This window comes from Polypterus senegalus, chromosome 2, assembly GCF_016835505.1.
Source record: "Polypterus senegalus isolate Bchr_013 chromosome 2, ASM1683550v1, whole genome shotgun sequence".
Classification (NCBI taxonomy): Eukaryota; Metazoa; Chordata; class Cladistia; order Polypteriformes; family Polypteridae; genus Polypterus; species Polypterus senegalus.
The window spans coordinates 176,018,409-176,090,497 of NC_053155.1; positions in this window are offsets into that span (position 1 = coordinate 176,018,409).

The window sequence follows — 72,089 nt, forward strand, 5'->3', positions numbered from 1 at the left end:
GGATTTGACGCCTGTGCTCAGACATAGTCCATATGAAGAAAAGACACCCTATCACAGTTAGAAGCCCAGTTTGTCAAATGACCTAAATAAGTCCTTGATTGGCTGAAATGATTGCTTTACTGTGTTTGTATCCAAGGTACACAAGGACGACCTATCAGGACAGATAGATAGATATATAGATTGCACAATCAACTTAAACGATTTAGCTATTTCTCTGAATGAATACATACCAATAAATTGTCGATGTTGTCAGATCTGTCTCTAGGCCTAAAGTTGACAATATGCCAATGAGAATTAAAACAGAAGGCCAGCTTTTGTACAAAACAGTATGTTACTAGAAGCATTTAAGTATCTAAAATTAGTTTAGATACTGGAGCCTATTTTGTTTCTTGAACAGTTACATTTTTTTCATTGTTATGAATGAAATCTGCCTTTTTAAAAATATTTTCATGAATCTGCTTTTTATGTTTTCATTACTAATGAATAGAACGTCACGTTTTGACAATATTGAGGGACTCAGTCACTGCATCACAGACTATATTAATTATTGTGTCGACACAGTGGTACCCACCAAGACAGTGCAAAGCGCTGGATTACTAAGGAGCTAAAAGGTCCCCTGAATGTGAAAAAGAGAACAATCAATCTGGTAACACAGAGGCTCTGAAGGATGTACAACATGTGCTAAGGAATAAGCCGAGTGAAGGCTTACAAAGCTGAACTTGAAAACAAACTCACTCACAGTGCCCTGAAGAATGTCTGGAATGGACAGGAAATACAGGTTATTGCTTGACTCAATAAATTAAGGTGCTTGAAGAGGATGTGGACAAAGCTAACACCCTGAACCGATTTTTAATAGATTTTCTTACTGCCACCATCTTCCAATGACCACACCATCCCAACTACATCAACAATTCCTCCTACGTCACCTGGAATGGAAAGTGACAAGTCCATCTCTGACTATTAGTCAAACCTGCCCATAACTGAAGACCAAGTAAGGAGACCACTGAGGAAGCTACACACAGGAAAAGCTGCAGGACCAGATGGAGTCAGTCCTCAATTTTTTTATGCCAGTGCTGACCAACTTTGTTGTGTCGTCTGTCACCTGTTCAGTCTCTAAAGATTCAGAAAGTGCCACTGCTGTGGAAAACATCCTGCATTGTTCCTGTTTCAAAGAAGGCAGTCACCTCTTCACCTCATGGCGTCCTATCAGTCGCACTTACATCTTGCATCATGAAGACCCTTGAGAGACTAGATTATATGAGTCATCTTGTAGTAGAACACCTGGACCTACTGCAGTTTGTCTATCAGACAAAGATTGAAGTGGAAGATACAATTATCTATCCGCTCCACAAAGTTTATTGTCACCTGAATAAAGTTGGCAGCACTGTGAGGATTATGTTTATTGATTTTTTCAGTGCCTTCAATATCATCTAACCATCCCTGTTAAAGGTTAAACTCATAGATATGCAGATGGATGAGCCTATGGTGTCCTGGATGATGAACTATCTGTCAGGCATACAGCAGTTTGTGAGACTCAAGGGTTGTGTTTCTGATATGGATGTGAGCAACAGTTCTGTCTCTTTTTCTCTTCAATCTGTACACCGACTAGATAGATACTGTGATATTTGTCTGGAGACAACCAGTCGGAGACCACATCTTTATAAAAACACACGTTTATTTCTCCACAAATAAACACAGGTTTCAGTCCAGAAAACACACAAAGCACTTAGCAATAATCCCCCACAATGAACATCTCTCTCTCTCTCTCTGTCCTTGGCTGCCTCTATTCTCCTCCTGGGAGCTTCGTCCTACTCCCACTCCTGACTCTGGCTCTCGGACTGTAAGGAGGCGGCGCCTTTTATTCCTGCCCAGATGTGTTCCAGGTGGCTGATGACGCACTTCAAGGCAGCACTTCCCGGTGTGGCGGAAGTGCTGCCCTTTGCACTGGAAGCACTCCGGGCGTCCCTGGCAGGTTCATCCGCCATCTTGCCTGGTGTGGCGGAAGTGACAAGTCTCCAGGTCCTATGAGGCAGGAGGCGCCCCCTGGCAGTGGCCATGAGTCCAAACAGGCCAGAACCCTTTTTCTCCTTTCCCATGGTCCTCTCCTAGTCCAGGGCGGTTGCTCTCTCGTGACTCGAAGGCTATTATTGTCCTTTTCCAGTCCCTCCAGGCATCCTGGCCAGGTAATGACCCCGGCAATCTGCCACAATAGATGGACTGATAGATAGATAGATAGATAGATAGATAGATAGATAGATAGATAGATAGATAGATAGATAGATAGATAGATAGATAGATAGATTATTAATCCCAGGGGAAAATTCAATTACTATAAATATATCAACAGGTCATATCACTTGTGGAAATTCTCTGATGATTCTGCACTTATGGGTTGTATTGATAAAGGGAATGAAACAGAATATAGGGGTCAGATGGAGAACATTGCTTTTTGTTCAAACAGAATTGTCTGCATCTTAGCATCAGCAAAACCAAGGAACTGGATATTGATTTTAGCTGCAACAAAGAGCCTCTATGTCCGGTCACTTTTCAAGGGTGGATGAAGAGGTGGTCCACTCCTTCAAACACTTGGGAGTCACCAATAATGACCAGTTGGGCTGGTCTCATAACACAGAGGAACTATATAAGAAAGAAAGGCCAGAGCAGGCTCTTCTTCCTTAGGAGAGTGCATTCTTTTAATGTGGGAAGCAACATCCTTCACATCTTCCACAACTCTGTGATGGTCAATGTGCACATCTTCTCACTGACACACACTCATACTTTCAGTGAACAAATCATTCAGCAGAAGTGTGTCAAGAAATGCTACTGGGGCTCCTTTATACCAAAAGCAATACACCAGCATAATGCCTCACAGTGACTGTGATAACCAAGTTAGAAATCTTCTTTCTTTTTCAATTTTCTCACCCCTTAGTATTTCTGGTGTGTATTGAGACTATAGTGTGTATGTGTTGTGAGGGATGGCCAGCAGCTCAACCCAGCCGGGATGCCCAAAGGAGGGAAAGATGGGGGATGCAGATATTTTGGGACACTGCCTCTCCCAAAACAATAAATGGCAGCTCCCCTGGAGTGTAGCAGTGTCTCAGATTCCCACAGGACATCCTGGGAGTTGGAGTTCGGCTTCTCAGCCCTGTTGGGTGCCGAGGGTGCCGCCAGGGGGAGCTGTCAGAGGACCTGGGGACTCATCCTTTCCTTATAGCCTTGATGTACAAGATAGTCACAAGGACTGGAGCCCTGAAGTAATTCTGGGCTGAAGAATAGCCAATTCTTCATTTGACCTGGAAGTGCTAGCCAGTCACGTGGTCGGAAGGACAGAAACACGTCCGGGTGAAGGACTTTATAAGGGACTGCTGAAGAGCCAGCAAGTGAGCCAGAGTCGGGAGGTGTAGGACAGAGCTTGCTGGAATGTGTGGAGGAGAGAATTATTATTATTATTATTATTATTGAGAATATTATGTTAATTTAATTGCCTGTTTATTGTGGCTGGGGTGCTTTGGAGGCTTTTTTTGTTCAACTAGAAACATTAAAATACTTCTTAGTGCTTTTAAGGGGCAACAGCGACCCCTGACCCCTTCTCTTCTCTTCAGTTCTGGTGACTCCTGAATAGTATATCTAAGGTTTTTGAGCAAATAATTAAATAAAAATACATGTAACATCACCCCCAAATTTGAAATACAGAATACAAGATGTAATATCTGTTATCCATAATACAAGACACAAAGTAGTTTAGAATATTAAACCCCTTAATTATGTTTTAATAAAATTTAATATATGCACTGGAATAAGCTTATATTCTAATGATATTCATACACAGGAATGAAGCAAGTGCCCACTCAGAGAACTGCATTGCTTTCAAAGAACATTAATCTATCTGAAATCTACAGTACTGAAACATCCTCAAAACTTTGCCATTCACAAATATGTATTATTTTTTCAGATCATAACAAATAAAGCCTATAAACAACATAGGTTATTTGGATTAAACTCACTTTTGCAAACCCCTAGATCAAACTGTTCTCATCTCTTTTCAGAAGGCATTGCCTCACTTATCAGATTCTCTCAAAACATTAGCCTGGAAGCAGATACAGTATACACCAAATCAGAAAGTTAATAGAATGCCAAAATAAAAGAACAGAGAAAGAATTAATGATCCACTATTGAGAAAATCTGCAAACCTGAGGCTGCCATAATAGACCCTCGCTTGCTGCAACATAATAATGGAAAAATGTAGAGGTGGATGGTTCAATTAAAAAACTTTTATGAAACTATTTTTTATACTAAACACTGAACAAGGGTCAAATTATAATATTGTGCTTTATTTGAATGTCATTGATGCATGTTTGTATTATTATTTGTCATTTTTTACATAAATATTTTACATTGCTTTGGCTGTCTCGTAATTAGAAACAACTACTAAACAACAACATATTACTATTTTTCATTAAATGAGTTATTATTTAAAAAGTGTGTTTTTATTGTTTGCTTATTATTAATGTGTTTTCACATTTGTTCTTCAAAAGGTTAATAAGAACCAAAAAATAATAGTGATAGCCATTATACACTAATGTGCATTATTTAGTAGATATGTACATTTGCAGGAACCTGCCCAATATGTTTCAATGAAAACACTGCTTCCATTAACATTTATTCATTCATTCATTCACCCCTTTCTTAACCCCACTTATGACTGTCATGGGCTTCAATGAACATTCATTCATTCATTCATTCATTAATCCCTTTTTTGACCCCACTTATGAATGTCATGGGCTTCCACCAACATCAGACATAAGGCAGTCCCCAGGCATGGACAGACAGCCAGTTCACCGTATGCCACACAAATGCACGCCCTCATTCATTTGTTGAGGGTCTGGTGCTGAATCACTGGCGAGGCTAATGATGAGAATGAAATGACACAAAGTTAACCAATCCATGTCACTGAAGCTCTTACAAAATGTGCTACAGCAATTCTCCATCTTTCTCTCGAAGTCATGGAGATGTCTTCTTCAAACTATGACTAATTATGCCCAGAACTGCAGTATATCACCCTAAGCATGATTTTCAGTATAAGTTGAGGTCCTTTCCTTTTTTTTTTTTAAAGTGCTTCCTTTATTCAAATACCTGTTGTCACGCATGTGCATCAGTGGATCACTCTCAGGGCTCATCTGAGGTATGTACTACCACCCCAGGTCAAGAGAGAGCACTGGCGCTAACTATGTCCTCTTCTGTTCCTTCCACAGCACTGAAAAGTCACCCAGTGAGAGCATTTGATTCTCTACCTTCCGGTCCCCCACCTATAAATCCTGAGGCCACCAGAAAGAGGGGTCACTCTGTGAATTGAGCAAAACCTGGTGGTTGACATATGTATTATAAAGCCTAACGACTCTTTTGTTTGATTTTTGGAATGTTGTATTGTATTTCATTTTATGCCCAGAGCGCCTACTTTTGTTTCATTGGGATGACCAGGTTGGCGTCCCAACATTTCTCTGTGGAACTTCCTGTTCTTCTTTCACCCACACTGTATTAAAAAAAACACATTGGTCCAAATATTTGAGGGACATAATAACTAATTGTACTCAAGAATGAGTAAGTATGTATTAAAATTATTTGGTAAGCATGGAGTAAACAACACTGATTCTGGCAAGTCAACTAAATTCTTCAATTTTAAAATGACATCTTATGCTTACATTTTCAAGATAATTATTTTATTATTTCATACGTTGGAGGATATTAAGTACATTCTCAAACTCCTCAATCCAATTCAGGGATACGGGGGGCCAGATCCAATGTTAGCAGCACAGAGTTCAAGGAAAGAAACAACCTTGCACAAGGAGAAAATCCACTGCAAGGTAGAACCATGCACACTGCAGCCCACTAAGAGTCACTGATTACCCTAACATGCATAAAGACACAAGGAGAACATGCTGACACCATATAACTGGTGTGGGATTAAAACCCATGATGCTGGACCTATGAAGTAGATATGTTGCACCTCCCTGGGCCATTCTTTTTAACATATGTTGTAAGTGTATAATTTATCGTAACACTAAGAAAATGATACATTTGAAATTTTTATAATTTCAATCGAAATATGCCTATTCATCAACACATAATCCATCCATCCATTATCAGCCCACTATATCCTAACTACAGGGTCACAGGGGTCTGCTGGAGCCAATCCCAGGGCTCTAGGCAGGAAACAAACCCCAGGCAGGGTGCCAGCCCACTGCAGGGCAAACACACACCAAGCACCCACTAGGGACAATTTAGAATCGCCAATGCACCTAACCTGCATGTCTTTGGACTGTGGGAGGAAACCAGAGCACCCAGAGGAAAGCCACACAGACACAGGGAGAACATGCAAACTCCACACAGGGTGGACCCAGGTCTCCTAAATGTGAGGCAGCAGCACTACCCACTGCGCCACCATACCACTTCAACACATAATCAAAACTGCTTAATTGAGTTTGAGTTGTATTAGGCACAAGAGAGAACTGAACTGTCACCACTTGGCACATTTATACATACCTGCACTGAGCCACCCAGGTCTTTTTCAAATCCTGGCTCATCAAATAACCTAATAAGAATGTATTTAGGAGTAAAACTGGCATGCCCATAGAAATAATGCACAAAAACAGATTGTGCAGACCCAACACAAGACCTTAGTTGGGCCTGGTTCTGTACCAAGGACTCAGTAGCTGTTAGCATTGGTAACCACTGTGCCACTTAGCTCAAATCTGATTTATTCAATAAAGATCTAATCGTTCAGTTTCCAGTTGCGTTGTCAAATTTACTACGGTGGTACCGTAACATGCCAGAGATCACATGTTGTAATCTAGTACTGCTGATTCAGTCATTTTACTAATAAAAAAAAACATAAACCCATTCTATTGTTATTATGTGGTGCTGTGCCAGACATTTTCAGTTTTTGATTTATCAGGTTAGCTATTGTGGTACATAAAAGTCAGAGATTGCCTTTAAATGTGTTTTTGAGTAGTAGACAGACTGGGCCATTTCTCGGCTAATGGAATGGTAGTACAAGCTATAGGAATATTTCAGTACAGTAAAGATTTTAATAAATTAAGTGTATCACTTAAAAATGTTTGATTGGAGAAAGGTTTAAAACCTTGTTTGTACCTTTCAGAAAAAGGCTCATACAGGGTTGACACAGATTAAAAAGGGAAAACAAACATCACCCTGAGCTGGAAAAACACTGTAACAGAGAAATTCCCAACTGCCATAACAAATGTTTTGCTATTATTGCTATTTTGACAATGGCATTGCTCATTCAATATAAATTCCACCTCAAGATAAGTTATGATATTTTCAGTTCAGTTCAGTTTTGAGGTGGCTAGGAAGGAAAAATAAGAGGATTATGCACATCCGCCAAGAATGTGATAGTCATGATGTTGTGCTCTGATTCAATTCTGTCCTAGCAGACTGTCAATTAGGCAAGTCTGACACTTTTTGGAGTGTTGTAGAAGCCCTAAAAAGACATGCTTAGTGATAACCAGAATAAACAGAAACAAGTATAATGTATTTTTATTGAAATTTTACTTTTCATTGTAAAACATTATTTTTTAAATAAAAGAATCTACTTTTGGGAGGCACAGGGGCACAATACATAGTATTTTTGCCTCCCATTTTCTACTTTTAAATCCTGGCTTGATTGTTGGCTTTGTTGGGTTTTAATTTCTACTGTCACCCCTACATGCCAGAGAATCGCCTTCTAGGCTTACTGAAGATATGCAGTACCACTCCAGAATGAGAGGGGTGCTTGTTGGATAACATAATGATTGCAATAATAATTGGTGCGGAGACTTTATTTTCCAAGACAAGTGAGAAACTGTGTACTTCGAGGATAGAACATTTGGCGACGAGAATGGCTGAGCTTTTGCTGCCACCACCTGCTTTCTTACATTTTGCCTGGTGATCCTTCTGTGCCCTGGACTCACTGTTTTGAGTCTTTTAAAACTTATCTGATCACACTTTCTTAGACTCTGTACCTGACACATGCAAGCACACCATCTTGCTCCACTGTCTGGGCACAGAAGGGCAGCGTTTTTCACACATTGGGTTCAACTGACTTATGCAACGTGGCAGTTGTGGCTCTCAGGAAGCACTTTTCTGGAACGCAGAGCATTCTTTTACGGTGGTGTCACTTTTGTCAGTGCAGTCAGCTTACGAGTGAGTCAATCCGACAATATACAGCTGTGCTACGGGAATTAGCAGGACACTTCCATTTTGGTCTGCTTCAGAATGAGATGATAAGAGATCAGCTGATAGAGAAAATGCATAGTGCACCTGTTAGGCAGAGACTGTTAATGGAATCTGATGAACTCACACTAGAGAAAGTGCCAGTGATTCCATGCCAGGTTGAATCAGCAGTGCAGAGTGTGGCGCAGCAAACAGCAGCTCCTGCTTTATCAGCGTATGATGTTACAGCCCGCTTTCACTAATAATGATGCTGAGACAGCTGCCCTAGTCCTGCAAGCACAGACAAACCTCACTATTCCAGGGAATTGTGAATCTAACTTTAACCAGCACAGGGACCAAAGTTGTCCAGAAAGAGGGCAGAGATGTAGAAAATGCAACAAATGAAACTATTTTGCAAGATGCTGTCATTCATCCCTGTTGTCTGCATCTGGGAAGCCCTCAAATTCACATTCAGCACCAGCATCCATCCATGCAGTGAAGTCTTATTCTCCTAACTTGAAGACTTGTGCAGTATATATATAGGATGTGTACATTCCTTAGCTTTTAGATATGGGCACTAAAGTGTCTCTTCTTAATTATGCTACATTCAAGCAATTTTATTTTCACTTACCTTTGCAGAGGCCATCTATAGCTCTGGCCGGTTATGGACACACTAAGAATGATGTTCTGAGAACTTTGTTGTTACATGTTCGGTATGGAACAAGATCTCTTTCTGAATTTTGCTTTCATGTTGCAAAGCAAGGAGCTTTGGGTATTCTGGGTATTGACGTTTTCATCAGACTTGGATTTACTGTTCTTGATTACAATGGTGTTGAAATCCTTCAGGTCACTTCTCTGTGGGTGCAGAAATGGCCTGCTCTGCTTAGCGGCTCTACCTCCTGTCATTCAGCCACTGCACCAAACCCCACTAGCACTGAGAGAAGATGTGATCACACAGTTGAAAACAGCTTCTGGATGAAGAGGTTATAGAACCAGTTAATGCATCACCCTGGATAGCCAATCTGGTAATTGCACATAAAAAGTCAGGCGGGTTGATACGCACTATCAACAGCTGGGGAGATTAAATCTCAATTTCATGGTTCCACAGTTTTCACTAAACTGGAATTTAGACACGGCTACCTGCAGATACCATTACATATAAATAGTAGGGATCTCACTCGTCACACACTTTGGGGTGTTCCGTTATACGGGTATGCCATTTGGGTTTTGCTCAGCACCCAGCTGTTTTCAAAAAATAATGTCATCACTCTTGGCTGACATGCCAGGAGTATGTGTGTATCTCGATTACATTGTAATGCATGGGCCAACACTCACTGTACATAATGAATGGCTGCAGCATGTATTAGATCAGCTCACAAAGCACAACCTCACCGTAAATGGGTAGAGATGTGCATCTTTGCAGCATTCGAAATTGATTTGGTTGGGTTCCATTTATCAATGGAAGGTATTAAACTCTTGCAGCCCAATATGGATGTTGTTTGCAGTCTTCCTGAACCTACTTCACATGCACAAGTTGCTTCATTTTTAGGCATGACATCCTATTACTTACACTTCCTGACACAATATTCATCTATCACGACTACGCAAGCTCCTAAAAAAGGATGTAGCCTGGGCTTGGACCTCTGCATGTGCTGAAGCATTCCATCTTTTGAAGAAACAACTCATGACAGCACCAGTTTTCTCTCATTTTAACCCACAGGGCACTGCCATTGTTATTTGCAATGCCCCTGTCTTGGCCTTGGGAGCTGTTCTGTCACAGACAGAAGAAGCGGTGGAAAAGCCAGTTGCATTTGCCATCAGAGCACTGAGCCTGACTGAACAAAAATACTCTACAGGGGAAAATTAAGCGTTGGCATGCATCTGGGTTTGTGAGCAATGTCATATTTATTTGTATGGCAGACCATTAACACTGAGAACAGACCATCAGGCTCTCAGTTCTTTGCTGTTAACATCTGGAACACCACACAAACCCCACCGGTTGCATAGGTGGTCCTGTAATTTACAATAATGTAATTTTCTGCTAGAGCTTAATCCAAGATGGGAAAATGTAGTGGCTGACCTACTGTCACACTTTACAACAATACTGGGGCCACTTCACAACCAAGCTGCTGACACCGAAAATTACCTTATCAGTTGCTGCATGGGCTTTTCCAGGATATCGTATCACTTACAGAGCTCCAAAGAGCTTCAGAAGAGAATACTGTTTTCGAATTATTACGCACTTATAATAGAGAGGGCTGGCCCAAACGTGTATCTGTTGAGCTGATAACATTTGCACGTGTAAAAGAGGAGCTGTCACATTGGAATAACACCTGCATTGCTCAGGGTTTTTCTTCTGTGGTGCCACAAAGTTTGCAGTCTCATATTTTGGCACAGGCTCATGATATTTACCTAGATGAAAAGAAAAAGATGAAAGATGTAGATGAAAAGAGAGGTGCTGATGGTGCAGGTATGGTGGCAACAATATAGAAGTCCTTGTTAAGGATCGACCTGCTTATCTGGTTAGTGGAAAGACAGTGTTACCTACTCTTCTACCACTTCAACCCTTTAGTGGCCAGCACACCCATGGGAGCACCTGCAGCTGAACATTTGTGGTGAACTTCACAGTGCTCCTCACCATCATCGTTTTCTTGTGGTCATATATGATCTGCAATCTAAGTGGCCTGAAGTTGTTCTGGTGAGCACAGTCACTTCAAAACCTGTAATCAATATACTGGAGGCTATGATAGCCCATTTCTGACTTGTAATCACAACTGACAATGGGTCTCAATTCATCTCATCTCTCATCATTCCTAAAGAATCATGGTGTTTTGTCTTGGTATAGTAATATATTACTCTACTTTCCCCTTTTGTATTATTAATATGTAGCCTTTGTCAGAATGCCTCAAATCTCACAGACTTACCACTGTTTATAAGGTATTGTACCATATAACTTCTCCCCACCTTCCCTTCTACATTTATAACCTCAGGTAATTAGGTGTAGTAAAAGACAAGCAGGAATTAAGTTACAATTTAAATAATGTATTATTGATAATATTCATAAATCATAACAATATGCAAAGTTCAAGTGAATACTGGCAACCATACAACCTGATAAATGGTGATGTGTAGTTTCAGGCAGCACACAGACTTATAGTTACTTTAAATATCTCTAGTTAAGGCATCATTTTTGGTCAGCTTTCTTCAGAACAGGCCACATGCCTGTCTCAATATGGCTGTTGAATTGTGCTCCTCATGGCAATGGTGTGACAGAGAGATGCTTCTTCATTGTGATGTTAGTAAGAGAGAGAGGGAGGGGTAAAGCAAGCCAATTTATAGATTCTCCACCCAAACCCTACTGCCAATAGGGCATCATGGTACTTCAAGGCTTCTCATACAAGCCTATTCCAAACAGTCATACTTCAGATCAATGGGGCACAGAATACCTTCACACCTGCCCCCAAAACCATTTGTTGAGCTGATATTTGCCAGCTATGTACTTTGGATTTCCTGTGGGGGTTGATTGAGAGAGTTCAGCAGAGAATCACTTGCCAAACTGATTTCAGGCACTTCCATCAAACCTGTCATAAAATTACAAAGTGACTCAGTCCTAAAAGTGGAGGAATGGCTTCTTAACCATACAAATAAAGACAAACAAAATATTTACCAATTTACATGCAAAATGTCATGCCACAATACTTGGTATTGAACACTGCAAGACAACTTATTATAACCTACAAGCAAATGGAGGGCGAGAGAGATTTAACCAGTCACTTAAAAATGGTATCTGGCCACATCTTGCTCAAGGTTGCAATTCTTATACTGCCCTCAACCAAACCCTACTTCACTACAGGACAACTGAACAGTCAACCTCTGGTAAATCACCAGCTAAGTTAATGATTGGTTGGGAACTCCCACTTCCTCTGGATCATCTTTGCCAAATGGCTTTAAGCCATTATGCACCCTCAGCAATTGTCAGACAAGGAGAAAAGAAAATCAAACAGCAATTTGATCATCTCTACAGAGTGAGGTTGTCTAATATCAGTGCTATTGACTATGTGAGAGTATGGAAGGTACATTATGATAATTAGCTGCACTCTTTTCTTTCTTCACCTCTTCAAATTACCAGGCAAATGAGCTCAGTCACATTTGGCATGCTTGTTGTCTGCATAAAGTATCAGCATCTGACCTTATAAAGCCAGGGTTTCAGTTTCATAGTACCCATTTTAGGTCAGTACCTCTACCAGATGATAGATTTAGCAATGCATCTGAAGTTGCATGACAGATCTCTCATCCATCAGTTGCTCAGCAGTAAAGACCCCAGCGGGTCCATACAGAATTTTGTCACACCATTTAATACTTGAGTTTTGGGAAGGGGCAAAATGTTAGATAACATAATGTTTGCAGTAAAAATTGCATGAACGCAAGGTAAGTGAGAGCATATGAGTTTGTGCATGTGTGAGAATTGTGCACACTTTTGGTTGTTGTAATTTCGAGACTGAAAAATAAAGAACATTCTAGCAAGTGAGAAACTGTGTACATAGTAGATACAACAGTGATGTCAGGAATGGTCTTGTCTCCTTTTTCCACACACAGAATTGTGGCAACTATGCCAGAGAACTTCTCGTTCAGACGGTATAAGAACAGATATCCCCAGAAGGTGGCATCACGAGTTTCAATATGTGGGTTTATGTTTGCATTCACCAGTAATGAGGGCATTCTTAAATTTGATTTTGATGCATTCTGTTGAAAAAGAATGGACAGACCCAAGCACTGCATTAAAGCTATACTTTCTGGAGGTTTTCCTTTTGCCCTTTATTTAATGACTGATGATGTTGCCAGTGAAGAAGAACTGTGGTGCAGTGGTTAGCATTGCTGTCTTACAGCTCCAGGGTCCAGAGTTTAAATTTTCACTTTGGCTCTACTAGTGTAGAGTGTGCCTTTTTTCTTTTCATTTGCAAGACTTTATATCTCATTTAGCATCCACCAGTTTCCCTTCCATTGGTTTTATATTGATTTTGCCATTAATCTTTAGGATGTTAATGTGCCACCCCTAGCCAAACTGTAGTCCTAACAACAATTTTCTTGGGGGACCCCTACCTTGCCCCTCCCTTAATTTACTATATTAGTATTTCTTATTATTTGATCAATAAATATATAAATAAATAATAAATAAAGAAGCACACATCACAAACCTAACTATAACTTTTACCATCAAATAAAAATACTTTCTTAAAAATTAAACCTGAAATAAAATGTTTAGGCGTTCCTTCAGTCTTTTTGTTGCATATCACAAAAGCACACGTCTACATTTTCTGAAGTCATCTATGAGGTCATCACATGACAGCTTCTGTGTGAGGTCTGAGTTGATGCTGATGATAGCCAAGTTGCTCATACATTGTTATGCCATGGATGACCTCAAATATGCTGTGATGAGCTCAAGTTTTGAAAAACTTGTAACAGGAAGGGTTGCTGCGATCCAGAGGGCAACCTATGGATTTGGACGTTTAATGGTATTTAATGGCAATGATTTACCAATTGATTTGGTCCCTTTATAAATGAAGGCCTGATTAGTAATAATAATAATAATGATCCAGTGTATCAATGTGCTGTTACTCTTTGTTACTTGATAGAACCAGCAGCATCAATTGTGATATGTGATACAACAATAAAAATTTTTTTAATGCTACCACTACTACTGCTAATAATAATAATAATATACAGTAGATAATAATATAAATACAATAACTGCTACTACTATTTAATGGCAATGATTTACAAATTGATTTAGAACCTGTATAAATAAAGGCATAATTAGTTATAATAATAATAATAATAATAATAATAATAATAATAATAGCCCAGGGTATAATAATAATAAAAATAATAACTTATTATTATTATTATTATTATAGTCTAGGGTATCAATGTGCTGTTACTCTTTGTTACTCGATATAGTCAACAGTATCACTTGTGACGTGCAATACAACAAAAACAATTTTAATACTTCTACTACCTCTACCTACCAATAATACTACTAGTATGCATGTGCTTAATAAATGTAATTAGTGCAGTAAATACATAATGAAAATTAAGCTGAAAATTTAGATATTTAAAAAATTAACAAGTGAATGTATTTCCTACACTTATGAGTTTATTTAAACTTCATTTTGCCCTTTCAATGACAGCAGATAACAATAAGGCACTAACTAAATCAGTAATAAAAATCTAACAGAAAAGAAAATTAGCAAACAGTTGAAATTCATCTGGGTTAATTGCTTTTTTGTATGCCGAGGGTGCTTGTGTGGTGCTTTACCACAATTCAGCCAATTAATAACTTGTTGATAACTTGTGTTGGTGAAATTTATGAACATGTCTCCAATTCAACAAAACTCAGGCCACTTCATATGCTGACTAACGTCAGTAGCCTTTTCCAACAAGTAAAGGTTCTGAGGTCTATATGGCTGAAATAAATAACTGTCAACCATGTGTTACTGTAGGTAATGTCACGTCATGTTCTACTCCATTAGTCCAATAAACAACTAGATTTTGTGTAGTAGAAATTGATGTAACGATAGCTAACTTTCTGGAAGTTGGGCAAATTTAAATTACTAAAGACAACTGCAAGTGCAGTACAAGCTGTTTCTTCTTGCTTTCATGCTTCCATTAGGTCAGATTATCTCAAAACACAAGGTGAGCTACCAAAGCTGAGCAGATGACACACAGCTTTATTTATCGATAGCACCAGATGACCCTAACGCTCTTGGCTCTCTGATCCAATGTCTTAGCAGTATTTTCAATTGGAAGAATAGTAACTTTCTCAAACTTAATAAGCAAAAAACAGAAATCTTAGTGATTGACAAACATGGAAATAGTGAGGGTATTAAAAATAAACTTGATTCCTTATGTGTAAAAGTCAAGATAGATAGATAGATACTTTATTAATCCCAAGGGGAAATTCACATAATCCATCAGCAGTATACTGATACAAAAAAACAATATTAAATTGAAGAGTAATAAAAAATGCATGTAAAAACAGACAATAACTTTGAGTAATGTTAGCGTTTAACTCCCCGGGTGGAATTGAAGAGTCTCATAGTGTGGGGGAGGAACGATCTCTTCAGTCTGTCAGTGAAGCAAGACAGTGACAAAAGTCTGTCACTGAAGCTACTCCTCTGCCTGGAGATGACACTGTTCAGTGGATGCAGTGGATTCTCTATGATTGACAGGAGCCTGCTTAGCCAACCTTAGCCAAGTCAAGGTGGATATAATGAATTTATTGGTACCTATTCATTCTGATTTTAAATTGCATTTTAACCAGGTTAATAGGACTGCATTTTTACTTAAGGAGGATAGCAAAAGTTAGACTTGGCAAGATGCTGAAAAATTAGTTTACACTTTTGTTTTTAGTCAACTGTAATGCACTCCTAATAGGGCTACTTAGGAAAGATATAAATTGGTTCCAATTATGCAAAATGCAGCAGCCAGAATCTTAACCTAGGAAAAGAAAATTTAAGTACATCTCACCAGTTTTAGCGTTGTTACATTGGTTACCCGTGTTGTTCAGAACTGACTTTTAAATACTTCTAATAGTTTATAAACTTTAAATAATCTTGCTTCATCCTATATTTTGGAATGCCTGTCCCCCTTCACTCCAAGTCATAGCATTAAATTTTCAAATGGAAGTCTGCTTATAGTTCTGCGAGCCAAGCTTAAAAGAAGTGGCATGGTGGCCTTTTGCTGTTATGCACCTAATATCTGGAATACTTTACCAGTAGAAATTCGCCAAGTTAATACTGTGGAAAATTAAAAAAAAAAATGCTTAAAACCCATTATTTTAATTTGGCTTTTTCATAGCTACATTTTCGTTGTATTCCTAATAAACTGTATGGGCATAGAATGACCATATTATTCAGGGAGCTGCAATCTTTACTAATCTCTATTATTCTCTGCTGTCTTTTCTGCTTCTTCTGTGGTGGCGATCTGCATCACTACCACCACTTGATCAACGCTCCATGCAGCCGCAAAGGACTGAAGGCAGTCCTTTGATCTACTTTGTCTGTATGAAAATGTGCTATATAGACAAATGTATGTTGTTGTTTTTGTTTTCTTTTCTGTGCTCCTGACTGTTGTTGACTTAAAGCCATTGCTCTACTTATTAAAGGAAAGTTATCACAAATGACAGGCAACAGTTAACAACTGTCAACAATGATTAATGATTTAAGAAACAGCAGTAACCCAAATAGGATTGAGGATCTCCTACACTCTGCTCAGAACCCCTTATCAAGCGGGGTCATTTTTGCTAAATCGCTTGTAATTCGACCTCTCCAAATTAGAATCATTGCTGTTATTGAACTATCTGGAGTATAAACACATGTTTGGTCTCTTTGTAAAGGTAACATTCTCTAGTTTCACCCTTAGTAGTGTGGAAGACTGCGGCTTCGAGGCCGGTCCGCACCCCCAGGCCGACAGGAGGAGCTCTCCCGACAGCGGGATCATGCCCCGAGGTCCAGCAGGGCCTTATGGACTCTGTGGTGTTTATACACAGCCCTGCTGGATACCTTGGGCGCCACCAGGAGTCGCTGTGGGGGGACTTATGGGCTCTGTTGTGCCTTATGACCCGGGAGTACGTCACGGTCACGTGACAGGAAGGTATGGCGTGCTCCGGGTTGAAGTAATGGACTGATTGCCCTGACCCGGAAGGAATAAGGAACTGTGGACTGCTGGGACAGGAACACCTCCGGTCAGGGGCTATAAAAGGACGCTGCCTCAGTCCAGACACTGAGCTGTGCTGGGTGGGAGAGGAGCAAAGTGTCTGGGCGAGGAGGAGAGGTCATTGTGTTTATTATTAGTGTGATAAAGAGATTTGTGAAGAGTGTGGAAGGTGCTTGGTGCACTGTGGAAAAGAATAAAAAGATTCTTGGACTATTACCTGGTCTCCGGAGTGTGCCTGAGGGTTCGAGGGTGCACTACTGCCCCCTACTGCCACAGTAGTCAGAATCACTGTAGGTGTGACTGATCAAAAGTTATGCACATTAGAACTCACAAAAAAAACAAGCTTTTTTGTGAAAATAAAGGAAAATAAAGCTGCAGTAGGTAGGTGGGGACAGAAACACACTATGTACCAACAGAATAACTTGTTAACTACTCACATTTCAAATTTGAAAAGAATACCTGTAAAAATGACATTTTTTACACCAGTTTTTATGTGGGCATGTCCAGGTGCTTTTTAGAGGGACCATTATCCACATTTACGAACATATGGAAAAAGTGTAATAACTTTTGAATGCTTCAACCCACATATATCAATGAGGGCTCTACTGAAAGCTTACACCTAAAGGAATCTATATCTACACACAGTGTCACTCTATTAGTTATAAAAATAATAAAAACAATAAAAAATACACATTTATATGTAAAAATAGTCAATACAAGTCTTATGGGCCAAAAATATATATATTTTTTTTATTTTTTACTTTTTTTTTTATAAAATGCACACAAACTATATACATTTCTTTTACAAACTGTTACAACACAGCTCAGCGTTTTTCCATGTGCCACATGATGGCAGCAATCACTAGCAAGCAGAAAGCACAAGGGCGTGGAACATGTCGCTCTCTGCCATTAGACGTCTCCTAGGCCGATTGATTACTTTCACGCCGCGTACATGCATCTATTATTTAATCGAGTGTATTTACGTTTATCGGTACGTTTATTCATATTTAAAATGCGAAAAAACTTGGCGAAATCACAATAAACAACCACGTACCAAGTCTGCAGACTGGCACAAATGCCACCTTCGCGCAGCTCCGATCGTTTTGTTTACAAGCTAGTATGGCAAGTTACATATCAAAATGCTCATTGGCTGTAAGTTTTGAGTGTCACTCACAGTGTCCAATCAAACTGGTAGATTCTACCAGGGTTTGGAGTTGTACGTCATCGTTCAGCTGTCTGTGACACTCGTTGGCTATACGAGGTGCCAGTCAACCCCAGACCCGTCGTAATTGGCCAACTTAGGTGTCAATCAGAAGCTAACACTTCCGTGTTACATGCTATAGCATGGTTATCGTCGACAGAAACAAATTACGTCTGATATGATCAATATAAATGAAAAAAAATTACGTAGGTGGTCTCAAGTTATGAAACGTTTTCTGGAGTTTTTGTCCCTTTGAGGATATATTGTGTGTTTTGGACCTAATCGTTTTACTGTTTAATATTATCTGGAGCCTTACGGACAGAATGGGATCAATACTGCTCGGAAATATTGATGTTTGACTTGCAGGGGGTCTTCAAAGGTAGGGAAAGTCAACTCTTAAAAGTATGTACTTCTCTGTAAAAAAGGCTTTAGTGTCAGTGCTGTGGTTGTTGTGTGTCAAAATGGTTTATATCATCGGTAAGACGAGACTTTGAAGTTTCATTTGATGGGTAGTATGTCGAGATGCAGGGCAGATGGGCATGCACACATTACTGTAACGGCGTCAAAACGCTGTTATGTCCCGGGACTGGCACGTGTGCGCGTTAAGGGTTAAGGAAGTTGTCACTTTACATTATACTTCAGTGATGCTATGCAATACACCTGATTACACTAAGGTTAAAATTAAGACTGTAGGAGGGGCCATCTGACTCAAGTCAATTAAGTCAGCAGGCGAAAACACGCAGCCCTATTTGCTATCCAGGGGAGCTCCTGAATCGTGGAGGTCTGCAAATCCCCAAGGCACTATCAATGGTCATCTGATCACGGGCCCCACACATAGTGTATGATCTTTGTATAGGAAGGGTCGGAAGCTCTGCGTTTAACAAACACCATGAACAGTCCCTGTTTGTTTAAAATGCTATATTTATATCAAAATAATTTGATATTGAAAAAAACATACAGTGTTGTGGTGTGAAATTTTGCATATATATGTTGATAAATATTTTGTATGTCTTTATTTGTGAGTCAGACAAAACACATGTAATATTGGTGTTTTATTTCATTGATATCCTTTCATGTCTAAACCAAGAGTCTTTAGGACTGAGTCAGAAGTGAATTTTATGACAGGGTTTGGGGAAATGCCTAAAACCAGTTTGGCAAGTGATTCTTTGAAGGACTCTTTCAATCAACCCCCACAGGAAAGTCAAACTACCTAGCTGTCAAGCTTCACTCAAACAATAGTTTTTAGGGGCAGGTGTGAACATAAGCCAGTAACTACGGGGTGTATTGCACCAGAATTCTATTGGTCTAAAGTTGGCTGTTTGGGCTTGAATCAGAAGCCATTCTGTACCACGACACCCTATTGGCTATAGAATTTGAACAGAGAATGTGTAAATTTGGTTGCTTCACCCCTTACAATACTTTGTCAATCCCCATTCAGAAAAACTTTTCAAAATATCAGTGAGCTGAGCTAAAATGACCACCAGTAATGCTATCTATTATATTTCTTATGGTATGATGCACTGCCAGACCTTGGATCTGGTGAGGAAGAAAGCAGGGCCAAGAAATGAAAAAGAAAATCAGTGGTAACAAATGAGCAGTGATCAAAAATACTGAAAATCCAAGCCCAAAAATCATACTAATATTGTGATTTGCCTGTTTATTTTTTTTTTCTTTGGGGTTTTCACCTACTTAAAGCTATACTGAGGAATTTTAAGACCAGGATTTTGATTTTTACTTCGCCATTTTGATTGATTGTTTTATTTTAGTTATAGTTATAGTTTAGTTAGTTTGAAACATCTTTGATGCCATTTTCTTATAACATATGTTGCCGTTTTTGTCCACTTATTTCTAGGCTTTGTTGGCTGTTGGGAGTGGAGTCACAGAGGTCATGACCCTGATCTTAATCATGCAATGGGTTAAGGGGTCAGCTAGCAGAGCACTTCTCATCTGATTTTGCGGCTAGTACACTACTCTTTGCTAACTTTTGTCAAAGAAGGTTACAAAATGACATTGTTAGAATAACAATATAAATAAGACAAATAGCATAAAACCTAAATGTACAAAATATATACAAAATGCAGTCGGCACCTTCCAAAACCTTATAATCATAACATTTAGTACCTTATTCAACATATCAATGTTTTTTTTTTTTGTGCAAAATACACTTTCTAACATTACTGTGAAATTTAATGTTAACCGTTTTCCCTTTGTATTCTATTTGAAGAACTCACATTAAAATAATAGCTAGTATTCACTCTAGATGAATATACTCTATATGACAGTATCAATGCACACATCCTAGATCTTTTTGATTAAACAATATAAAGAAACATAGAATAACAGTAACAGGTATACAGTAATGTTTCTGTTTAAATTGAGAGTTGCTAACTGTTCACATATACAGTATTTGGGGCAATAATTAAGTGTTGTCCAGATAAAATATACAGCATTTGTTACCTTTTGAGAAAATTTTTCAGTCATCAATCTAAAGGTTGATAATTTAAAAGTGTTTGTTATGAATATTCTGATAACCATTACTTTTAAAAAGCTGACATATTACTGTTTAACTTCCTGATGACTGACTTCATATGTTGAAGCAGAATTGAGAAAAGGTGAAATTGCTGACTTCATAGCATTTTACGCATTCTGGTAACAGTTTACCCATCAAGCGCTTTGTCATTTACTGATGTCATTGAAGCTAAATAAGAGCAAGGCTTTTGGCAATACATATATACAGTATGGCGGCTGTGAAACAATTAAGGGAAAAGCAGACACGATTCCCTGCAAAAGTGGTGACTTAATTAGCCAGATCTTTGGGAGTCAACCACATTTAATTACAGATACTTTTTTTGTATATGCCAAACCACTCTGTTATCCTATTTAAATAATTTACACGTGAGTCATAGCAAATCACGTCAACATTATATATTGCAATTTAGAAAACCTTGTTCATGCTTTTATTTTATCTCACCTATACTGTACTCACCTATCACATATACTGTGCTCAAGTGGTAGAAGGAGATGTAGACAAAGCTAACACCCTGAACTAAATTATTATTAGCTTTTTCCAATGACCAGTCTCCCCACACCATCCCTATTACATCAACAACTCCTAACACATCAAACAGAATGTACAGTGACTAGTCCACCTCTGACCATCAGTGTGGGCTGCTCTTAATAGAAGACCAAGTAAGGAGACAACTAACGAAACTACACACAGGAAAAGCTGCAGTACCAGATGGAGTCAGTCCTCGAGTTCTTAAGGTCTTTGCTGAACAACTTTCTGGTCTCCTCTGTCACTTGTTCAGTCTATCCCTAAGGCTCCAGAAAGTGCCACTGCTGTAGAAAACATCCTGCATTGTACCTGTTCCAAAGAAGGCAGGCATCTTTTCACCTAATGACTAAAGACCAGTGCCACATCTTACTTCATGAAGACCTTTGAGAAACTGGTCGTGGACTTTATGAGTCCTCTTGTGCTACACCACCTGGACTCATTACAGTTTGCTTATATCTATCCGGTCCTAAACGCATATTTTCACCTGGCTAGCAGCACTATGAGGATTATGTCTTTTGATTTCTCCAGTACCTTCACTACCATCCAGCCTTTCCTGCTAAGGGGTAAACTCAGAGATATGCAGGTGGATGAGCCTATGCTACCCTAGATATTTGACTATCTTAGTTGGACTGATCACAGTTTGTGACAATGAAGGACTGTATTTCTGATTTGGTGTGAACACCATAAGGTACAGTCCTCTCTCTTTTTCTCTTGACATTGTGCATTTCTGACTATAAATACAACACTGGTTTATGTCATTTGAAGAAATTCTCAGATGATTCTGCATGTAAGGGGGTGTGTTGATAAGTTTCCTCTGTGCTTGTGCTTGCAATTGATACAAAATACTACTGACAGAGTTTTATTTTTTACTTATTTTATTTATTTTCTGCTGCACTTATTCAATTACAGTATCTGAGGGTGGCATGTCGACGTACCAGTTGTACTGCTACCTCACAGTAAAGAGACCAGGGTTCGTGTTCTGGGTCCTCACTGTGTAGAGTTTGCTTGTTATTTCCGTACTTGTGTGGGTTTCCTCCCACAGTTCAAAGACATGTAGGTTAGGTGGATTGGCGATGCTAAATTGGCCTTAGTGTGTGAGTTTGTGTTTGTCCTGTGATTGACTAGTAGCCTGTCCAGGGTTTGATTCTGCCTTGCATCCTGTGCTAGCTGGAATAGGTTCCGGCACACTCTGCTACCATAGTCTGGTCTAAGCAGGTTAGAAAGTGATATGGAATGACTAAGGTCTGTGTGTATGCTTAGTTACTTAAGAAACATAATCTCGACCCCTCGGCTCTTGAAAATTTTAGACCCATTTCTAACCTACCTTTCTTAAGTAAAATTCTGGAGAAGGCAGTCATTATGCAGTTAAATGACCACCTCAATAAACATGCTATTCTTGATAAATTTCAGTCGGGTTTTAGAACAAATCACAGCACAGAAACTGCACTCGTTAAAGTAGTAAATGATTTATGGATAAATGCAGACAGAGGCCATTTATCTGTTCTCATCCTCTTAGATCTGAGTGCCACATTTGTCACCATTGATCATAATATTCTTAGAAATCGCCTTAGTCAATGGGTGGGCCTCTCTGGCAGTGTCTTAAATTGGTTTGAATCCTACCTGGCAGGGAGAAAATTCTCTGTCTGGAGTTTTTCTTTTTGTTTTTTCAGTCCACCCTGGCCATCGAATCTTACTCCTTTTGTATGTTAACTAATGTTGTCTTATTTTAATTTCTTATTTTGTCTTTTATTTTTCTTTTCTTCATTATGTAAAGCACTTTGAGCTACTTTTTGTATGAAAATGTGCTATATAAATAAATATTGTTGTTATTGTTGTAGTTCCTCAGAGAAATCTGATTGGTCAGTTTCATTTTGGTTACCTGATTGAAAGAGGAAGTGTGAACTTCAGAGACACAAGGATGAGAAGTATAAAACAAGATACAAGGTGAGAAAGCCACCTCAAAAATAATGACACTATCTGAGGAGTAGGCATTACAGGAACACGTTCAAGAGAGGGAACATCGGTCAAGAGGAAATGAGGCTGGCTGCAGATACATGTAGATACCAAGGAAAGGCAATGAAAATACACGTAGGGCAAGAGATAGCAAATATTTTTACATTATTTTATTACTTATTGTCTTTGACAGTTAATATTGCTAGTGTGACAATACACATATGCAGTCTAATCTCTAATCTGAAATCACTCTTATTTTCTTTGTCACAATCATTTACTGGCAGGTCTTTAGACTACTCCTTAAATAATAGATAGATAGATAGATAGATAGATAGATAGATAGATAGATAGATAGATAGATATGAACTCTAAATTCAATAAACAAAACAAAGGTGCTACTAATGGGCGGCACCGTGGCACAGTGGTAGCGCTGCTGCCTCGCAGTTAGGGGGCCCGGGTTCGCTTCCCGGGTCCTCCCTGCGTGGAGCTTGCATGTTCTCCCCGTGTCTGCGTGGGTTTCCTCCGGGTGCTCTGGTTTCCTCCCACAATCCTAGGACATGCAAGTTAGGTGGATTGGAGATTCTAAATTGGCCCTAGTTTGTGTGTATTCTGCGGTGGGTTGGCACCCTGCCCAGGATTGGTTCCTGCTTGTGCCCTGCGTTGGCTGGGTTGGCTCCAGCAGACCCCCGTGACCCTGTATTTGGATTCAGCGGGTTAGAAAATGGATGGATGGAAGGTGCTACTAAACCTACAGTTACTAGTTAATCCCTAATGGACTGCAGTGCTAAGCTACTTTGTAGGCTTTTTTGAAGACCACAAACAGACTAAATTCATTCCCTTGATCCCATGTAGTGAGACAGCAGATGTAAAAAATAGGTCCTAATTAATGCAAAATTACACATTGATAATGAAATAACTAAAACACACATGAATGTCATACAGACATGCAAAAAGAACTAGTGCTTAAAAAATGCACAACATGAACAAACAAGAAAAGAAAAATGCCAATACAAGTAGGAAAACATTCTTAAAAATAATATCTAGGTCTGTGTTTCTGAGTTCGTCTACAGGAAAAAGTGGCCACTGCATCATTAGATGTAAAAACAAATGCAATCACAATCCCATTAAGTGCATACATATATGTGGTATGAAACAAACACAAGTATGATGAATGTCAAAGTGCAACTAATGTGGGACTTTAGAAGATGGGAGACTGGAACAACAATAGGAATAATAAAAATAAAACAGAAGATAAATCTGAAATGCAGAAAGAGAAGGTCTACAGGACGGTAGTGAGACCAGCTATGTTATATGGGTTGGAGACGGTGGCACTGACCAGAAAGCAGGAGACAGAACTGGAGGTGACAGAGTTAAAGATGCTAAGGTTTGCACTGGGTGTGACGAGGATGGTTAGGATTACAAATGAGTACATTAGAACGTCAGCTCAAGTTGGATGGTTGTGAGACAAAGTACGAGAGGCGAGATTGCGTTGGTTTGGACATGTGCAGAGGAGAGATGCTGAGTATATTGGGAGAAGGATGTTGAAGATAGAGCTGCCAGGTTAGAGGAAAAGAGGAAGGCCTAAGAGAATGTTTATGGATGTGGTGAGAGAGGACATGCAGGTGCTGGGTGTCATAGAACAAGATACAGAGGACAGAAAGATAGGGAACAAGAATGATCCACTGTGGCAACCCCTAACAGGAACAGCCGAAAGAAGAAGAAGAAGTAGAAGATAAAACTGAAACGCAACATGGAACAGACCAGTGAACCTAAAACAAATATTGTTCAATAGATAATGTATGATTTCTCATCTTTTAGCCAATAATATAAGTAAACTTTTAGCTTGAATTTATTAAGTTTTCAGCAACTGGAGTGTATTACAGTTAGACCCAGGCCCTATCTACAATACATGTTAGTCTGTGGAGTTAAGCTTGCACTGTCACAAAATTGTTTAGAAAGAGAAGGGATCTGATTTATTTTCCCATTACGGGTATGAAATTCCCTGCACATGTGAATAGAATGCTGTTTTTGACAAATCACTTTGGGAAGGTCAATTGGCAATGAAGTGTTTCTATTGAAAAAGTAAAGCTTTTGGTAGCTTGACAAAAGTACTGAGAGTCTACAAAGTGGTGAGCAACTAATCCTACTGATGTCCATCCATCCATCCTCTTCAGCTTATCCGGGGTCGGATCGCGGGGGCAGCAGCTTAAGCAGAGAGGCCCAGACTTCCCTCTCCCCGGCCACTTCTTCCAACCCTTCCGGGAGAATCCCAAGGCGTTCCCAGGCAAGCCAGGTGACATAGTCCCTCCAGCGTGTCCTGGGTCTTCCCCGGGGCCTCCTCCCGGTTGGACGTGCCCGGAACACCAAACCAGGGAGGCATACAGGAGGCATCCTGATCAGATGCCCAAGCCACCTCATCTGACTCCTCTCAATGCGGAGGAGTAGCGGCTCTACTCTGAGCCCCTCCTTGAACCGTCACCTTATCGTGGTGGAGGGGTTTGCGTGTCCTAATGATCCTAGGAGCTATGTTGTTCGGGGCTTTATGCCTCTGGTAAGGTCACCCAAGGCAAACTGGTCCTAGGTGAGGGATGAGACAAAGAGCGGTTCAACAAACCTCCAATGAAGAGCAAAAACATTGGACAACATTTTCCCTTGCCCGGCTAGAGCCAGGCCTGGAGGTGGGGCTCGATGGTGAGCACCTGGTGACTGGGCCTGCACCCATGGGGCTCGGCCGGGCACAGCCCGAAGAGGTAACGTGGGTCCTCCTTCCCATGGGCTCACCACCTATGGGAGGGGCCAAGGACGTTGGGTGCAGTGTGAGTTGGGTGGTGGCTGAAGGACCTTGGCGCTCTGATCCTCGGCTACAGAAACTGGCTCTTGGGACGTGGAAATCCTGCTGATGTGTTTTATTTTATTCTAAATATTATCTGTATTTTATTTTCATTTTTGCTTTAGGTTTAACCTTCACAGCTGAAAATTCCTGACATTGTAAAAAATGGTGTCAGAATAATTATTTAAAATATTTCCCCCTTCATTGTTTCTCATATTCTTTTTGTTTTTTACATTTGAGTGATCCCATCTCATCTGAGAGATCATTTGTTCTTGTGTTTTGCTCTGATGGCTACCAAGTATAATTTAAAACACTGGCACTGCATACTGTGCCTCTCTCTCTACTGTTCATAATCACAGATGTTGTATCTGCGGACTTTGTGTCTATCCAGACTCCTATTGCGTAATCTCACTTGTTCTTTTGTAGTGGCTGTTCAAAGCTAGGTGACTCCTGAGCCCTAACATTACATACCAATTTTTATGTTATTCCCTTAGTACAGCTAGATGGAGCCAAAACAAGGATTCAAGCCCAGGACTTTCCCTCCTTTTCCCCACCTCTGGTATATTATTTCTTCAAAACCAAAATTGTTTTAAGCAATTTTTTATTTCTTTTCACAATTGCTTTACTCCTGTTGTCACTTCCTATTCCAACTGCCCCTTTAACTCTAATGAATAGATTTTTCTCTACCTTCCTCTTCCACCCACGGACCCTCTGGAAGTGACTGGTTCTTTCCAACAATTCTGACTTTTGTCTTTGTTTTTGCTTGCCATCATTTAATGAAACTTTCAACATGAAATATAAACTTGTATAGATTTCATTTCTGATTCTGCTACTTCATTTTGCACGTCACTGTGTACTACTGATTTTAGTTTTCTTTTAAAACCAAAAAAAAATGTATGCTGCTGATTTCAGAGTGTTCCTTGTTTTGTATCGCAGATATTTGTTTTACCACTGGCTCTATTATGCTGCTGCCTGGCATTTTTACAATCTGACATACAATAGTTATTTCTGATATTGGAAAGATAAAATTGTAAAAAGAAAAAACATTCAAATAAAGGGATTACCCAGCATAGCTTAATTATTCAATTTTTCTGACATGAAACATTAAATCAAAATTCATTCACATTGTTCTGTAACTGTATCCTATATGAAATATGAAAAAAAAAAAAATAAATAACAGCAACAACAAATAACAAAATACAATAAAATAAAGAATAATGTATTTAAATAATCTGGATTAAGTAATTAAAATTTTAGTAAGGATTTTACAAAAAGTATATGGGTTCAGTTTTTCAAGGCATCCACGGTAAAGAGTTACAGTAAATAAGTAGCAAAGAGAAAACTACTGGCTTCAACTTAAGGTCAGAATACAGACACTGACTACTTAACATTAGATATAAAAACGAACAAATCATTATGACCCATAAAAGTCAATAGAAAAATTCTGAATTTAATTTTTTACAAGCAGTAATAAAGATTTCAACCAAGTTGCAGTACCTGCAGAATTTACTAGGAAGTATCACAATTCTGCTGTCTTTGTGGGAATTTCCTTAGATCTGTATTGCAATAGTCATACCTACTGGTGTCAAAAATAGTAGATTGTGAGCAGTGTCTTAACTACAAATGATATACTGTACATTAACACACACCCACAACCAACATGTAATTAGTGACTTCTTATTACATATATACAGGTAAAATTATATTACAACGAACTTCCAGGAACCTAAAAAATATTTCGTTGTAACAAAAATTTTGTTGTAATGAGATTCTGTATTTGTTAGTATAGTGCTTTCATTAACTTGTATCAAGACATTTGCAATCATTTCAATAGCTTCTTTCGCATTAATTTTAATCTCCTCCTGCCTACAAGTTTTCTCTCAGCATTTCCTTCTGATAATACACTTTCAGGGTGCCAATGATGCCCAAATCCAATGGCTGAAATGCTGCCGTGCAATTCAGTGGGAGGAATTCAATGCGATAATTATCTAAATGTGGAAGCATGTTGTGGGCAGCACAGTTATCTATTAGGAGTGGAATCATTATTTTTTCTTCATATTATGAGGTTTCTGAACTCTTTTGAGACCCCCCACTCCCCACCCAACGGGAACAACACACTAAAGTGCATCCTGAAGCGCGATTTCAGCGTCCTTTGAAGATTGTTTGTCCATTTCTGGGGCAGGGAAATAGGAGGCTCACAACGCTGCAGTGAAGTGCAATAGAAGCAAATCATAAAAGATTGGGGTTGCACTATAAGTCCCTGTCTCGCACCCAAAAACAAGAGGCTTAATCTCAGTACTTTAGCAAAACCAGCTTTATTCAGCTTGAAACAGGAACGGCACAGTTATTTATTGTAGCGTGATCTGCCACTCTGCTATGCACAGACACAGCAGTAAGGCAGGGTCATGCAGGTCAGTGATCAAGTAATCCTGTTATATCTGCATTTTTACAATTTACGTGCTCCTAACCTTGCATTACCCATCGAGATCTTTTCTGTTTTCTTTGGCGGAGAGACGCAGTATAGCTCTGAGCCTGCTTTTGCCCCGTACAGACGTGGAGATCGCACTTCGGGATTCTCTTCAGCTTGCTGTCTAGTTGGCGGAGGTCCCAAGAGAGTTTACAAACCTCACATTTTCTTGAATGAGTGCCACATTAATAGGAATTTTTCTTGAACAAGCATTACTGAACCACATAAAAATGGCTTTTTTTACGTCTTCAAATGCAGCAGTTCACATACGTTTGCAACCCGAGATTTTTCTTAATTTTTTGCTTTGTCTTTCAAAAAAGTTGGCAGTGTCGATGGCGAAATTCCGAATTTACCTGGAAACGCCTTTTTTCTTTTTGCTGCAATTGAGAGCTGCAAAAATTAGGTTTTTTCTAATATGAACTGTTATCGTTTTTTCGTGTCTGCCATTTTTATAGGAGGGTGACAATGAGTTAAATTCCAATGGATGTTTTTCAAATGTTGACGAGCAGTAAGCAAAAGGTATCACTGAAAACCGCAGGAAATAAAAAAGGCAAAAAAAAACACTACGAGGAAAGTTTGAAGAAAAAAAAATGACAGTGTTTCTGTTTGGGGATTGTTGTGGACAACTGAGTTGCAGCCACAGAACTAACTGCTCTGTGGATGATTCATTCAGGCATTTCAAGGTCTTTTGTGCACTTCGTTGTAATGAAAGTATCTGCTGAATGTACTTCATAGTAACAAGATTTCTATAGACTCGTGTCATATGGGGAAGCTGTTGGGACCATAAAAATACTTCATTGTAATGAAAATTTCGTTGTAAAGATATTCATTGTAATGGAATTTTACCTGTAATAAGGTGTTGGTGTACCTTTTGAAACAGAGGACGGGATCTGTGGTTCTGGAATTGGTTGCTTCTGAGGCTGGAAGGGCATTGATGAAAGGTAAGAGTACCAGTAGAACCAGTGCCTTCTTGTGGTTAAAGCAATTGGGAAATCAAAAGACCTGAGCCTAGAAGTTAGGAAGACAATTGTGCATCTTCACAAGTCAGGTTACTCCAATAAGTGTAAGGTTCCATGAGGAACTGTACAATCAAGTCAATGAAAATATGAAAAATTTGAGGCCATACGCACTTTATGTCGTTCAGGAAGGTGACGAAAATAGAGTTTCATGGTGAAAAAAACTTTGTTTTGAAAGGTTCAATAGAACCCCAATGTAACATCTAAGGAACTGGCGAAGGAGTTGGAGGTATCAGGAACAAAACTGTCATCATCCATCATTAAAAAAGCACTTCATCATCATGGGCTCAAGTTGTTAACAATAGAAGAAACCATTACTCCGTAATCAACATAAAAAATCTAGAGTGTAGTTTGCAATTGCTCACCAGGACACGTACATGGGCTTTTGGAGGAGTGTTCTCTGGTCATACGAAAGAAATTTTGAACTGTTTGACTATAATGATTAGTGATATGTATGGAGACTGAAGGGTGAGGCTCTTAATCTAAAGAACACCATCCTAAATGTGAAATATGGGGAGGCAGCATTATGTTGTGGGATGTTTAGTTAGGAAAGGGACAGATGCACTTTATAAAAATCAATAGGGTCATGAAGAAAGAGACATTAGCCAGAAAACTACAGCTTGGTTACAAATGGGTCTTCCAATAAAACAATGATCCTAACAATATTTCCAAAGTGGTAATGAAATGTGCAGACTGAGTGAGGAGAACCATGAACTTGATTCAATTATACCAGTTATGTGAGGAGGAATTGACCAAAATATGGGCAAAATGTTGTGAGAAACTTGTGGAAGGCTATCTTTATTTTTCTTGAGATTTTATTAATTTTATTGCAATCCCCCACCCCTGAGAGAGAGAGAGAGAGAGAGAGAGAGAAAGGGCAACAGAGTAAACGTAAGGCTTGTAAACATACCTAAATTGAAAGTTTGATAAGCCAATATATATATGAATGGAGAAGAAAAAGAAATACAGAAATAATTGCTTCCTCTGTGCTTTAAGAGCTTATTTTAAAATATTACTGATTAGATCCTGCCATGTTTTGAAAAAATTCTGTACAGATCCTCTAACTGAGTATTTGATTTTTTCCAATTTCAAATAGTATAAAAAATCGGTTTCCCACTGACTTAATAATAAAACTGAGTTAGGTAGAGCCATGCCACCTTCTGCCTTTTGTCTTTTTAGGATCACTCTTTGGATATGTGGGTGTTTTGAGTTCCAAATAAATGAAGTTATTGTTGAATTTAATTGCTTAAAAAATGATTTATTGATGTATATTGGGATGTTTTGAAATAAAAAAGGAGCTTAGGAAGAATATTCATCTTAACAGTGTTAATTCTTCCAGCTAAAATGAGATGAAGGGTCGACCATCTATGCAAGTCTTGTTTAATTTTTTCCATGCAGACGGCGTAATCTTGTTGATAAACAGCTTTATGTTTACTTGTGATGTTTACCCCTAGGTATGTAAACTGTTCTGCAATGATAAAAGGTAGGGCATCTAATCTAATATTATATGCTTGAGAATTCACTGGAAAGAGTACACTTTTATTCAGATTAATTCTGAGACCAGAGATCTTTTGAAATTCTGTGTGTGCTGTTAGGACTGCAGGCACAGAATTTTGTGGGTCCAATATATACAGTACCGTATCATCCGCATATAGAGAAATTTTCTGTTCCAGTCCTTCTCTGATAATCCCCTTTATCTGATCAGCATTTCGACAGTGTATTGCCAGTGGTTCAATGGCGATTGCAAACAGTAGCGGTGACAAGGGGCATCCTTGTCTGGTACCACGTTCTAGTTTAAAGTAGTCTGAACAAATGTTGTTGATACAAACTGCAGCTTCTGGATTGGTATACAGTAATTTGATCCATGCACAAATCTTCGGGCCAAACCCAAATTTCTCCAATGTAGTAAAAAGGTATTTCCATTGTGACAGATAGGGGGCGCTATCGCTCCCTTGAACCCCTGTTCACGACTCCAGACACCAGGTAAAAGTCCAAACTTTGACTTTATTAAATCGCCACAGTGCACAAAGCACCCTCTCCTCCACTATACTCATACAATTATAATAATCAAACACAATAAACCAATCCTCTGACTCCCAGACGCGTTGCCACCCTTCCACCCAGCTCAGCTAGCCGTCTGGGAGCTCTCACAGTCCTTTTATATATCCTGACCCGGAAGTGTTCCAATCCCCAGTCCATGTGACCCTCAATCACTTCCGGTCAAGTCAAGTCCTTTTCTTCTCACCCCGGAAGCACGTCGCTCTTCCTTTGATGCACTTCCGGGTTAAAGGGCACAAAGGAATCTTTGGTCCTCCCTGCAGCCCCCTCTTGCTGTCCCTGTGGTATCCAGCAGGGCTGAGGATAAAAACTACACAGTTCATGACTCCCTGCTGGTCTTTGGGGCACCTCCATACTGCAGGGAGGGCTCCATCTGGCAGCCTGGGGGTATTTGCCGGGATGACAAGCCGGCCAAAGATCACAGTACTCCTCCCCCAGCAGAAAACCAGGGTTTTTCGCATTTTGTCCCCCGAGGGACATCTCCCCCCAAGATGATCCAAAGACAGGGTCCCGGCGATACAGTCGACACTCCCGTGCAAACCTAGGAGGAACAGTATAAGAATAAATATTTCAGCTCCCTGCCCTCCTAGGACAACCTCTCCACTCGTGGCCCGGTCTGCGGCATTCATAACACAGCCGTGGTCCCCTTGGTAGTCTCTCTCGGCGGAACTTGTAGCACCTAGGTACTTCTAGCTCTGCCCCTTTCTCCGCTTGCCCTTTGCTGTCTTGTCAGGAGATCCCTGCTTTAACTTAGAGCTCTCCTGTTTTACCTGGGGCTTGTCCACAGTCTGGGTCTCTCTATTAAACAAAGAAAGCCCTTTTACTGTCTGCACCGCTTTATTTTTATAATTGACCGGTGGCGGCGTCTTTAGGGTTGCCTTGCTCCCGGAGTCAGTACTGTCTAGCTACCCCAGATCGATCAGCCCTTCCCCCGACCACTCGGTTAATGAACCGGCCTCTCTTGTAGGGCACGCCGTGTATTGGCACCCGCTATTCAATAGAAGCGGGCCCGGATTACACTGCATCCCTATTACTTTCTTTACGGTACTGGCTTGACTCACCTGTACCGCCGCATCATGACTTACGGGGCGCTCTTCTCCAAATCGCCACATGTAACTCCTCACCTTCTCCAACGGCTCTTTGGCTGCACCTCCCAACTCCCCGACGATCTTCTCAATGCTCGTCAGGACCTGTAAAAAACTTACTACGGGCTCGATTAGCCTCTCCAGTTCCCGTAAATTAATTACATTATTTACTTCGGCCGGCAGAAGACTCACTTCCTCGTTTGTCCTACCTGCCGGCCGGGAGCCAATGAGCATGCCCTCTGCTGGCACATGCTCTGACGGGTCTCACAGAGGCTGCTGGGATTTGGAGTTTTTCTTGGCTGCGGTCAAGGGTCGGGTCGCTTCTTTCAACGGACTGCGGTCTGTCTTATTTAATTTATCGACATCCCGAACAGCCATTTCCTGACCCTCCTTACCTTTTCCCGTGGTGAGCGGTACTTCGCTCGCCTCCCCCTTCCCCTTCGGGAAGTTTAAGTCCATTCCTTCGGGATCGGACCTCCTCCTTCCCAGAAAGCGCCGGGTTTGCTGCCTTGTCCCTCGTCGGCTACCGTCATGCGGAAGTCTTTTTCAATGTGCTCAGGTTCCGACAGGAGTGCGGCATCGTCTTTGGGGCAGTCTTCTTTTTCCCGCAGAGCCTCCAGGTGATCTTCTCCGAGGTACATGCACGGGACAAAATGAGTTATTACAAAGAGATTTTCAGTAACGTTCCCGGCACGTACCTCAGAGGTTTCTCCGGACTTGTAAGGCCGCTCCGTGACTCTTCGTGAACGTTGGCCATTGCACACAAGGCTCTCCCGCTGGCGTTGTCACTCTGCTTGCCCTTCCTCTTCCTCATTTCGGACAAGGAAAATTTGGGTTGAGGCGATGTTGTGGTGAGTCCTGATGCCATTGTCTTCTCGGGGTTCTAAGTCCACAGAAAATTTGAAAACAGGTCCTCTGCAAATGACGCGAGAGTATCCTGCCGGCTACGCCACTGTGACAGATAGGGGGCGCTATCGCTCCCTTGAACCCCTGTCCACGACTCCAGACACCAGGTAAAAGTCCAAACTTTGACTTTATTAAATCGCCATAGTGCACAAAGCACCCTCTCCTCCACTATACTCATACAATTATAACAATCAAACACAATAAACAATCCTCCAACTCCCAGACGCGTTGCCACCCTTCCACCCAGCTCAGCTCGTCATCTTTGGAGCTCTCACAGTCCTTTTATATATCCTGACCCGGAAGTGTTCCAATCCCCAGTCCATGTGACTCTCAATCACTTCCGGGTCAGGTACAAGTCAAGTTTTCTTCTCACCTCGGAAGCACGTCGCTCTTCTTTTGACGCACTTCCAGGTTATAGGGCACAAAGGAATCTTCGGTCCTCCCTACAGCTCCCTCTTGCGGCCCCTGTGGTATCCAGCAGGGCTGAGGATAAAAACTACACAGTCCATGACTCCCTGCTGGTCTTCAGGGTACCTCCATACTGCAGGGAGGGCTCCATCTGGTGGCCTGGGGGTATTGGCCGGGATGACAAGCCGGTCAAAGATCACACCATTCAATCAAGTCAAATGCTTTTTCTGCATCCAATGATAATAATATTTCTGGGGTGTTTGAGTTAGTTGGTGAGTATATTACATTAAACAGGCATTGAAGATTTGAAGATAAGTGTCGGCCCTTGATAAATCCTGTTTGATCTTGTGATATTACCGAAGGGAGCACTTTCTCCACCCTTCCATGGAAGGATATCTTAAGTGTCTGATGCAGGCACTGGCTCTACAGGTAAATCCTTATATGCAGGCACATGCATTCCAAATAACCACAAATTATGACAATTAGAAACTCAGAAGCTACAAAAAGTAATTACATCAATTCCTGGAGTCATCCATGCTGTTGAAAGAGACGGTCAACTTGGTGTATGTAAACTTTTGACCCACAGAAAAGCTGACATAGTGATTAAAGGCTGAAGTAAATATGTCTCTTAATCATTATTATGGAGAAAAACGCTTATGGAAAATAAGTAGATACACTAACTGACTTTACACATGAATTGTTTAGTGATGCAATATGTATGAAAATGGGAAATTTAGAGTTTGAAAGTTTTTAGCTAAGCTTTATGTAAACTTAAGGGCTCACCTATTTATTTTTTTCTGACAGTATGGTTTAATGGCTAAGTGACATTCTTGAAGTAATTTCAGCCACAGGCTCATACCTCCACAGTGTAATAAGAAGTACCTTTGGGGATCTTTTCTGCTTGTTGCCATTAGGCACTTTAATGCTTCCTCCTGATGTCCCTTCCTTCACTCCAGCCAGAAACCACAGAGAAATAATACAAACTTACTACACTTTACTAGTTAGAATAAAGTAATTGTTAGCATAACATTTATTGTATTATATGTAATGAAAAGTCAAGCAATTATTTACATCTTTCCTGAAGAAGGGGTCTGAGCTGCCTTAAAAGTTTGCATACTGTAATATTTTTAGTTAGGAAGGTATCATTTTGTTTGATTTCTCATTGCATCCATAATGGCTAACACTGTACAACACCCTTGTTGTTTTATTGCATGTTTTATTCTATCTAATATTGCACTTTGAGTGGATATCTGCACATTTCAAGTGTTCTGTTTTGATGCAGCATTTAAATATCCCCTTGGTGAATAATAAAATATATCTAATCTAATCTACTTCCACTACTGCTTCATTGTGTGAATAAAGAGGACTTAACCTCTTTATATTGTGGATCCCAGTATGCAAAACTAAAAAGAGGAAATTAACTCAAAAAAGTAGGCCTAACCCTATGAAAGCTTGCAACCTACATTCTTAAATCATGCATTCAATGACGCAAAAGAACAAAAATGAATACTTTTTTAAATAGAATAGATTAGACCAACTTTATTAATCCCGTGGAGAAATTGAAATGCATACAGAAGCAGAAACATAAAAAAACAATAAAACAGACTCATAAGACTGATAATACATCCAATCTATCAATTGGTAAATGAATAAATAAATAAACATAATTTTGTCATCATCCTCTTCTCCACTACTAAACATAAATAAATGAGAGTAGCAATTCCAAAACCAGAAAATCAAAACTAGAAATTAAAATATACAAAAAAAGACAATGGGAATCCTGGAACAGTAGTTGAAGAACTTGAACAGGAAAGCTAATGTCTTAGCAAAGAACTGAGGCCACCAGATTGTATATATACAGTAGGCCAGGTCACACCTGAAGTTTTTTAAAACATAATGATAGGGAAAGGGACTGGGGCAAATCTACAAGTAATACAAACAATGTGAACAAAGATCAGACAACTAAACAGAGAAAGTTACAGAATTTACAAGAAATGTAAAATACTGAGAAACAAAGTGGCAATCATAGCACTTTACTTTCAAACTGTTGAATATAGTGTTTTACATAAAGATGAGTGATATTAAAAATCTTTACTATTGTCACTGTCCTTTCCATCCCTTTGTGTTATCCAAGTTTGGAATACAGGGAAAACCCAGAGCACAAGTAGAGAAGCTCAAGATGCCTTAAAGTGTACTCTCTGTCTTTCTCAGCTGGGGACCAGAACTCAGTCTAAAGAGTCCATGCCCAGGAGGGTTGAGGAGACATCAGGCTGAAGACCACATTCTGGATCTTCCGAGACCATATCTTCTAGCCATGTGACCAGAAGTAATGGAGTAAGTTAAAGTCTAGCTATGGCTACAGATTGAGTTCTACTCCGTGTGTGTGTATGTGAGTCTCTGTGTGTGTGCATGTGTGTGTAAAAACTACATCTAGTGGAATCTAGCAGACTGAGGGCAGAAGAATAATATACCACCTTTCTCAAAGCCTTTCAAAAGCTCTACTAGATCCTTATAACTTACTTTGTGGAACATTACATATTTTGCAAAAAGTCTTATTGGATATTGCTCACTATTTTAAGCTTAAAAAGCCTTGTTTTTTTATCTTTAAGGATGGCTTTGTTGGGATATCAATACTCTTGCTGGCAGCTGGTGCATCCCCACAAGGTTAGAAAGCGTATGTTTTATGACCAATATTTTAAATTATTTTGTTTTGTGAGTTACATTTCATTAACCTTGGCATAGCCTTTATTTCAGATAAACCAGACATTGGTTTCCTTATTTATACTGCCACAAAGAAAAGCTATCAGGCATTTTAAATTGTCTCCACATTAAGGCCCCAAGTACAGAAGTAAGACTCCGCTAAGCACAGATGTATTAATGTGGGGTGTTAAAAAAAAACTAAAAAAAAAAACTTAATTTAAGTTTGAATTGCCCTTTCGATAAAGTGATATAATATATGAAAAAGTATCCTGTCTTCAGATGTATGCAAGTAATTTTAATGATCAATGTCTCCTATAAGTAGCACTAGAGAATTGTATTTGGTGCCAAATGAGTCTGACATTTTATACCTACATTAAGAACAAATGTCAAATGAGTTCATTTGTTTTTGTAATGGATCAGTTATATCTTGGCTGCTTTCAAACCTGCAGTAAAGATTACACATTAATGTTTCTTCCAGTTTTTCTAACGGCTGCACTAATATTTTTTCACAATAGAATGCAGTTGACCTGTAAATGATATGGATAATGCAAATGAAAAAGATAGAGCATGTAGTTATTGTAATGATATTATTGAAGACAATTGCTTCTGTCCTGTATGGCCAGACATTATAGACTAGATTGTCCTAATTTATACAGCATTCTCACGATTAGTTTATGTGTTACTGCATTTCAGTTTCTGCTCATAAATCTTGTATTATAGTCTTACCTTACAAAATGTATTCTGTCAACCTGTTCTGAAGCTTTTCTACTCCAAACTGAGAAGATATTTGATGAAAAACCAAGAGATGCTTATATTGTAAATATATATATATATATATATATATATATATATATATATATATATATATATATATATATACTGTATATGTTTTGTGCTTAATTTAGGTGGTTTAGGTGGTATGGGACAAGTCCACAATCCACGTAAGACTGGACAGAAAGCCCTATAAAAATACAACCACTGAGTAAGTTATACTAAAGCTATACTAAAGCTGCAGTCCATTTAAAGCCAAGTAACTAATTTATGGCAGATGCATATTGTACCTTTAGATGGTGTGCTGCCTTTTAGATGCTCTGTTATCAGTAAAAAGCGAGTTTTGATGTATGTTACTTTTCAAAATTGTGAATTTGTTAATGCCATATTCAGGGTTGGTTTCCAGCCTGTACCTAATGCTGCTGAAATAGGTTTTGACCCCTGTCCCCTGAATTAGATTACGAAGAACAGAATAAGGTGAATGTATAAAGTATATTCAAAAGCCTTAATCCTATGAGTTGTCATTATTCATAGCTCATCTACTAGATGATGATTCCAATGAAATCTTCTCTTCTCCCATTTTCACAAGCAGTTATACACAATGTAATCACTCGATGGAGAATATACAGATTAAATAAAGCGCCTCTCCATTTTATTTTAAATATGGAAATAACCTTATCTGTTTTTTCAGCTGGTAGGAACTCTTATCATTTAAATTAAGCAATACTCACCTTCATATAACAATTCAGATATTTACATATCTTTTTTAATTAATTTTCATAGATTTCAACTAAGTTTCTACATGAAAGTATATTGGTGAAAATGGGCCCTGTGGTTGCTGGTGATTGGCCAGAGTAGTAATGTTACTGAAGATCTTGAACTAGAGGCAAAAGTTTGTTCATTAATTTTCCAAACTCACAAATTTCTGTGTAGTGTGAAGAAATGAGAGAGAAACGAAAAAAGGTTTTTGGTTCCATCCCGTATTTTCAAATCCTGGGAAGAAAAAAATAAGGCAAGAGATCAATAAGGTTCAATATAGCTGAGTAATCACTTCAGACTGAGTCCAAAACAGGACTGACGAGTGAGGGAAAAGTGGCTGCTTCTGTAGCTGCTGAGGAGGAAGGGGAGTGTCCAACGGGTTGGAACCTGGAAGTGAGGTCAGTTATAGGGTGGGTTCAGAAGAGGTGGAGTTAGGCAGGCTTCTGTTCAGAGGATCTGGAGGGGAGAGAGAAAAGTTGTTAGTGCATCCCGTTAACCTCCGATCGAGCATACCACGTTCAGCCAAGCCCATTGACTGCCTCCCATATGCTTGTGTGTGACAGTAGGTCATGGGGAACTGGAACCTTTTCTTACAATATTGAACATCAAACAAAAAACAACCCTGGATGCAGCCCACTCTGAATCTGCCTTCATTCTTCTTATTTATTCTCTGCATTCCTTTGTATTTGTTATTTGATTTTTGAAATGTTTGTTTATTTTATTATTATTCTAATTATGTAATTTATGCACTATTTTGAAAATTAGAATTAGAGTTGTCTGCAAAATCAGGAATTAAGATCTATGATATTAGAATGAGTTCAAAATTCCAGTTCTGTAGTTCATCATGATATTTATAAGAATTATACATGAAAGATGTATGAAGATATGTTTGGTGGTCAACCATATTATCAAATTATAAATCATAAAAATTATAAATTATAAATCAAACTATATGAATTTCCCCTTGGGATTAATAAAGTATCTATCTATCTATCTATCTATCTATCTATCTATCTATCTATCTATCTATCTATCTATCTATCATAAAAGATAATGTTAAGGGATATGTTTTGGCTTGGGATGCCCGCTACAAAAGCAAGAATTTCCTTTTGTTGTCCCTATGGTATATTGCAATTTTTACTCCCTGGCCCATTTATTCTATTCAGTTAAATTAATTTTAATTTATTTTGTATAGTGCTCATCACTGAGTAAATGTTCAAACTGCTGTGACAAGTTAACAGCTGGAATGTAAATTGCATTATTTAAATGCATAAAAACAGAACATTTTATTAAGCACACTGTATAAAATGAAATTTGTTTAAAATAGCAATCTTGACAATATAGGTTAATTAACATTATAACTGTGAAGTGGCCAGTAGACAATGGAGGACAGGAAAACAAAAACTACAGTCAATATCATTTCTAGAGAAAGTGTACAGCAGTGGTCCACAGTCCTACTGTAACAGAGAAAGTCAGATACATTCTGTTCCATTGGACAACTTGCAACCCACCCACTCCTGTGCATTCTATAATATCACATAAATTTACAGTTGGCAGTCTAACATCACTACCCTTGTCTTTCTCGTGGGCAGAAGCAGCAGTTAAATAAATGCCAAAGCAGGGCACTGGGAAGAGAAAAAGAATGGAGGAGGGTGAGTAACAGTTCATAATTATTGTCATGCTTACATTTTTGTTCAAATGGCTAATAAACAGAGCTGCATTAGAACCTGCTAATCAGCAGCTCCAATTAGAGTGTGATAGATTAAAGTGGTAAATCTTCAACCCGAATTTCAACTCTGAGACCAATGTGGCATCACTTACACAAGCAAGCAGATTGTTCCACAGCTCTGGGGCTTTTTAGCTAAAAGCTTCACCTTCCACTGTTCTTTTATTAGTTCTTGGAATCCTTAATAGACCAGCATCTTAAGATTTTAATTTGTGCTCCAGCATATATGTATTGGAGAGTTCAGATAAACAAGCAGGGCCAAGGCCTTTTAAAGCTTTATATGTTTAAATTAGCCCTGAACTTAACATGAAGCCAGTGTAAAGATTTAAGAACAGTGTTGTGGCATATAATCTAATTCTAGAAATAATTATTGTAGCAGAATTTGAAATTAACTGAAAGCTGCCAATAGAATGACTTGAAAAGTGTATGAATAATGCATAACAGTAGTCAATTCTTCTGGAAATAAATGCATGAATTACATTATTAGTATGCTCCATATTTAGAAACTGTCTTAATTTTCGTATATTTCCACCTATGAAAGAGTAGAATTTAGATAGTGTTGTATTGTCTGTTTTAATAGGCAAACTAGTGTCAAAGGATTAACATCGGAAGCTGATGTCACATTACATGACTTCTAATCAGAGGGGATGTCAACTGCAGTTGTTGACTTTACTGCCTGAATGAATCATATTACATGACTAGTTATACTGGGTATGTCAAATTAAATGACTGCTTGATGATTTTTCAGCACAGTTTTACATTGCCAAGCTCGTCCCTTTTATTGATAGCCAATAAAGTGGCTGGTGCTTATGTTAGGGCATAAAAGATACAGCGCATTCAACCTCAATCTCTGACCCTTTGTATGCAAAATACAAGACATCAGACAGATAAGACTCTTCATTTAGTGAGTTCCAAACCACCTGTGTTCGTTATTTTTCGTTGCTGCCTCATATGCCCAGTGTTTCCTAATGAGTGCTCATTGGTTGTCAGCTCTCACGTGCACAGAGCATGTCCCTAGAAATTAAGAGAAAATCTAATTGTTGCACTGACTATTTGGACCACTTGGAATTTGGTACGGTATTATTATAAAGTCTGTGACTAAAAATCATTGGAAAAATCGTGTACTTTGACATGGCGTTAAATTGCATGCAAATAGTAATATTGCATTGAAAGTGAGGGGATCTTCTACTTATCTTTATTATTCCCCACAAATAATAACATTTATATCTTTTCTGTGTTCAAAGGTGAGTAGTTATCACTGATACACTCTTTTATCTTGCTTGTACAATTAATGAAGAGCGTCATTAGAATAACAATATTGGGTCTGATGGAAAGATATAACCATCACATTGTTTCTGATTATTATTTTTGTCCTACTAAAAACTACTTTATAAGCTTTTAGCTCAACAAATTCACAGACAAGAAGTGCGCAACGCAATCTCAGTAATCACCAACGCAAACTGAATTAAAATCGTCGACCACAAAAATATAATGCACACTTTCAGAGACTACTATAAATCCTTATATACTACTGAATTTAAAGAAGACAATACAAAATCTAATGCATTTCTGGATACATTACAGATACCACAAATAGACACTTTTAGTGTGGAGGAACTTGATAAACCTCTGGCGTTATCAGAATTACTAGATGCTATAAAGTCACTCCAAGGGGGAAAGCAGCAGGCCCTGATGGCTACCCTGCAGAATTTTACAAGAAATTCTCCGCTCAGCTAGCTCCTCTCCTATTAGCAACATTTACAGAAGCCAGAGATAACCAATCTCTTCCTCAAACCTTTCACCAAGCACTAATCACCTTTTTCCAAAACAAAATAAGGACTTATTACAATGTGCATCATACAGACCAATTTCACTTCTGAATAACGACGTTAAAATACTCTCTAAAATCATAGCTAGAAGGATGGAGAAAGTGCTCCCTCGTAATATCACAAGACCAAACTGGATTTATTAGGGGCCGACACTTATCTTCAAATCTTCGACGCCTGTTTAATGTAATATACTCACCAACTAAATCAAACACCCCAGAAATATTATTATCATTGGATGCAGAAAAAGCATTCGACATGATTGAATGGAAATACCTTTTTACTACATTGGAGAAGTTTGGGTTTGGCCCGAACATTTGTGCATGGATTAAATTACTGTATACTAACCCAGAAGCTTCAGTTTGCATCAACAACATTTGCTCAGACTACTTTAAACTAGAGCGTGGTACTAGACAAGGATGGCCCTTGTCACCGCTGTTGTTTGCAATTGCCATTGAACCACTGGCAATACATTGTCGAAATACTGATCAGATAAAGGGGATTAGCAGAGAAGGACTGGAACAGAAAATCTCATTATATGCAGATGATATGGTACTGTATATATGGACCCAGAAAATTCTGTGCCTGCAGTCTTAGCAGCACTCACAGAATTTCAAAAGATCTCTGGTCTCAGAATTAATCTGAATAAAAGTGTACTCTTTCCAGTGAATTCTCAAGCATATAATATTAGATTAGACACCCTACCTTTTATCATTGCAGAACAGTTTAAATACCTCTGGGTAAACATCACAAGTAAACATAAAGCTCTTTATCAACAAAATTTTGCTCTGCATGGAAAAAATTAAACAAGACTTGCATAGATGGTCAACCCTTCATCTCACACTAGCTGGAAGAATTAACACTGTTAAGATGAATATTCTTCCTAAGCTCCTTTTTTATTTCAAAACATTCCAATATACATTAATAAATCATTCTTTAAGCAATTAGATTCAACAATAACCTCATTTATTTGGAATTCAAAACATCCACGCATCAAAGAGCGACCCTACAAAGACAAAAGGCAGAAGGCGGCATGGCTCTACCTAACTTCCAGTTTTATTACTGGGCAGCAAATATACAGGCGATAAGAACCTGGACACAAATAGAAGAACATACACAGGCTTGGACCGCAATAGAAGTAAAATCCTGCAGTACTTCTTTGTATTCCTTGCTCTGTGCTCCAATAAACACACGTTATCGGCAATACACTAATAACCCAATTGTGCTCCACTCACTTAGAATCTGGAACCAATGTAGAAAGCATTTTAAGACGGAGAAGCTTCTATCTGTGGCACCTCTGCAAGAGAACCACCTCTTTCAACCTTCACAAACATATGCAGTTTTAATATCTGGAAAAATTTGGAATTAACTTGCTTAGAGATCTTTATATAGACAACGTCTTTGCATCCTATGAACAATTACATTCCAAATTTAACATTCCAACTACACATTTCTTTCACTATCTTCAAATCAGGAACTTTGTTAAACAGAACCTTCCAGATTTTCCTCATCTTGCACCCTCATCCATGCTGGAAAAATATTGGTCAATCTCAAGGACTTAGACTCCATCTCTACAATATATAAAATCATTTTACAATCCCTCCTTTCAAAGATCCAAGAGGACACTGGGAAAAAGATCTCTCAATTAATATATCAGAAAAGGAGTGGAAAGTAGCAATGCAGAGAATTCACTCAAGCTCCATATGCAAAGCATACAATTATACAACTCAAAATTATATATCGAGCACATCTGTCTCACTAAAACTCTCAAAATGTTTCCAGGGCATGATCCAACCTGCGAACGTTGCAACCAAGCCCCAGCCTCACTGGGTCACATGTTCTGGGCCTGCACCAAATTAACATTATTCTGGACAAAAATTTTTAATTACCTTTCAGACAGCCTTGGACTCACAATCCCTCCTAACCCATTAACAGCTGTGTTTGGGGTTCTTCCAGAGGGCTTAAAGTGGAGAAGACAAACAAATTGTGATTGCATTCACTACACTGTTGGCACGCAGACTTATTCTGATAAACTGGAAGAACCCAAACTCTCCTCTTTAAGTCAGTGGGAAACTGATGTGTTATATTATTTGAAATTGGAAAAATCAAATACTCAGTTAGAGGATCCGTACAGACTTTTTTCAAAACATGGCAGGATCTAATCAGTAATATTTTAAAATAAGCTCATAAAGCACAGAGAATCTATTAATTTAGGTATGTTTACAGGTCTTAAATTTCATGCTGTTTGGTTTGCTCTCTCTCTCAGGGGTGGGGATCGATTTGCTCTTAACTCAATTTTTCTTTATGTAAAACTTGATTGATTTGTATGGAATGCAATAAAATTAATAAAAGAAGGAAAAAAAATAAAAACTACTTTATGAGGAAGGAATAAAGACACTAGGTCAGTAAGGAAGCTGTCACGTATGGGTGCCTAAAGACTACCTTTCAGGATCAGGGTATTTAAGAAAGGGCTCCCATGCTAACAATACCACTTCTTTCCTCCTCTGTAGCTCCAAGAAGCCACCCAGTAAGGACACTGTAGCCAGGCCACCACTCAACTAGACCACCCCTTTTTCAATCAGGATGACATAAATTTGAAGGCTCACAGAAAATTGTGTCTTAGTCTGAGGAACGCAGTCCCAAATGATGGAGATCCCTAGCCTGATTTCTGTTGTGCCACTGCACACTCATGTTGTTCTTTGTTTTGGACACTGGCAGTAAACAGGGTGGCCTGGTTGACATCCCAACTTTTCTTTGGTTCTCCTGTCCCTCATTTGCACCTCATAAAGCACACATTTCAATGGAAAAATACAGCCATTCGATAGCTTGATTTTAAAAACCAGGAAAATAATTTACCAAACTTACAACAACAAACAAGCTGCTTAGATTGTTTGACAGTGAACTATTTTGAATGTTCAGGAAATTAATTAAATAAGAGAACATTATAACTTTGCTGTTCATGCAAAGACATACCATACAATTTTTTTTCTTATTTTTTATATACCACCTTTTCTATTTACTCTTTTGAAAGTGTTAGGAAATTCTGATTATTTTTCACTGATCAAGGAATGGGAAAAAAAAACATAAGAAAGTAAACAGAAAGCTTTCGTCTTACATGAAGCTGCTACATTTTTTGGTGACACCTTAGAACAGGGGCCTCATTAGTACCCGCATTAGTTGGTTATTCCTACTACACCCAAAGTCTTAAGCTTTTGTTGTGCAATGCAAAGTGACTAATATTGGTAATTTATATTCTAAAGTGTCTTTGTTGCATTGTTCTTCTTAACTAAATTAAAGTTATTTTTAAGGTCTTGTTACATTGGTTCAAGTAACTAAAAGATACAACCAGGTAGCTCCTATTCTGAAGTATTAAGTTTCTATTTTCTCTTTCTTTTTATAAATGTTTCCTTTAACTCCTAATGACTTAATAGAGTACTAATCCCTAAGGCCCGTTTATGGTAATTTGAACTTACTTTTCCATTTATTTTCACATTTTTCTGCTATTAGAGAAAAGACATGATAAAAATCATTCAAATCCGAATAAGACAGAGAAGCTGGTAATAAGAATAACCTAGGTTACTTTCATTTTGTTTGAATTAACAAAGCGCCCTTTCAATCCTTGAAACATTCTTCATCTTGGTGGCTACAAACCACAGGAGATTGCCCACTTAGTGAATGACTGGAGCACAGATTTGCAGAGATTTATGCTTATAGTTCTCTGAAAGCAGTGCGAGAGTGCATCAGTCCTGTGAAGCCAAAGCCCACCTTTCTTAAACTCCCATTTGGTTTCTTTGTACTGTAACAATAAAGCATATCAGTTAGCTAAAGAAATATTGAACAGATAAGAGCTTATTTTCATAATCTCATTCAAAGAAGGCCATAAGGGAATCTGAATAAATGTTAATAAAGGTGAATTGGAATGAAATCACAATGGGTAGCAGAAGTGCTAATTTTTCTTAATAGGTAGAAAATATAATCAATAAAACTCCAACTGTGTTAAATTCAAGGAACGCAAGGCTGTGTGAGCAGATGTAAATCATATAACTGCATAGTCATTTCTCAACACCAGTGCTACCACTCCAAAGTTCAACACTGTGGCCTACTGTACAGTAGATTTAAAATAAACTTAATATAGGAAGCTGAAAGATGTTGGTGTTAAGAAGTACATCTGGACTTCAAATTTCTCCTAATCGTTCACAGATGTAGAGGTTTAAACAAAGAAGTTCAAGAGCATCTTGGGGTGTTAAGAGGTCAAATAGGCAACCAAATTTGTCCTTAGAACCTAAAGAGAGAGAAAGAGAGTTACAGTTAAAACCTACTGTTAAGTTAAAAAAAATTTGGGCAAGCTCAAGCGAAGAACACTGATGGACTGAAGTTCTTGTCTCATTTCTCAGACTTTGTATGTTCTTATGTTTAATGGGTTATCCATTCATCTATTTTTTTACCCACTGTGGAGGTTGGCCTGGACACAGACAGGCAGACATGTTCATTTTACCCAACACACGTTTATTTACACTATTTACACGGTCCATAAGTGCCACACAAACCCCACAAGTCCCCAAAGTCCTGGCCACACAATGCCTTTCATCCTCTTCCTTGCCTCCTCCAGCAAGCTCAGTCCACTCCACTCCTGACTCTTGCCTCGAATGAAGGGAGGCGGCCCCTTTAATCCACACCCGGATGTGCTCCAGGTGCTCCCCTGCAACCTCACACCGACATGCCCCCGTGTGGCGGAATCCCCGGAAGCACTCCGGGTGTCCCTGCTCTTCTTCCCCCCAGCACTTCCTGATGTGGCAGAAATGTTGAGATCAAGGGATGTGGCAGAAGTGTTGAGATCAAAGGCTCCAAAGGCATGGGGGCACCCCCTGGCGATAACCACAGGCCCCTACAGGGTGGAGCTTCAAAGCTCTATATCCGTGGCCCCCAAAGGAACCAGAGCGGTCGCCCCCAGATGATCTGGGGAAGGCGCAAGTCCACCTCCGGTCCTCCAGGGCATCCCGGCCGGGTCGCCACCCCAGCCACCTGCGACACTACTTATACAGTTCAGTGTTCATGAAACCCCAACAGTGCAAGATGCAAGGCTGGAACCAACCTTGAACAAGCCATCAGTAAATCGCAAGATGTTCAAATGCATACAAACACATTCACATTGGGTAGATTTAAAGTTTTTAATTAAACTTTTAATTGCCTTTTAATTGTATGGTTGATTAAAACAATAATTCTTTCTTCCAGATTGTTTATCTACTGTTTTGATGAATAAATTACCTAAATTATGGGCGCTACTGCACAAGATTTAGGTGTGTACATGTGAACTCTCCCTGACATTTCAAAGACATGTGTGTTAAGTTAACTAGTAACCAATGTGTTTTTTAGCCACAGCTTCCATCAGGCTATTACAAAGGATGGCAGTTAAGGGAGGCATCCAAACAAAGCAGCAACTGACTCTGTGCTAAACATACAGGATCTCAACTGGGCACTGACGCTGACCATCTACCATGTATTTTGTATAAGTCGAGTATTTAACTTTTCTCTAGGTGAATGGCATAGCTGCTCACAGCATTCCTCTGTAGCATTTACACAGTAATCACTTTTCTAGCATAGTCGCTCTTCTTAGAGTACGAGGCACAGGACATTTAATCATGCATTAACACATATAAACGTAGGTCATTCAAACCAACTGCAAAGGAGTTAAGAAGCAATCAAGAAGAAAAGAAGTAATTATAAGGGACTTAAATAATGTTTACTACGTATGTGTGTGTGTGTCTGTATAGTGGCCATTAGGGGGTGTCAAAGACATTCCAAAGTTCAAATAAACTTTATTTTCACAAAAGTACTTTTGACAGGCTTCTTCTCACTAAGCAGTGCACAATCACACCATTTTATTTTGTTTTCTTTTATTTTTCCTCCACGGATTGTCAATAACGAACACCATGTTCAAGCATAGGGGTGTTCATATGTGCACTTGACACCAGGACACCCTAGGCCTCAGTTCGATGATCGACTTTGTGGTCATGTCGTCGGACTTGCGGCCACATGTCTTGGACACTCAGGTGAAGAGAGGGAAGGAGCTGTCAACTGATCACAACGTGGTGGTGAGTTGGCTTTGATGGTGGGGGAGGATGCCGGTTAGGCCTGGTAGGCCTAAACGTGTTGTGATGGTCTGCTGGGAACGTCTGGCACAGTCCTCTGTCAGAAGTAGCTTCAACTTCCACATCCGGCAGAACTTCTACCATGTCCCAAGGGAGGTGGGGGACATTGAGTTCGAATGGGCCATGTTCCGTGCCTCTATTGTTGAGGCGGCTGACTGGAGCTGTGGCCGTAAGATGGTTGGTGCCTGTCGTGGCAGTAATCACCGAACCGGCGGTGAGGGATGCCGTCAAGCTGAAGAAGGAGTCCTACCAGACCCTTTTGTCCTGTGGGACTCTGGAGGCAGCTAATAGGTACCAACAGGCCAAGCGGAATGCAGCTTCGGTGGTTGCTGAGGAAAAACTCGGGCATGGGAGGAGTTTGGGGAGGCCATGGAGAACGACTTTCGGACAGCTTCGAGGAGATTCTGGTCCACCGTACGGCTTCTCAGCAGTGCAGTGTCAAAATCGTATATGGTGGGGATGGTGCGCTGCTGACCTCGACTCAGGACGTTGTGGTTTGGTGGGGGGAGTACTTCAAAGACCTCCTCAATCTCACTAACATGCCTTCCAATGAGGAAGCAGAGCCTGGGGACTCTGAGGTGGGCTCCCCCATCTCTGGGGCTGAGGTCACCGAGGTGGTCAAAAAACTACTTGGTGGCAGGGCCCTGTTGGTGGATGAGATACGCCCAGAGTTCCTCAAGGCACTGGATGTTGCAACATCGCATGGACATCGGGGACAAAGCCTCTGGATTGGCAGACCGGGGTGGTGGTCCCCCTCTTTAAAAAGGTGGACTCTGGAGAGGAGGGGGTTCTGGAGAGGAGGGTCCGTTGAATAGTTGAACCTTGGATTCAGGAGGAACAGTGTGGTTTTCGTCCTGGTCGTGGAACAATGGACCAGCTCTTCACCCTTAGCAGAATCCTGGAGTGTACATGGGAGTTTGCTCAACCAGTCTACATGTGTTTTGTGGACTTGGAAAAGGCGTTTGACCGTGTCCCTCAGGGAATCCTGTGGGGGGGTGCTCCGGGAGTATGGGGTACCGGACCCCCTGATAAGAGCTGTTCGGTCCCTGTACAACCGGTGTCAGAGCTTGGTCCGCATTGCCTGCAGTAAGTCGAACCCGTTTCCAGTAAGAGTTGGACTCCGCCAGGGCTGCCCTTTTGTCACCGATTCTGTTCATAGCTTTTATGGACAGAATTTCTAGGTGCAGCCAGGGTGTTGAGGGGGTCTGGTTTGGTGGACTCAGGATTGGGTCACTGCTTTTTGCAGATGATGTTGTCATCTTCAACTCTCCCTGAATCGGTTCGCAGCTGAGTGTGAAGAGGCTAGGATGGGAATCAGCACCTCCAAATCCAAGACCATGGTCCTCAGCCAGAAAAGGGTGGAGTGCCCTCTCAGGGTTGGGGAGAGATCCTGCCCCAAGTGGAGGAGTTCAAGCATCTCAGGGTTTTGTTCACGAGTGAGGGAAGAATGAAGAGTGAGATTGACAGGCGGATCACTGCGGTGTCTGCAGTGATGCGGGCTCTGCATTGGTCTGTCATGGTGAAAAAGGAGCTGAGCCGTAAGGCAAAGCTCTCAATTTACCAGTCAATCTACGTTCCTACCCTCACCTATGGTCATGAGCTATGGGTAGTGACCGAAAGAACAAGATCGCGAATACAAGCGGCTGAAATGAGTTTCCTCCGAAGGGTGTCTGGGCTTTCCCTTAAAGATAGGGTGAGAAGCTCAGTCATCCGGGAGGGGCTCAGAGTTGAGCCGCTGCTCCTCCACATCGAGAGGAATCAGATGAGGTGGCTCGGGCATCTGATCAGGATGCCTCCTGGACGCCTCCCTGGTGAGGTGTTCCGGGCATGTCCAACCGGGAGGAGGCCCCAGGGAAGACCCAGGACATGCTGCAGGGACTATGTCTCCCGGCTGGCCTGGGAACGCCTTGGGATTCTCCCGGAAGAGCTAGAAGAAGTGGCCGGGAGAGGGAAGTCTGGGCCTCCCTGCTCAAACTGCTGTCCCGCGACCCGATCTCGGATTAGTGGAAGAGGATGGATGGATGGATGGATATATAAATATGTGTGTATATACTATGGTGGATGGCCAGGGTCCTTACCTGGCCGGGATGCCAATTAACTGGAAGGACCAAGGGAGAGAGCAGACATAGGGTATTACCTCCCCTGGATGGCTAGATGACATCACCCCTGGGTTGCAGCAGCACCACTGATTACTACAGGGCACGCTACGAGTTGGAGTGTGATAACTCAGCCCTGTTAGGATCCAGCAATTCTGCCATGGGGTGCTGCAGGGATAGCGAAGCCATACTTTAATGGGTTTCTGCCTCACTCGGAAGTGTTCCCAGACTACACTAATGGGCCACTGGAAGTACTCCTGAGTGCAGGTTAAAATAAACTCAGTGCCACTGCTCTGTGAGCCAGAGTTGGAAGGTAGAGGACAAAGCTTGCTGGAGGAGGAATGGAGGCAGAAGGAAAGACAAAGAAAGAAAGAAGAAAGAGAAATTTCTGTGTGCTTTATTACTGCGTCTGGCGCTTTATTGTACTGTGCTTACTGTGTGGGAATCCTGAGAAGCGTTTCCTACAGCAAAATAGAAGCTTGTGTTGTGCTGGAACTTGTGCATTGCATCTGTCTGTGTTGGGTTTTGAAGGTGGTGTGCCACCTGCAGGCCATAATACATATATATCACTATATATATAAAATCCAACGTCTGTCTGTATGTCTGTCCTTTTTTCATGATAGAACTACTTAATGGATTTAGATTGGGTGTTTTTTCTATAATTTGTTTTAACATTTTGGTTGAATATGCAACTTCTTTCATTGCTCTAAGCATCATAGTTTGCTTGTGGTACTGATTTATTTTGATGAATCCAAGAGACGTGCAGCAGGCCAAGGGGAGGGGGTATCTTACATCCACTTAGCTATTAAATGAGAAAACTACTTAGAAGATTTAGATCAGGTATTTTTCTTGAATTTCTGGAGATTCCGGTTGATTTTGCGACTTCTCTCATTGCACAGTTTGCTTGCAGAAGCGATATATTCGTGCTAATCCGAAACAGAAGCTGTGGGCCAAGGGGAGCGGGGAAGGTGGACAAAGCCCCCAGGGATGGCTAGTATATATATATATATATATATATATATATATATATATATATATATATATACAGTGGTGTGAAAACTATTTGCCCCTTTCCTGATTTCTTATTCTTTAGCATGTTTGTCACACAAAATGTTTCTGATCATCAAACACATTTAACCATTAGTCAAATATAACACAAGTAAACACAAAATGCAGTTTTTAAATGATGGTTTTTATTATTTAGGAGAAAAATCCAAACCTACATGGCCCTGTGTGAAAAAGTAATTGCCACCTGAACCTAATAACTGGTTGGGCCACCCTTAGCAGCAATAACTGCAATCAAGCGCTGCGATAACTTGCAATTAGTCTTTACAGACTAAAATTGCTCTGGAGGAATTTTGGCCCACTCATCTTTGAAGAATTGTTGTAATTCAGCTTTATTTGAGGGTTTTCTAGCGTGAACAGCCTTTTTAAGGTCATGCCATAGCATCTCAATTGGATTCAGGTCAGGACTTTGACTAGGCCACCCAAAGTCTTCATTTTGTTATTCTTCAGCCATTCAGAGGTGGATTTGCTGGTGTGTTTTGGGTCATTGTCCTGTTGCAGCACCCAAGATCGCTTCAGCTTGAATTGACGAACAGATGGCCGGACATTCTCCTTCAGGATTTTTTGGTAGACAGTAGAATTCATGGTTCCATCTATCACAGCAAGCCTTCCAGGTCCTGAAGCAGCAAAACAACTCCAGACCATCACACTACCAGCACCATATTTTACTGTTGGTATGATGTTCTTTTCTGAAATGCTGTGTTCCTTTTACGCCAGATGTAACGGGACATTTGCCTTCCAAAAAGTTTAACTTTTGTCTCATCAGTCCACAAGGTATTTTCCCAAAAGTCTTGGCAATCATTGAGATGTTTCTTAGCAAAATTGAGATGAGCCCTAATGTTCTTTTTGCTTAACAGTGATTTGCGTCTTGGAAATCTGCCATGCAGGCCGTTTTTGCCCAGTCTCTTTCTTATGGTGGAGTCGTGAACACTGACCTTAATTGAGGCAAATGAGGCCTGCAGTTCTTAGACGTTGTCCTGGGGTCTTTGTGACCTCTCGGATGAGTCGCTCTGCGCCTTGGGGTAATTTTGGTCGGCCGGCCACTCCTGGGAAGGTGCACCACTGTTCCATGTTTTTGCCATTTGTGGATAATGGCTCTCACTGTGGTTCGCTGGAGTCCCAAAGCTTTAGAAATGGCTTTATAACCTTTACCAGACTGATAGATCTCAATTACTTCTGTTCTCATTTGTTCCTGAATTTCTTTGGATCTTGGCATGATGTCTAGCTTTTGAGGTGCTTTTGGTCTACTTCTCTGCGTCAGGCAGCTCCTATTTAAGTGATTTCTTGATTGAAACAGGTGTGGCAGTAATCAGGCCTGGGGTGGCTACGGAAATTGAACTCAGGTGTGATACACCACAGTTAGGTTATTTTTAACAAGGGGCAATTACATTTTCACACAGGGCCATGTAGGTTTGGATTTTTTTCTCCCTAAATAATAAAACCATCATTTAAAACTGCATTTTGTGTTTACTTGTGTCATATTTGACTAATGGTTAAATGTTTTTGATGAACAGAAACATTTTGTGTGACAAACATGCAAAAGAATAAGAAATCAGGAAGGGGGCAAATAGTTTTTCACACCACTGCATATATATGTACTATATATATATATGTACAGTATATATATATATATGTACAGTATATATATATATATATATATATATATTGTGATAGACGGCCAGGAACCCTGCCCCGCAAGAAATGCTGTCCCCCAGGGATCAAGGACCGGTCGGGTACCCAGGGAAAAGAAGTACCGCACTCCTGGTTTCTCCTTCCTCCAGGCATCCTGGCGGGGCAGGATTACTGGCCGTCTATCACAATATATACACTGTATATATATATATATATATATATATGTTGTGGTATCTGGCCGGTTTGTCACCCCGGTCAATACCCCCAGGCCGCCAGATGGAGCCCTCCCTGCAGTATGGAGGTGCCCCGAAGACCAGCAGGGAGTCATGGACTTTGCAGTTTTTATCCTCAGCCCTGCTGGATACCACAGGGGCCGCAAAAGGGGGCTGCAGGGAGGACCGACGATTCCTTTGTGCCCTATAACCCGGAAGTGCGTCAGAGGAAGAGCGACGTGCTTCCGGGGTGAAGGAAAACGACTGGTGCCGGACCAGGAAGTGATAAAAGATCACATGGAATGGTGATTGGAAACACTTCCGGGTCAGGGAGAATAAAAGGGCTGTGAGAGCTCCCAGATGGCAAGCTGAGCTGGGTGGAAGGGTGGCAACGTGTCTGGGAGTGTGGAGAATTGTATTGTAATTATTATTGTGTTTGTATATGAGTATAGTGGAGGAGAGGGTGCCCAGAGGAGACTGGGCGGTCTCATGGTCTGGAATCCCTACAGATTTTATTTTTTTCTCAAGCCGTCTGGAGTTTTTTTTTGTTTTTTCTGTCCCCCCTGTCCATTGGACCTTACTCTTATTCGATGTTAATTATTGTTGATTTATTTTGTTTTTCTTATTGTCTTTTATTTTTCTATTCTTTATTATGTAAAGCACTTTGAGCTACTGTTTGTATGAAAATGTGCTATATAAATAAATGTTGTTGTTGTTGTTATGCACTGTGGAAGATTAATAAAGGCACTTATTGGACTTTTACCTGGTGTCTGGAGTCGTGGACAGGAGTTCAAGGGAGCGATAGCGCCCCCTATCTGTCACAATGTGTATATATATATATTGTGGTGCATGGCCCGAACACAAACAGGTAGACATGTTTGATTCACCCACATACATTTATATACAAGTCCTAATATTTACAAAAGCGCAACACAACCCCCAAACACCCCCTAAATCCAGGTTTTAACACAATGCCTCACTCTCTTCAGGCCGCCTCCTCTCCTCTCCTCCTGAGCTCTGCCCTTCTCCTCTCCAGACTCCAGCCATCGAATTATCCCTAAATGGACGTGCTCCAGGTGCCTCCCGATAATCTTCCGCCTTCACTTCCCAGTGTGGCTGAAGTACCGACTGCACACCCGGAAGCACTCCGGGTCTCCCTGGTCTTCTTCCCCAGCACTTCCGGGTGTGGCGGAAGTGCTGAGGGCTAGGGCTCCTCAGGTATTGGGGCGCCCCCTGGCATTGACCACGGGCCCCTATAGGGATGAGCTTCCAAGCTCTGTTCTCGCGGTCCCCAAAGCCACCAGGGCGGTCGCCCTCCCGTGGTCTGGAGGAGGTGCAAGCCCTCATCCGGTCCTCCCAGCCACTCGTTACTATCTATATATATATATATATATATATTGTGAGCTGGAGGGCTGATCGCACCCCAAATAGAGACAGACGCCCTGGGAAAACCACAAACCCTGAAACACTGACTACACATTGCTCCTTATCCTTGCACTATACGCGTAATACAAGCCTCGCGCGTACTCCGCGACTTATAAGCCTTGCGCAGCCTGTCAGTTTGGGAATTGATTGTTTGCTTTTATCTCTCTGCTCCTAGCGGAACTGTTATATCTGACTTGTCATGGAGCACGTTTAAGCTCATGTGTTTGCGGTGTCTGAATAAAAATCCTTCTTTTTCTACGACCTTCTGTGTCTCTGTGCAAATCTGTGACCCAAGCGTGACAAGTGGTACCAGAGTGGTTGCACAGATGGATGCCGCCAAGACTTATTTCAGAAGTCTAAAACATTTGCACTTAAAGACTGGAAACTAAACATGGATGACCCAATCCGTGCGCAAATTCAAGATTTGATACATAAAGTGCACTGTTGGTTTGAAGGAGACGATGGAAACAGTTGTCGTGAATATATTACTGGCGGCATACCTGAAGTTCTTCGAGATGAATTTCTACGCCATGATATTAAATCATTAACGATTATGTCCAGACGATTAGAGGGTTCACAGTCCACTTGGAGAAAGAGCGGTGGATTTCGTGCTGCTTCGCAACCTGTGAACGAACGCCCAGGACATTCTCGCCGCTCGATCGACAAGCTGCAGGGACCTGAAAATCTAATGGGGTCAGGTAGGACCCCGGGAAATCCAGTCGTAGATGGGACGCCTGTTTCTGGGGAGACAGCGGCAACAGCGGTCGACAAGACCGTGGAGGCTACAGAGCACGCCGACGGACGCCGCAGAGGATATTTCGAAACGGAGCCGACCGTAGATGTTTCCGATGTGATCAGCTCGGCCATTTGGCAAGAGATTGTCGCTTGTCTCCAGCTCATTCAATGGGATTGGACTGCCGAGATTTGTTGCTCAACTATTACATATCCAGATGGAAAAGATGGCTTGTTGATCCCGGTGAAATTGGGACACAAAGAAATCTCAGCATTGTTAGATTCGGAAGTGACCTTTGTATTGTGAGACGAGACTGTCTTAATGAACAATGCCTTAGAGACTGTGAGACTGTAAAAATACGCTGTGTACATGGTGATGTTAAAGATTATCAGACTTTACTTCTTCCTTTAACTTATAGGGGGCGCCACTTTAAGGTTTGGTCTGCCGTTTCGGACTCGTGCCCTTGGCCATTACTCATAGGACGGAGAAATGCCCTTTTTCCGAAACTGATTAATAAATGTAAGGGACCAGTAGTCCAGTCCACTAATGAACTTGGTGGGGGGGGAGAAGAAGAAGAAATCCAAGACGAAGAACTGGTAGCGGCCGGGAAAATCTAGAGCCCAACTTAGATATTGAACCCGATCTCTCCAGCGAGACGGAGGAGGTCACCCCCGACAATCTTCCAGAATGGGCTGCTCCTTCTACATCTTCCCAGATTGCAAACGCCCAACACAAACCGAGTGTTAACGAACAATCAGATTTTGTGCGTTTGCAGCATACTGATAGCTCATTAGAATATGCATTTAAACAGGCTCGCCCTGCTATGACTCTTATTACCAAGAGCGTAATTCCGGGGGTGTGAAAACCCCACACTTTATAGAAAAGGACGGTTGCCTTTTCAGAGTGATCTCAGATCATTTGGAGGGGGAATTTATTGAACAACTGGTGGTACCTGAAGCACATAGGGAAACTGTTTTGCATCTGGCACATTCACACATCTTGGGCACCTCGGTGCCGACAAAACTAGAGACCGGTTATCAAAACGATTTTATTGGCTTAATATGGGAAAAGATGTTGAACGATTTTGTACTTCATGTCCAGACTGCCAGATCGTCTCTGCTTATAAGCCTCCTCGGCTCCCCTTTGTCCTATGCCCATATTGGAAGTTCCCTTTCAGCGTGTGGGATTAGATATTGTGGGACCATTACCTAAGACTAAGGATGGGTACCAATATTTGCTGGTGTTGGTTGATTATGCGACACGATATCCAGAAATGATCGCTGAAAAGGCCAACTCTTCGGCTGTAGCCAAAGCACTATGTGAAACTTTTACTCGTATTGGTATCCCTAGAGAAATCTTAACTGATCAGGGCACACCTTTCACTTCTCGCGTGATGAAACAATTGTGTGACAGCTTTGCTATTAAGAAATTGAGTACTACTGTTTACCATCCTCAAACGAATGGTTTAACCGGCGATTTAACAAAACATTGAAACAGATGATCAGGCGAGTTGCTCATAATGATCCCACAACATGGAACACTGTCCTACCGTTTGTTTTGTACGCGTGCGAGAATCACCACAGGCGTCCACTGGCTTGAGTCCCTTCGAGTTGTTATTCGCAGGCGCGAGGCATCCTGGATGTGGTACGTGAGGAATGGATAGGAAACGAGAGAGCAGCTAAGGTCCAAGCTTTGCAGATCGACTAATTTCGTTGCAAGACAGAATTTCTATGCTTTCCTCTATTGCTGTGGAACACCAACAACGAGAACAGGAAACTCAGAAGCGTCTTTACGATAGGCGCAGCAAGCTCCGTGAGTTCAAACCTGGCGATCGTGTTTTGGTACTGGTTCCCTCGGATCCACACAAATTCTTAGCTAAATGGCAGGGCCCGCCATTATTGAGGAGCGTATGAGTCCAGTAAATTACAAGGTTAGAATACCGGCGGCGCAAACCATTCCAGATTTTACACATTAACCTCTTGAAGGAATGGCACGACCGACAAGAGGTTAACACTTCCTTGGCTGCTGTTTCTCAGTCCGATGTTACCATTGGTAACGATCTTACTGACACGCAAAAGACAGAACTGTTATCTTTGATAGAACGGAACACTGATGTCTTTTCAGATTTACCAGGCAAGACTAACATTACAAAACATAAAATTACCACTGCACCTGATGTTCGCAGACAGATGCGGCCGTTCGGATACCGAAGCGCAAATATTGTGCAAGAGGTAAAAAAGATGCTGACACTGGGTGTAATTCGTGAAAGTAAAAGTGACTGGTGCAGCCCAGTCGTATTAGTCCCAAAGCAAGACGGTTCGGTTCGGTTCTGTATCGATTTCAGACGCTTGAATAAGGTCTCTAAATTGATGCTTATCCCATGCCCCGTGTCGATGAACTGTTGGAAAAACTGGGTCAGGCGAGCTATATCTCCACGCTAGATCTCACGAAAGGCTATTGGCAGGTGCCTTTAGAGGCTAGCAGTTGTGAGAAAACGGCATTTGCGACTCCTGACGGACTCTATGAATTTACAAGACTCCGTTTGGTCTTCACGGGCACCTCTAACTTTTCAGCGTATGATGGATCAGATCCTACGTCCTCACTCTGAATATGCTGGGGCATACCTTGACGATGTCGTGATTTTTAGCAATGATTGGAAAACACACTTAGAGCGGCTTCAAGCCGTTCTTGAAAGCTTGAGACAGGCTGGCCTTACTGCTAACCCTAAGAAATGTAAACTAGGCATGTCCGAGACTCATTACTTAGGCTATTCTATGGGCAAGGGTTTACTTAGGCCACAATTAAGGAAAATAGAAGAAATGCTTGTTTACCCGAGACCTGAGACACAGAAACAAGTACGCCTTTCTGGGACTCGCTGGTTACTACAGAAAATTCATTCCAAATTTTGCACATAGAGCTGCTCCTCTTACAGAACTTACTAGAGGCAGAAAAACCGACCTGTCCTGTGGACAGAAAATTGCTAACGTTCTTTCAACGATTTAAAAAAAGCATTGTCTTCTTACCCGGTTCTAAGGAACCCGGATTTCACAAAAGATTTTATCTTGCAAACAGACGCAAGTGCATTTGGTGTGGGCAGTCCTGTCACAAATTTTTGATGGAGAAGAACATCCAATCACATATTTGAGTAGGAAATTACTTCCTAGGGAACGCAATTATTCTACAATTGAGAAAGAATGCTTGGCAATTAAGTGGGCTGTGGAAGCGCTTCGCTATTACTTGTGGGGACGAAACTTCACTTTGGTAACTGATCATGCTCCACTCCAGTGGTTGTACCGACAGAAAGATACAAACTCGTCTAATGAGATGGTTTCTGGGTTTACAACCTTACAGTTTCACAGTAAAGCACCGACCAGGTTCTGAACACGTCAACGCAGATGTATTATCACGACTAAATGAACACAAACTTGGTACAGAGAGTCACTTGATTCACAGGAATGTGAATAAAGCTGAGGGGGAGGGTGTGAGCTGGAGGGCTGATCGCACCCCAAATAGAGACAGACGCCCCTGGGAAAACCACAAACCCTGAAACACTGACTACACATTGCTCCTTATCCTTGCACTATAACGCGTAATACAAGCCTCAGCGGTACTCCGCTGACTTATAAGCCTTGCGCAGCGCCTGTCAGTTTGGGAATTGATTGTTTGCTTTTATCTCTCTCTGCTCCTAGCGGAACTGTTATATCTGACTTGTCATGGAGCACGTTTAAGCTCATGTGTTTGCGGTGTCTGAATAAAAATCCTTCTTTTTTTCTACGACCTTCTGTGTCTCTGTGCAAATCTGTGACCCAAGCGTGACAATATATATATAGTATATATATATATATATACACTGTACATGTGTATATACAGTGCCATGAATATATACAGTATATATACTGTATCTCAATCATTATCAATACAAAACATAATAGAAAGTGAAGGATTTGAATCAATGAGTAAATAAACCAGTATTCCACGCCATTCATTTGGACCTTTTCAAGTCTGGACTTCATGTCTATACTATAAAATTACTGTTGGCGGCTGTACAAGTCCAGGGACACTTTCTCCTTCACCACTTATGCAGTGCCTGAAAAAAAAAGGATTTTCACATCTTAGGACTCTAAACCTCAATTACTGCTGCTGTGCTTTTTTTTTTTAAGAAATACTGCCAAGATAGAAAAAACATTTCACATGTTCTGAAACAATATTCATACAAGTGATTTTAGAATGTAAATCATACATCCATCAATTCATTATCCAACCCGCTATATCCAAACCACAGGGTCACTGGGGTCTGCCGGAGCCAATCTCAGCCAAACCCTGGGTGGGGTGCCAGCATAAAGTTACAAACACTCATCATGCTCTTGTCCCAGATGACACTTGCTGGCATCCAAGCCGGAATGGACAGCTCTTTGCCCTCTTAGGAAGTGAGGAAGAGAAAACATTATTATTTAACTCACAGATATCAAGGACTGTGTTTTTAGTTGATCATGCTGCAGAGAGCTATATGATTTGTTCCTGATTTATGCAGAAAAGGAGTTGGGCTGTGTGCACAGCATTAAGGGACTAACTTTTATCGTTTATAGGAAAGGCTGACCTCTGATATTATCAGAAGACCTTGTGAAGAATGTAAGATCTTTATGGACTATAAGAATGTTTAAATTGATTCTAAGTGTGTATAATTAGAAGGGTGTATTCCTTAGGAATGCAAATGGCTGTTTGTTTCATGTTTTAGAACATTCCAGTATGTCATAAATTAAGGTTTAACCTAAGCTATATATAACCTCAGAATGAACTGCTAGGGGTTTTTTCCTTTTCTAGGATATAAAAGAGAGAACGGGTTTATTTTAGATATTCTGCTAAAACCCAAATCAGTTGACTGAGTTGGGAAGAGGTAGTCTCACATTCTCTCTACTCACCAAGAATTAAGAATAAAGAAATTATTTTTACTTTAATTGGGTTTAAGTTCTTCCGTTGTTTTCCGACTTCAGCGCTCACAGAAGCCATTATTATGGAAGGGCAGGCATCTTGGCCAGATTAATCGCTGGCATATTTTCTGGCCATAATAATGGAAGGTCAAAAGAAAACAGCTTCCCGGGATCATGCACTCTGCCTTTGCACAGGATGGCAGCACCCTTCTCGTGGAACGCCCATTGGTACTCCTGCATGGCATACTGGGAGATGTAGTCCTGATATATGGCCCTGTTAGGGTACTTGGATGCCTCCAGGGGGAAATCCTGGGGAATATTGTCGATACTTTGGAAGTGCTTCCATCATGCAATGCCATGGTACTGGAAGTGCTCGCAGGTACGCCATAAAAGAAGCTGCCTTAACTCCATCTGAGATTTGGAGGCAGGAGTGGAGCAGGGCAACCCTCATTTGTGAGGAGTAAAGAGAAAAGAAAAAATAGAAAAGAAAAAGATTTGTTTATAGTGGATGCTTGGAAAGGAAGCCAGTGCAAAGGTACTTTCATTAAATAAAAAAATTAATTCTGAACTGAGGATTTGACTGTGCAATTATGTCTGGGGTTTGTGGGTCAGTGGCACTCCCTACGGGCTGCACTTTCAAAAAATTAATATGTAGAAATTAAACAATGCCCCCTGTCCAGATTTAGTTCCTGCTCTGGAACTGATGCTGTTTAGATCTGTTCTGGCCCCTTGCATTCATAAATTGTGAAAATGCTATTTTATTTTACATCTAGAATCTTTTGCTGAAACATAGATCCAAATGGAACCACTTGTGTGTGTGTGTGTGTGTTTACTCACAGGATCCCTTTTAAATTTAGTGGTTTTATTTTAAATATATTCAGATTATCCTTAAAACTGATAAACATGCAACACTAACTTTTTGTTTGGTAAAATCTATGACGGATTATTGCAATTATGTTTTAAATACAAATATATACTGCTCAAAAAATTAAACGAGAACTTTTTAATCAGATTATAGCATCAAGTCAATGAAACTTCTGGGATATTGATCTGGTCAGTTACGTAGCAGAGGGGGTTGCTGCTCAGTTTCAGCTGCTTTGGTGTTAATGAAATTAACAAGAGGTGTACTAGAGGGGCAACAATGAGACCACCACGAAAACAGGAATGGTTTAATAGGTGGAGGCCACTGACATCTTTTTTGACTGTTTTTTCACTAGTTTTGCATTTGGCTATGGTCAGTGTCACTACTGGTCGTATGAGGCAATACCTCGACCCTACAGAGGTTGCAGAGGTAGTCCAACTTCTCCTGGATTTTCACATTAATACGTGCCTTTACCAGAAGGTTTGCTGTGTCTCCCAGCACAGTCTGAAGGGCATGGAGGAGATTCAAGGAGACGTGCGATTACTCTAGGAGAGCCAGATAGGGCCATAGAAGGTCCTTAACCCAACAGCAGAACTGGTATCTGCTCCTGTGGGCAAGGAGGAACAAGATGAGCACTGCCAGAACCCTACAAAATGACCTCCGGCAGGCCACTGCTGTGAATGTCTCTGACCAAACAATCAGAAACAGATTTCATGAGGGTGACCTAAGGGCCCGATGTCCTCTAGTGGGCCCTGTGCTCACTGCCTGGCACCGTGGAGCTCAATTGGCATCTGCCATAGAATACCAGAATTGGAAGGTCCACCACTGGCGTCCTGTGATTTTCACAAATGAGAGCAGGTTCACCCTGAGCACATGTGACAGACGTGAAAGGGTCTGGAGAAGATGTGGAGAACGTTATGTTACCTGTAACATTGTTCAGCATGACCAGTTTGGTGGTTGGGTCAGTGATGGTCTGGGGAGGCATATCCATGGAGGGATGCACAGACCTTTACAGGCTAGACAGCGGCACATTGACTGCCATTAGGTATCAGGATGAAATCCTTGCACCCATTGTCAGACCCTATGCTGGTGCAGTGGGTCCTAGGTTCCTCCTGGTGCATGACAATGCCTGGCCTAATATAGTGAGAGTATGCAGGCAGTTCCTGGAGGATGAAGGAATTGATACCATTGATTGTCCCCCACACTTGGCCCCCCTGACCTAAATCCAATAGAACACCTCTGGGACATTATTTTGCAATCCATCCGACACTGCCAGGTTTCAACTCAGAATGTCCAGGAGCTCAGTGATGCCCTGGTCCAGATCTGGGAGGAGATTCCCCAGGACACCATCCGTCGTCTCTTTAGGAGCATACCCCGACATTGTCAGGCATGCATACAAGCATCCAGCCTTCTCTAGGCTGATAATTTTCATTTCCATCAAACAATGTGGCATCCTTTCATTCCTAACACATTACCCAGTCCATATCAGTGTAGATATCCAGCAGGATTTTTTTTTCCATTGAGATCTGATGTGCGTATAAAGTGTTCCTTTAATTTTTTTGAGCAGTTTATTTGGTACTGCCAGTTTTAAATAAATTTTAAAGATACACTATAAAGATTCTGGTTGTACAGAATGTATTACTTGCATGTCTGTGATTTTTTAACCCTTTATTTTCCATTCACTCATTTTCATAGTTCACTTATTTCAGTGTGGGGGAGTGAAAGCCTAATCTAGCACCAGTCCCTCACAGGTCGCACTAACTCACGCACACACTGACACTCACTCGTAGTGAGCCAATTTAGAATCACCATTAGGTCACTGACTTAAATATTACACTATGCACCATTTTTTATTGTATAAGTAAATTAGCCTTTTTGCAATTCCCAGTTTTCACACATGAAATTTGCAAATCTGTGTCAAAACAGTTGTATCCAAAAGCAGAGGGACAATTTGCCAAGAAGAAGAACACTTAGCAGATCAAAACATTTCAAAATCATTACAAACAAAACATTTTTTTGGTCCAGTATATGTCTGTACTTGGGTTTTGTTATTATTAGTTGAAACCCACATAATTGGCAAATTAAGCGGCTACAGTAGGCAATCATTTTACAATTAACATGCAATGGTCATCAGAGGTTGCAGAGTGACAGTGCTTGTCATCTTTGAATACTGCACACATACAGTACCTTACTGGAGTCAAGGAAGATCCATGAAAACTCAAGGAGTGCTTCACCTGCCTCTGTTCCCAAGTAAGGAGCACCTCACTCATTTTCAGAAAAAAAATCAGATGCTGCATCTTATGTTTACAGAAGCCAAATTGCTCAAAAATGTACTAAAATTCAATTTAAATAAGGCAAAATGTAGTATTATCTGGAAATAGCAGAGAACCCCTCAAGCTGGATACTTTTGAAACCTTTGCTGTTTCTTAGTATCCTGTCCATAAAAGTCACAAACAAGAATGAGGACATCACACACCATCACCTTAAAGAAATTTTAAGCATAAGCATAGCTTACATTACACAAGTACAAAGAATAAATACACAGACGTTGCCTCAGAACCCCCTACATTCTCAGCACCAGCCACTGGATATTCCAGCATACCTGTCCTTTTCAAAATCCAAAAAACCCTATTCTTGTTTGATAAATTTGCACGCAGCATTTCCTTCTAGTCAGAGGAAGCTGGTAGCATGCAATGATACAGCGTGTTGCCGCACTCACCACATGACGAACCCCCTCAGGATCCCAAATTTGGACTCAAGCGCAGCCATACAATGGGTGATGCATCAGCACCACACTAGTTTGCTTGGAGTGAAACAGTGTGAGTTTTTTAGCAGTGGCTGGAGTGCCAATCCTACCACCAGTCCCCAAGTTTTCCCTGTAAGTTGGAGGACTTGCTTACAGAGCTGGATTAAGGGGCCACTGGAACGAAATTACTTCTGTTATTTATGGGATTTGAACCAGCAACCTTCCGATTGCTGGCACAAATCCCTAGCCTCAGAGCCACCACTCCACCATCTTGTAGTCAGATTTATCCCTAAATTTGTGACTACTTCATTATAAGAGACACTTTGTTTTTGGATAACTTCAGTACTAAATAATGATATTTCATTTTGATTGACAATATATTTATGGTACTGTATTTTTTTTTCTACCAAGCTATGGTCTTAACAAATATAAAGTAGGTTGGAGGTAATGGTGAGGCAGTACATAAAAAGGCTAGGATAACCTTACCTATCCGAGTTGCCATGTCAAAGTTATTCCTGGGGTTGAGCTGTATGGAAGGAGTAGTGGGCAGTAGCTAAGGGTTCACAGAGGCACTTGGAAAATGTAGTATTTGTAGGAGTCTTTGTGGGAACAGTGGTGACCTGGTAGTGCTTCCTGGTCAGCTGGAGGTGTACTCGAAGCACTTTTGAGAGTAGCCCTATAGGGGCCTCTATGTCCTCCATCAGGTGAACTTCGGTTGAGGTGAGGGTTCATCTGGGAAGGAGAAAGTGGATTTCAGTAAAGGCCAGGAGGTAGAAGTAATGCTTTGATTCTTTAGACCAGTAGTCAGATCAGATAAGTTAAGAAAAACCCAAAAGGGCTTAGCATTTGTTATTTTAGTAACCTTTTTTGTATGTTTTATTTCTTCCCGACCCCCTTTATATTTTTTACTCAATAAATTACCCTACTAAATTCTAATGTGAAATACACTGATGTCTTCCTAGGTTTGGGGTCATCCTTATTCTGTCACACAATTTATAAATTCCATTTATCCATTTTGTAAAACTCTTCCATGATTACATGTCATCTTATCCCTGTACAAGGCCATGCACACTTCAATGTTCTGGCACAATTTAAAGTTGACAGTCAACCCAACACCTTATCTTTGGAATATTGAAAAGGATAAAATTATATAGTTTTTGCTATTATGTTTCAGCCAGGATTTATTCCCAGGCTTGTTTATTTTCCTTTTTATTGTTATTTGCATTAGTTTTGGAATTATTATTTGTCATGTGAGGTGACACACTAGTGTTGCTGACACTTTGAATTAAGGAAACCAGGGTTCATGTCCCAAGTGCTCCCTGTGTGGACTTTGCATGTTTTACTGTGCCTGTGTGGGTGTGTTCTATTTCTGTTCAAAGGCATGCAAGTAATTTGAACTGTTAATGCTCAATTGAACTTGTCATATTTACAGTACAGTATGTGTGTGTTCGTGTGTGTTTGTCCGTGGGTTTTCATTCTGCAATGGACTGGCACCCTGTCCAGGGATTGATCCTTCCTTATGTATGATGCTGGCTGGTAAGGGCTTCAGTTTCTCAGTAAGTCCCAGTAGCTTCCCTTTCTCAGTAACTTCTGAGACTTACAAAATGGATGAACATTTCATAATATTTTAATTATGTATTTTTTGTCAATATTGTTATTGCTTAGTAATGTTATTTAATAATTAGGTGTTGGGTATTTTTGCAGTTTACTTATGTTCCTGATATTCTGTGTGTGGAACCCCCCAAGGGGCGGGGCCACCATTACATCATTCTTGAGGCACCACCCTCAACCGTTATATTTCACTTTGTGGTGTAGGTCACTCAGAAGTTCAGTGAGAGTTGATACAGCGATTTTTTTCCTGTAAGTATTGCATTTGATTTTCTGGATTATTTAATTGCTGGATTACAGGCTGAACTTGATTGCCTTGGGTAGCCTTTATTGGCATACCCATTATGCCTTATTTGTGCTGTTTTCTTCTGTTTTGCCCTTGTGATTCTTTTTATTAAAATAAATACATTCTTCATCTATAAACTTTCATCATTTGCCTTTGCCTTGTCTTCTCAAGATAGACACTAACCTTGAAGGACATTCTTGTATTGTTTGAGTATTTTTGAAATTGCAAGGTTTTTGCCCCATTTTGCATCCGAGGATGCCTTGAATCCTGGTTTTCAGGTGTGTAGGAGGTTTCAGGCTGTCTGGGGTGAGGTCTTTTTCTAAGGCTAGCTAGTGAGGTCCTGGTCAGGTTTTTAGTTTTAACAAATTATTCTAGATTGTTATAAAAAAAAAGTTATATGCACAGGATCCTCACAAACCTCAAGCAAAGCTGACTGCTGAAAAATAATACTATACTAAGTAATTCTGTGAGGGATGCTGCCATGTTGCTTTTTTCTGTTAGTAATTGAGTGGGTATGATCTGTGGATTTCAAATATCCAGCAGCTGTCACATCTAATTACATTCACATTAAAGTTTCACATTCCATCAATACACTTTAGCACCTTATTCATTGTAGTATGGCAGAATAATGCAAGTGTCTCATTGAAAACATGCCACAAAATCTTTTAGCGTGGTTATTGAACTCCTGTATTATAGTATTTACTGTAGGAAATAGCTGATCAATAGCTGATGGCAAATTAACTAATTGCCTTTTTTGTGATTCTGCATATAATATCATGTTTAAGAGACATCGTTGCCCAAAACAATGGATAAAATCAATTTATAAATGGAGAGATTCTCTGACACCACCTAATTGTTTAAGTTAATGTCTGAAAAGTCTGAATTATGTCTAGTGATGGTTACAAAAATAGTTATTTTGTCCTCCTTTTATACAATTTTGCCAAGATATCTTTATTACAAACTGTCCAATACATGACAGCCTCTTTGCTAACATATATTTAAGCAATTCTCTTACATAATGATATCAGAAGAATTTGATTTCACTTTTACTGAGTTTAATGGTATTACTACAAGCCTGGGCTACTATTACAAGGTAAAAGAAATGTATTTTTAAATCTATAGTAGAACTGTTGTTTGTTGGTTTATTCAAAATTAAAAAAAAAAAAACACAAAGCTAATGTCATACTAGAAAAACTTATCAAGCAAGCATGGTTCTGTTTGCATAGCTAAGCAGAGTTAAATACAGTAACTATGGGTGCAAAAAGCACACATTTGTGCTATAAACTTCAGATGCTACTGTATACTGAATACAGCAGTCTGAATTTCCAGACTGAATAAAATGGTCGTTTAAAAAATTGGTTATGTAACATGCTATAAAAATTTGAAAAACTGAATGTTTAACAGTTCAAGATTTCAAGAGGTTGAATCAGTCATTGTACATTCATTCTTTATGAAGGCTATTAAACTGATATGGGTGAATAATATCTTAGTTAAGTTCACTATACTTAGTACAGAACACACTAGAGTGAAAAACATGCAAAGAGCAGTTAATCGTTTTTTATTAGTGTTCCAGGATGTGATGAAAAAAAGTATAAAAATAACATTATAAAAGTGTGGTGGGTATCTTTATATATAATACACTCCCATAGCTATTCGTTTGTCTGTCCAGGATTTTAAATCACCTGTAGTTCGCAAACTATTGACCTGAAATTTGGTACACATATACTACGTGACGTCTGCTATCCGCTTCGGTTATTCCTCTTTTTATTTTTATTTTATTGTAGAATCAACTCTTGGCAGAAGCCAGCAGGGTGGCAATGCGGCGCATGCGTACGGGCACCGTTCTCACCTCTACCACCTTCATCGTCACATCCCTTACCTCTTCATATCTTAAATCATTCTTCAGGCAGATTCAAGACTTAAGTGCCAGCTTAAGTGAAAAGTAAAGAAAATGTACTAAGTAATTTCAGTACAAACACTGACTTAATCAGTTTTAACGTGAAAATATACCAACAAAAGAAGATAAGAAGCAGGCCGCTAGGCTGGAAAAAACAAGAACTGCTCAGGAAGCAGCAAGTGCATCAGCCATACAGAGAAAGAGTATGAAAACTATAAATACTCAAGTCAAGTGTATTCACTTCACGTTATCATGCAGTGTGCCGTTACTGGTAATACATAATAATGGTAAGTACATATTTTTCTTACTCATATTATGATGGTCATCAATATTAAACATGACATAAACATAATTAAGAAAGTATTTTTTATCATATTTTGGTTAGCAGTAGAGCTTCTTTGTTTCTGGGTTCAAAACTTGGACTAGGATACCATCTTTGGATTTTGCACTTACACCTGATGTCTGCTGAGCACGTGCAATGCTGCACACCACCTCTCACATAAAACTACATCTGTTTTAACCCTAATCCACGAATGAGGGGGTCTCCAAGACCCCCAGTCTCAGATTTTCAAATTCTTTCCCTTTCAAGGTAATACGACAGCCATGAAATTTTCTGATATTTCATTTTTTGTTGTCTTGAAAAATGTGCCGAAATCCGCTTCTCAATAGCTTACTGCAAATAAGTTTTACAGAAGCAAAAAGTAGTTGGGGGCCTCCGAGACCCCCCCATTCATGGAAATGCTACCATTTTTGTACAAACGTTTTTGCTTTGTTTTATATTTTAAATTTGAATTTTCTATTTAAATTTGTATTTTCTTTGGTTTAGATTTTCTTGGTCCTGCCTGAGGCATTGCTGGTGCATAGTTTGTTGAGGAGCAAGTCCAGTTGATGTGTTTATGAACAATGAGTCAACGACCAACAAAGAAATTCAATGCAAGTGAAGCCCTGGCTGAAATAATGAAGGAGTTGTTGGATTTCGATACATCAGACAACTCAAATGAAGAGGACAATGATGATGGAAGTGACACTGTGTCAAGTGATGAGGAAACAAAAATTGACAATGAAACAGCCCCTTGGAGATGCAGCAAATGTAGCTAAGAAGCGACGCTGTCACATGTACCCAAGGGCAAAGGTGAGAAAGATAAAGGCTGCTTGCTCCCAGTGCAAATTTCCAGTTTGCCAGGAACATTCAGAGTGTTCCCTTGTGTGTCTGGCCTGCAAACAATTTGAAGTTGAGGCTGATTCTGAGTGACTGTTCTGAATGCGAATCAGACATGTAACTGACGTCTTGTTTTAGTGCTACTATAACTGTATTTTATATGATTTGGTGAACACTAAACACGCATTACTCTTACAAAGGTAACATGTACACCATTGAAAATTTGCTATCACATTTACTTCATTTCAGAGGTAATAAAAATTTCTGAAGTTATTGTATTGTTTTTTAGGCAGATTTAACCAGTTTAAAATGGTCTGCAAGATGGGGGTCTGTAAGATCCCCCATTCATGGAAACATTATAAAAATGGTATTCATGGATAAGGGTTAAATTATAAATTTCTCACAGAAGCAACTTGAATATAGGGTTATAGGTGCACTTCCTTACTTTTCATTTCCAATCTTCACTTTTTCTTTTTAACCATTTTTCTCTGTTTTTTTTTTTTTTTTTTTAGTAAAACAAGCTTTCATGTCTTAAAGAAATTATAATTTACTGGTAAAGAATTGTGAAAACAATGAAAAAAGCTTCTTACAACAGTTCACTTCACCTACCACAACAGAATACTCATCTTTGCCCACTTGAGCAATTGTGACACAAGTGTCACAGGAAATTTTCAACAATAGTCTTCTTTATGCAATAAGGATCCACTAAACTTGGAAGAATTCAGACAGCAAAAGAAAATGGATCAATGAATAACTTCTGAAAATGGCCATCTAGGTGTAAGGAGTACTACCTACTGGTAATGTAAGGTGGTTAAAAGTGACATGTATGAAGACCTGCATATCAATTCACATTCACAGTTTTGTTATATTACATAAAATGTGGATGATTTTTTGCGTAGAGCCAGGTGTCTCTCAATGCTTCAATGTCCATCTGTCTACAGCAGGCATGCAAGTTGCAGCTGCACTTCTGGTCAGGAATTGTACTTGTCCAAAAAACACAAAAAAAAGCCCTGACAGATGGGAACTTTATAATTTAACAGACCAAATCACTTCAAAACTTGAAAAGGGTCTAAGATGATGATCAAACATTGCATTTGTCTAAAAGATAGAGCATTACTATTACTATTTGCACTGATTCTGCATCTTCCTCAAACTTGTAAATATTGTTAATTGGCGAAATTCACCAAAACGTTTTTCACAGTCAATATGCTGTGTTTTCCATGACCTTGTTTGCGCAATATTTTCCCAAAATTCACAGTGCAGCTGATTAGATGAAGTACCCCCATAATGCTTTGCGAGGCAACATGACGTCACTGAGCTGTAGCAGCAATGTACAGAAAATTCAAGCATGCCTACTGAAAGATCGTTGCCTATATGGCCATCGCTGTCTCGCAGGAAATAAAATGCAGTTTCAGCAGCTGAGAAACCACCCCCTCCCACCCAGTCTTATCCACCAAACAGTGCTGTGTGATATTTTTCCCTGTTTCTAAGTGCACTCATTTCTTCCACTTGCATTCTTTTCAACCCTATCAGTGTTATCAGTAAATTTTAAAAGGGAAAAATGTGTCCCAACACCACAAAAGTTGAAAAATACAACCAGATTTCCATTCTGTGTGCATTTAAATTAAACAAAAAATCGCGGGTATTGCTAGTACTGCCAAGGGATATATAACACTGATCACTGTGTCTTGGCATCACAGGACCGCATGGCTAATTATGCATGCAAACAACATCTTAAAACAAGCCTTGAAAGAGCCCTCGCCTCCAACTACCCTTATCAGAAAATGCAGGATATGTTGTGAGATAAAAAAATAAAACATTTATTACTATTTACAAGGTGTTTCTTTATTCTTAATCAAAGAAGAAAGTTTGAAGCATCTACACAGACACAAGGGAAATGAAACCGACGTGCCCCCTGCAACTGAGCTACAGTATGTCTTCAAACAATGGAATTAGCCATCTCAATGCTGCAGCATGGGGGCCTGGCTAATGTGAGCCTCCAGATTGGCACGCTTTCAGCCCAACAATCTACATTCCATTTACTTATTGCTAGTTTGAGGCCTTGTTGTATTTTATTTGTAGTTTTCATTTTGTCTGAATGTTTTTATGGTGGCACAGTGGTTAGCACTCACATCTCAGATCACATATTTGGCTACAATAATCAGTCTAGAATTGCTGACAGACTACTTTTTCCTAGCCCACAGGGGCACTTAAAAGACCATTGCACCATTATAGTCCTCTGAAATCTAGTTCAGTTCATCCTTCACTGAAGTTTGGCTAAGTTCCTGAATTAAACACGGTTTGCTCATTACTACTAGTAAATTCTCTTAACATAAATGTGTGTTTACTTCTGCTATTTTTTAATGTAACCTTAGTTGGTCTTCTTTGGCAGTGTGCTATACTGTACTAGTGTGCAGAAAATTAAACTGTATGTCGCAAGTTCAAGCCCTGCCTTTGATTCATCTGCTTTTGTTCACTTTATTTGAATTGATTATGTTTGTATAAGAGCATCACAGTTGTACAGTGGTTACTGTTACTGCCCCACAACTACAAGGTATGGTCCTGGGTATGGTCCTGGCCTGATAAAGTAAAGTAAAAGATACTTTGTTAGTCCCCTAGGATAAACTGAAGTGCAACAGCAGTCAGAACAAGCATAGTACACTATAATGATAAAAACACCATACATTTGGCACCATCAGTTAACAGTTAACTACTCATGGGGTATATGAAGTTTTCTCTGACCCCAGTTCTTTCTCCTTTAGCACATTTTTTTCACATATATTAAGATGATGCTGAATTTGTTAACATCAGTCATACGGGACATTGGAAAGAGGCAGGTGCTCATTTTCGATTTAATAAGACACACAAGATGGAGGAGACAATTGGTAATGAAATTAAGTAATTCATTAGGGGTTTATCACTTTGATTATGCTGTGCTTGTATTTCAGAATGGGATCTGCTTGATTCAACATAATAAATTTCAAATAATGCTACTCTTTCAATGCAAAAAAAGGATTTCATTATTACCACATTTATCTTGTTCTAAGTGAGTTCAGAACTAAAAACATATAATTTGTGCCTGCTTTGAGAGCAGAACGATGTGAACTTTGACCAATCAGCTGTGAGATGTAATCAATTTTATCTTGTTTTTGTTTTTTAATGAGTGAGTTGTAAATGATAGGAAGATCAATTGCTTCCTATTGCAGCATTATACAATACTCTAAAAAAGAAATGTAGGTTTCATATTCATTATCTGAATGTGATGAACATGTCTATCTTTGTCCAATCAACCATCCACCTATTTTCTAAGTGGCTTATCTGTATCTATGACTATTTTACAATAGTAGCAAAATGAGCTGCACCACACGAGGGATGTAATGAAAGTAATGACTGTCAGATCACAACACCTTTATTAATAAGTAACTCTTTGTCTGTAACATGGTAGTATTCAAAATGTTCTTCACCAGTGGTGATGCACCTATGAACACAATTAACAATCCACTTTGGAAAAATTCTTTGAGACACTCCCTGGTCCAGTATCTGTTAACTTCTTCCACTTCACCAATATCATTGAAGGTTTTCCTTCATTTGACCTAACAAGTTAAAG